At 36.8% G+C, this 72,089-nt stretch overlaps 4 protein-coding genes and 1 pseudogene across 4 annotated transcripts; all 5 read left to right on the top strand.

Moving 5' to 3' along the window:
• The first annotated feature begins 20,684 nt into the window (after window positions 1-20,684).
• On the top strand, window positions 20,685-21,641 carry LOC125388765 (olfactory receptor 8G50-like). Its single transcript, XM_048417080.3, has one exon. The coding sequence runs from the start codon at window positions 20,685-20,687 to the stop codon at window positions 21,639-21,641; it is 957 nt and encodes a 318-aa protein (XP_048273037.3).
• Window positions 21,642-31,013: 9,372 nt separating this feature from the next.
• Window positions 31,014-31,937, top strand: LOC125388766 (olfactory receptor 8G3-like). Its single transcript, XM_048417082.3, has one exon. The coding sequence runs from the start codon at window positions 31,137-31,139 to the stop codon at window positions 31,935-31,937; it is 801 nt and encodes a 266-aa protein (XP_048273039.3). The 5' UTR covers window positions 31,014-31,136.
• Window positions 31,938-40,667: 8,730 nt separating this feature from the next.
• On the top strand, window positions 40,668-41,631 carry LOC148122306 (olfactory receptor 8G3-like; annotated as a pseudogene).
• Window positions 41,632-52,807: 11,176 nt separating this feature from the next.
• Window positions 52,808-53,743, top strand: LOC125388815 (olfactory receptor 8G1-like). The gene has a single exon (XM_048417136.3). It carries the CDS (start codon window positions 52,808-52,810, stop codon window positions 53,741-53,743), a length of 936 nt encoding a protein of 311 aa, XP_048273093.3.
• A 7,002-nt stretch (window positions 53,744-60,745) lies between these two features.
• Window positions 60,746-61,678, top strand: LOC125388808 (olfactory receptor 8G17-like). The gene has a single exon (XM_048417127.3). It carries the CDS (start codon window positions 60,746-60,748, stop codon window positions 61,676-61,678), a length of 933 nt encoding a protein of 310 aa, XP_048273084.3.
• Window positions 61,679-72,089: the final 10,411 nt, after the last annotated feature.

The raw sequence follows: 72,089 nt of genomic DNA, 5'->3' as shown, positions 1-72,089 counted from the left end.
AAGAGCTTGTGATTTTTGCCGGGGTTGGTGTAATCTTACCAGCCAAAAACTCCAAAAGAGGTTAGCATTAACACAAGATTTTAAATAAATGAATGAGGGGACAATGTCCTCGACACACAGGTAACCTGTACTAATGAAATCACAGTGATTGTGACAACATTCATTAGTCCTGGGATAACTCAGTCCAGACCTGTCTGTATGGAGAGGGGATGTGGGTATCATGCTCCTCCACTATGTAAGAAACTATTAGACATTGATGTATACTGAAAGAGAGAGGGAGACTAGCTTTCTTTAAGAATGATGAGAAGGTGAATCCAAAGAAAATCATATAGTTATCCTCCTGGATATTGGAAGTAGACAAGATTGCCAGGCAAAAGTTGGGTGCACAGGGGTGGGCGGGTGGATGTAAGGGGAGATGGGTAGAAAGAAGGGAGAAGGGGAGGATTCAGGAGAGCTTGGGGGAATGGATGGGTGGGATGGAGGAAGGGTGGATATGGGAGCAGGGAAGTAAATATCTTAATTAATGGAGCCATTTTAGGGTTTTCAAGAGACTTGATTCTAGAGGGGTTCCCAGGTCCAAGGAGAAGTCCCAAGATTGTTACTTGAGCAGCAGAGGAGAGGGTGCCTGAACTGGCCTTGTCCCATAACCACACTGATGAATATCTTGCATATCACAATAGAAACTTCATCTGACAATGGATGGAGATAGAGACAGAGACCCACATTGGAGCACTGGACTGAGCTCCCAAGGTCCAAATGAGAAGCAGAAGAAGAGAAAACATGAGCAAGGAAGTCAGGACCATGAGGGATGTGTTCACCCACTGAGATGGTGGGACTGATCTAATGAGAGCTCACCAAGGCCAGCTGGACTGGGAGTGATGGAGCAAACTGGACCCTCTGAATGTGACTGTCAATGAGGGCTGACTGAGAAGCCAAGGACAATGGCACTGGGTTTTGATTCTACTGCATGGATTGACTTTGTGGTAGCCTGGTTTGTTTGGATGCTCACTTTTATATACCTGGATGGAGGGGGAAGGACCTTGGACTTCCCACAGGGCAGGGAACCCTAACTGCTTTTAGGACTAGAGAGGGAAGGGGAGATGGGGATGGGGAGGGAAAAGGGAGGCAGGGAGGAGGTGGAAATTTTTAATAAATAAATAAATTAATTAATTAAAAAAAGAATGATGTCCATAGTAAGTCAACCATCCTCCTGTGGAAAGCTACCATGTCACATTTCATGAAAGAAAACCTTAGTAAAAGCACAAAATTTGTAAAATTATCACACCTATGTAAAGATGAAGAACTTCTGAAATATTTTCAAGGGAATGCTATTTTAAATATGATATATACATATTGAGAGGCATATTTAGATGGAGTTTCATGGGACATTTATAGAAAATGAAAATGCCAAAGTAAATAAATTTGAAGGACTTGCTTGAATTTTACTTAAAAATTTAAGTAGCACCAGTTGTGGCAATGTTCTAAATTCTGAGTAAACAGGGCAAATAACCAAGAGGATTGTAAGTTCTCGGCCAGCCTGGGCTAGAAAATGAGCCATTGTCTCAAACAACAATAAGGGATAAAGAACAGACAACCATATCTAAGATTCATACAGAAAAATGATTTTACATAACAAATAGAATGAAAAAATATTACACGGAAAATCAGTATAACTATATAGGCTTATTTATCAATTGATTAAATTAAATGACTTCTAGAATGTGAAATCTGACCAAAGTAAGCATAATTTATTGATATAAGGTATAAAAACACAAACTTCTGTTTAAAATCAATTACATACACAATCACTACAAAAATGTAACACTTCTACCATTTATGCAGTTGTAAAATGTATTGATATTTCAGCTTAGGAAAAATAAGAAACAATATGAAAAATAATATCAATAAGCAAATTTATCCAACTGCTAAAATTTTCATATAGTTAAGAAACACATTTAAACTGCTACACTTAAAAACATTATCAGTGTTTGCAAGATCCACCATTATGGCCATCCTAACAATAGCAAGCTTTGAAATCTATGCTATTGTCTGCATGTATAACTTGTTTCTTTATGAATTCTGAGTAGAATAATATTCTGTACAAGACAGCACAACAGACTATTTAGACAGTTCTTTACTTAAACTTTAATGATGAATGACTAAATTCACAAAAACATTTTTTCACAATTCTTTATGGTGACAAATCTTTTCATTTATACTGGATAAAAGCTGAAAAACCCAAAACTGTACAGCATAGATATGTGTCAACACTTCCGGTATGCTGTCAAGCTAGTTTTTGTGAAGTTTCAAGGTTTTACAGTTTACTGTTGCAAGAAGGCTGCTTGTTTGTCCTAGCCACCCGACTAGCTTAGACACAAAATAACCACACAGAAACTGTATTAATTAAAACACTGCTTGACACTTTAGCTCTAGCTTCTTATTGGCTAACTCCTCCATCTTTATTTAACCCATTTCTATCAATCTGTATGTCACGAGGTCGTGACCTACCAGAAAAGTTTCAGCTTGTCTACCTCTGACCATGGATCCATGGCATCCCTCTGACTCTGCTTTCTTCCTCCCAGAATTCAGTTCTGTCTTCTCCACATACCTAAGTTCTGACCTATCAGGCCAAGGCAGTTTTTTTATTCATTAACCAATGCAAGCAACACACAGCAGAAAAATTACAATATCTTGAATTTTGCAGGCAAATGATGGAGCTAGAAAACATCATTTTGAGTGAGTTAACCCAGATCAAGAAAGACAAAACCAGCCCACAAATCACAATCCCAGAGAACCTAGACAACAATGAGGACCCTAAGAGGGACATACACAAATCTGATCTACATGGGTGGTAGAAAAAGACAAAATATCCTGAGTAAATTGTGAGCATGGGACCTTGGGAGAGGGTTGAATGGGAGGGGGGAGGAAGGGAGGGGAGCAGGGAAAAATGTAGACCTAAACAAAAATCAATAAAAAACATGACCATTTAACCTAAACTAATTTATAAAACTATCTAAAGCTTTTCACTTGATCAGATATAACTTCCTAAAAGGATCTCTCAAAAAATAAGATGGGTTAAGGGTTTTCTTTCTGTGTTTTCAGAACAAGAAATGTTCTAGCTAAGGAATCAGAAGACCGCTGAACAAATGAGACATCTGAAGTAAAAGGACAAATCATCCAAAAAAATGTCTCAAGAAAAAGAGTAAATTGACTTATTGCTACATCACTTTTCCAACAGGATAAAATTTCATAATTCTCCCCAAATATTTGTTTCTTCTGTTTTTTGCAGACATACAATATAAATAGTCTATTGTAGTCCCAGGTCAATTCAAGATTAAAGCTGGCTTTGGAGTTGGATTGGTGTGGCTTTCTGCTTTTCTTAACCCAAGTATGCTTATTAAGTTGAAATCCAAAATTTCTGTCTCAAATCAGTATAGCCACCTGAAATGAAACAGAAGAAAAACAAATGTGTAAGAACTATTTTATTGCTAATAATTTCATAATCCTTTGGTTTTTTATTGACTCTTTAGCAACTTAAAGTACAAAGTTTAGAAGATTTATACATATATTTATATTAACATTTTTGTCATGATATTAATGGTCATAGCGAGTACTACTAACTAATTCTACAAAAACTTTTCATCTACCTTTCTGTACATGATTTTGAATTTGAGTCTCTATCACTTTTTTGTAGTAAACCATGACCATACCTAACAGTCACTTTTGAAGTTTCCAAAAGGAGGATGGGGCTCCACAACTATGATTCTGTCAGGACTACAATAATAACACTAAGTTGAAAAATACCACGTAAAGATCAGCTTTGGACTATAAACTGCTCAGAATAATTTTGAGGTGGTTAGCTGAAATCCTCTAGAATAATAGACTACTCCAGCCAGGACTTGAGACAAGACAAGTCCTTTTCCATTACACAGACACTGGATGACTGCAAGTGGTTCAGCTACCTCTCCCAGTACTTGACAATGAACCCAAATTTTTTTCTTTTCAGGGTTCCCTAAAGATGCCCTTTCCTTGGACAGCAATAAATAAATTTCAGAATATGACACCCACATTTCTAAGAGGTAGGGTGGGTAGTTTTTGGTTGTTCAATGGGTTATGGTTATCTGTCATTGGTTAGGGGTGTTGGTTTCCAGTTGTTATTGGCTATGGCCAGGAGGAAAGTTGAACAAAAGTAATTGAATTCAGAGTTCTTGTTTTGAAAAAGAATAAGGGAGGATATAGATATGATAAAATAAAAGGGAAGATTATCAAATCTACTTTTTTAAAAAGCATCAACTAGTTTTAAATGTTTTTCATTGAATTGGACTTCTGTACATTATATACAAATTTTGTATTTATATAGTATAATAAATTTCTACTCTTGTTCAAGACATTGTACCTACAGAACTCATTGAACAATGTAATGCAAAATTTTAGTTCTTTAAAATTATTATTATCAGTGGTTTAGGATAATAAGGAAATTCAGGTTAATAGTTAATCACCAATTATAATCAAATTGTAATCACATGTATGTTTTCAAGTTCAAACAAAAATATATTTTAAATAGATAAGTCATCTTCAAATACTTCAGAGATCTACAGAGCATATTTAAGATATTTTAATACCAATGGCTTTTTTGTGGCAATGGGGCATGTGTAATCCTGGTAGCATCAATCTACTTCGGAGAAGATATGGGCATTGAAAAAACTCCATATGGGGTTTACTTTCTTGGTGGCAAAAGTAAGCCCGTGGGCAAGAAATAGCCCTTGCCTCACCAACTCACAATATGCTGTCCTAACTGGACAAGCAGGACACAAAAGAGAGTGACTGCCAAACCTTGTCAATACAAGATAAGACTGCTCTTCAGAATATCTTGCTCCACAGAAAAAATCTGTCAGATATGCAAGGTCTGTAGGCTGAATATGGGTGTCCCAATATTGCAGAGGAATTTAGGATGACTGTCCAGGCAGCCAACTGTTTCTGTTATTTCTCAATTTTTTGGAAGTCATTAGTTTTCCTGCTTACTCCATAAATATTATTTCCTTTTTGGGTCTCTGAAGGAGTCAAAAACCTGATAATTAATATTTTCCTTGTTTACAAGATGCAGAAAACAAGTTGTAAAAGAAAAGTAAATTAGGTATAAGATTTTTGGACTTTCAACCTGGAACCCCTTCCCTTCCTCTCTCTCTTTTTTAAGGCATAAAATCCTCCAACACAGCCTGGGTGGGCACTGCCAAGACAGGGCGGTGAGTGCAAATGGGAGGGAGTTCCTTTGTTTTAATAGCCTGCCTGCAGCAAGGTAAGACTGCAGGCAGGGAGACTTCTGACCAGCAAGTGGCACTGATCCTGTAGCAGGAGATACAATGGAGGGGTAAGTGTGTTCCTGGCCCACCACACAAGCCCAGTAAGGGAACACACAATCTTACCGCCATCCTTATCTCCCTGGGTATTCCAAAGGGGTGGCTTCCCCCACCTAAACCCTCTCTCCCCCTACCCCATCCCTGCTTTAAGCCAGGAACCCCTTCCCTTCCTCTCTCCCTGTATCGGGGCATAAAATCCTCCAACTAAGCCTGGGTGGGTGCTGCTGGGACAGGGTGGTGAGTGCAAATGGGAGGTATAGTTCCTTTTGTTTTAATAGCCTGCTTGCAGCAGGTAAGACTGCCGGCAAAGTGATTCCTGGCCATCAAGGGGCACTAATCCTGTAGCAGAAGACCCAGTGGAGGGAAGAGCCATTGGAGAGCATCTGAAGGAAGAGATGGGCAGGCACCAAGGCAAGAATTCCTCCAACAATCTGAAAAACAACATGAAAACACCAGATCCCAGCGATCTTATGACAGAAGGACTTGAACACTCTATTCCGGAAGAAGTGGAAAACGGTGTCATTATGAAAGCAATAGAGTCTATTAAACAGGGTATGAATAACTCACTTAAAGAAATAGAAGAGAAATATAACAAAAAGATTGAAGAAATGAGTAAAGAAATAGAAGAGAAATATAACAAAAAGTTTGAAGAAATGAGTAAATTCGTAAATGATACCCTGGGAAACCAAGAAAAACCAATCAAACAGGTAAAGGAATCAGTTCAAGAATTGAAAACTGAAATGGAGGCAATGAAGAAAACACAAACCGAGGGCCGGCTGGATATGGAAAAACTAGGTAAACAAACAGAGACTTCAGGAACAAGCATAACCAATAGAATACAAGAGATAGAAGAATGAATCTCAGATAATGAAGACACCATAGAGAAAATAAATGCTCTGACCAAAGAAAACAGCAAATCCAACAAATTCTCATCACAAAACATTCAGGAAATCTGGGACAAAATAAAAAAAACCAAATATAAGAATAATAGGGGTAAAAGAAGGAGAAGAATTGCAGATCAAAGGTCCAGAAAAAATACTCAACAAAATTATAGAAGAAAACTTTCCCAACCTAAAGAATGATATTCCTATGAAGGTCCAAGAAGCATACAAAACACCGAATAGACTGGATCAAAAAAAAAATCCCCTCACCATATAATAATCAAAACACAAAGCACTCAGATTAAAGATAGGATATTAAGAGCTGCAAAGAAAAAAGGTCAAGTAATTTATAAAGGTAAACCTATCAGACTTACACCAGCCTTCTCTATGGAAACCATGAAAGACAGAAGTTCCTGGATAGAGGTACTGTAGAAACTAAGAGACCAGGGATGCAAGCCCAGACTACTATACCCATCCAAGCTATTGTTCACTATTAACAGAGAAAAAAAATATTCCAGGATAAAAATAAATTTAAACAATTCGTAGCCACAAATCCAACCTTACAGAGAATATTAGAAGGAAAATCACAACCCAAGGAATCCAAAATTCCCAACACTGTGTACAATAACTCAGACATCTAGCGACCCTTCAAAAGCACAACTCAAAGAAGGAAAACACATACACTCTACTAAACAAAAATAAAATGACCAGAGTCAACAACCACTGGTCATTAATATCACTTAATATCAATGGACTCAGTTCACCTATAAAAAGGGACAGACTTAGAGATTGGATATGAAAACAGGATCCAACATTCTTCTGTTTACAAGAAACACACCTCAACCACAAAGACAAACACCTACTCAGAGTAGAGGGTTGGGAAAAGGTTTTCCAAGCAAATGGACCTAAGAAACAAGCAGGTGTGGCCATTCTAATATCTAACAAAATCGACTTCGAACTAAAATCAATCAGAAGAGACGGAGATGGACATTTCATACTCATAACAGGAACAATTCATCAGGAAGAAGTCTCAATCTTGAATATCTATGTCACTAATATAAAGGCACCCACATATGTAAAAGAAACTCTTCTAGAACTCAAGGCAGTCATAAAACCACACACACTAATAGTAGGAGACTTCAACACACCTCTCTCACTAATGGACAGGTCCATCAGACAGAAACCTAACAGAAAAATAAGAGAATTATTGGAGGTATTGAATCAAATTAACTTAACAGACATCTATAGAACACTCCACCAAAATAGGAAAGAATATACCTTCTCTGCAGCTCATGGAACCTTCTCGAAAATTGACCACATACTCGGTAACAAAGCAAACTTCCACAGGTACAAAAAAAATATTAGTGTCTTGTGAGATCACCATGGATTAATGTTAGAATTCAACAACAATGCTACCCCCAGGAAGCCAACAAACACTTGGAAGTTGAACAGTCAACTACTAAATCACCCCTGGGGCAAAGAAGAAAAAAAGAAAGAAATTAACCTCTTCCTTGAATATAATGAAAATAAAGACACAACATACTCAAACCTATGGGACACTATGAAAGCAGTGCTAAGAGGAAAGTTCATAGCACTAAGTGCCCACTTAAAGAAAACGGAGAAAGCACACATTGGATACTTAACAGCACACTTGAAAGCTCTACAAAAAAAAGAACCTGATTTACCCAGGGGGAGTAGAAGACTGGAAATAATCAAACTGAGGGCTGAAATCAACAAAATAGAAACACAGAAAACAATCCAAAGAATCAATGAAACAAAAAGCTGGTTCTTGGAAAAAATCAACAAGATCGACAAACCCCTATCCAAACTAATCAAAGGGCAGAGAGAGAACATGCAAATTAATAAGATCAGAAATGAAAAGGAAGACATAACCACAGACACAAAGGAAATTTAGAGAATCATTAGATCTTACTACGAAAGTTTATATGCCACAAAGTTGGAAAATGTAAAAGAAATGGACTTTTTTTAGATAAGTACCATATACCAAAGTTTAACCAAGAACAGGTGAACAATCTAAATAGACCTGTTAGTCGTGAAGAATTAGAAGCTGTTATCAAAAATCTCCCTACCAAAAAAAGCCCAGGACCAGATGGTTTCAATGCAGAATTCTACCAGAACTTCCAGAAAGAGCTAATACCTATACTCCTTAATGTATTCCACAATATAGAAACAGAAGAGTCATTGCCAAACTTCTTTTATGAAGCTACAGTTACTCTGATACCAAAACCACACAAAGACACAACTAAGAAAGAGAATTACAGGCCAATCTCACTCATGAACATCAACGCGAAAATTCTCAATAAAATACTGGCAAACCGAATCCAAGAACACATTAGAAAAATTATCCATTATGATCAAGTAGGCTTCATCCCAGAGATGCAGGACTGGTTCAACAAACACAAATCTATCAATGTAATCCGTCATATAAATAACCTGAAAGAAAAAAACCATATGATCATTTCACTGGATGCTGAAAAAGCATTTGACAAAATTCAACACCCATTTATGATAAAGGTGTTGGAGAGACTGGGGATACAAGGATTATATCTAAATATAATAAGAGCAATATACAGCAAGCCGACAGCTAACATCAAATTGAATGGAGAGAAATTCAAAGTCTTTGCACTAAAATCAGGAACATGACAAGGCTGTCCACTCTCTCCATACCTCTTCAATATAGTGCTTGAAGTTCTAGCAATAGCAATAAGACAACATAAGGGGATCAAGGGGATTCGAATTGGAAAGGATGAAGTTAAACATTCGTTATTTGCAGACGATATGATACTGTACATATGCAACCCCCAAAACTCCACCAAAGAACTCCTACCTTTAACACCTTTAGTAATGTGGCAGGATACAAGATCAACTCCAAAAAATCGGTTGCCCTCCTATACACAAAGGATAAAGAAGCAGAGAGGGAAATCAGAGAAACATCACCTTTCATGATAGCCACAAATAGCATAAAATATCTTGGGGTTACTCTAACCAAGGAAGTGAAAGACCTATTTGACAAGAGCTTCAAGTCTTTGAAGAAAGAAATTGAGGAGGATACCAGAAAATGGAAAGAACTACCCTGCTCTTGGATTGGGAGAATCAACATAGTAAAAATGGCAATTCTACCAAAAGCCATTTATAGATTCAATGCAATCCCCATCAAAATCCCATCAAACTTCTTCACAGACCTTGAGAGAACAATAATCAAGTTTATATGGCAAAACAAAAAACCCAGGATAGACAAAACAATCTTATACAATAAAAGAAATTCTGGAGGCATTACCATCCCTGACTTCAAACTCTATTACAGAGCTACAGTATTGAAAGCAGCTTGGTATTGGCATAAGAACAGAGAAGTCGACCTATGGAATCAATTAGAAGACCCAGATATTAACCCACAAACCTATGAACACTTGATTTTTGACAAGGGAGCTAAAGGTATGCAATGGAAGAAGGAAAGAATCTTTAACAAATGGTGCTGGCATAACTGGATGTCAACCTGTGCGGGGGGCCATCCTGGCCTGCAGGAATGAACGCCACCAAAAACGAGAATTCCTTCTCTGGTCACATCTTTATTTGGAGCCCTTTGATTGAGGAAAATTGGGGGAAGGGAAGATAGAGCAGGGACGAGAGAAAGCTTAGAGAGAGAGCGTTGGGCCCGAGGCAGCTGCTTTTAAACGGTGGAGCGGCTTGAACGCTGTCCTGATTGGTTAATGCCATTCTGCTGGTCTGAGCATGTGCAAGCAAGGGTGCAGGCAAGGGTGCTCAGCCCCACATGGCTACCTCCAAACTGCAGGACCACCTGTGCCTCCAGGTGGCTCCCTACATCTCCCTCTTCTCTTGTTAATAAGAGCAATAAGGCAAAACTATTCTTCAATCTGGTCCCCACCTCATGATGTGTGGACCGATTAAAGAAAAGAAAAACAAGACACACCCTTCCCGTGCAATGGGACAATTACTTCCCTGGGAGTGCTAGGGCTGTGTCTGCACACCCTCCGCCTATGCATACCTTCCTCTATACCGTGGGATTATCTGGTCCCTAGAGGGTATGCATGGCTAATTGCCTATGAGCTCTTTAGAAGCTGAGAGCCAAACTTGGGGTGAGGATACACATACCAAGACTGCCAAGGCCTGTGTCACAAAGACCTTGTCCCACCTCACTTGGGCTAGCAGGTAGCACACCAATCAAAGACATACAGCACTTCCACCTAGACACAGCATGCCAAGAATATCTCCGCTCCCACCCATTCCTAAGGAAGGAAAAGGCAAAGTAGAGTCAGTCAGAAAATTGTTAAGAGATAAGAGGTTGCACAGGGTGCTGCTCAAGTCGATGGTGTGAAACAGCTGCTCTTGGCACCGCCCAGAGGGTCATCACTGCTGTCTCCGCACGAATCTTCCACAGCAGGACACTCAGCATCCACTGGGTCATCTTCTTTATCTCTCTGGTCGGACTCGCTGGCATCCAGATGTATGTCAGCATTCCTAGAAAAACATAAACAAAACTCTCCTCCCAAATTAACATTTAAGAGTACTAAAGACTCTCAGTGTAAAAATTTAGCACAATCAGTACTGGAAGTAGGCTGGTTTTGAACTTAGAGACCTGTAGGTCTCTGCTTCAAAAAGCAAATCTTGTTTGCCTGTACCAGCAAAATTTTGAATTAAAAATTAAGTGTATAGAATGCAAGAGAAATCCTTTCTCTGGGTGAAGCTGTCACTGGTAGTGTAGTCCCCCTCTTATGTCTAAAAACCAAAACAGTTGTCACTGGGAATTGAACTCAGGACCTTTGGAAGAGCAGTCAGTGCTCTTAACCTCTGAGCCATCTCTCCAGCTCCTCATTCAAATGAAAAAAAACCTCTAGGTAGCATTGTTTTATTCCACCTGTTGCCTCAGGCAATAGGTCCGCCTTTCTTTGTTACCTAGGATATGGTAACCAGGTAGACACGCCTTTATTATGATAATCACGACCAGTTCTTTGAGGGAGAATGGGTGTCGGCAATCGATCTGACTACTTCCTGCTGACGAAGGGGCGATGTTTGGGGGATAAATGTTTTTATCTGACTGATTTTTTGGCGACAAATGTTTTTATCTGACTGAATTTTTTGGCGACCTTGGCTGAGGGCGGCAGCAGCGGATGGCGACAGCTCCGTCTCTGAGGTGCGGCCCACTGTGGCGCGTCCGCATGGCCCAAAGGCATGGCTCTGCCCCGGGCCGTGCGCGGCTCGCCCTTTATCCCGTAACTGCGAACTGTACCTCAGCCTCACCTCAGGCATTGAATTCGCACCGCCAAGCTCCAGCGAGGGGGGCATCCGCCCACCCGTGGGGGGGCTTCTCCTGCCCGGTCTGCCCGCGCGCGGAGCCCCGTTCTCTGGGAACTCATCTCCACCCGCCCATGTTGCTATGGAAACACAGTTCAGAGTTTGGCCCCTCTCCGTCTTTAGGTCTTTAGCGGCGCTGCTGCTCACCACGCAGCTTCCGCCTCTGCCTCCCGAGTGCTGGGATTAAAGGCGTGCGCCACCACCGCCGGCTACTTCCTCAAACAAAAATTAAGTTTTCTGTACGTGAGAGCCAGAGACTGAGCTCTCTTAACAAAATTAGGCGAAAATCACCTCCAAAAGCTCTGTGGCTCTTTAAGAATAGGGAAGGCAGTCTTCGAACTCGATCAAGCCCGCCTCCCTACGAGACTGTTGCCCCGGTCTCTAACAGCGAGTACGCAGGTGGACGGAGAGGGAGCGGAAGCCGCGGTCTCCCGTACCCCATCGTCCTCATAGTCCCGCCTTAGTTACCTCACCTTTTTTGCTGCTGTTCACACTCCTCCTGCACTGAACTTAAGGGATTTTTCTTCCCCGTTGCTTTCTGTACCTTCTTTCAGATACCTTAACTTTGATTTTTTTGTATTTTCTTTTCTTTTTAGGCCTATACTTTGAAATTCTTTTTCCTCTCATTTTTGGGGATTCAACTGACGTCACTCACCGCTCCACGTGTTCTGAGTTCTGAAATTCACGGCTCTCTGTCCTGGTGTCTGATTTCAGCTTTTTCTCCTGGACTTTCAGCACGTTGCTGGGCGCTTCCTTCTCAGGGTCCCCCGGCGTAGTTGTCAGGGTCCCTCAGCGTCACGGGATTTCGAGCACCAGTTGCGGGGGGCCATCCTGGCCTGCAGGAATGAACGCCACCAAAAACGAGAATTCCTTCTCTGGTCACATCTTTATTTGGAGCCCTTTGATTGAGGAAAATTGGGGGAAGGGAAGATAGAGCAGGGACGAGAGAAAGCTTAGAGAGAGAGCATTGGGCCCCGAGGCAGCTGCTTTTAAACGGTGGAGCGGCTTGAACGCTGTCCTGATTGGTTAATGCCATTCTCCTGGTCTGAGCATGTGCAAGCAAGGGTGCAGGCAAGGGTGCTCAGCCCCACATGGCTACCTCCAAACTGCAGGACCACCTGTGCCTCCAGGTGGCTCCCTACAAACCTGTAGAAGAATGAAAGTTGATCCATATCTATCACCATGCACAAAACTGAAGTCCAAATGGATTAAAGACATCAGCATTAATCTGTCCACTTTGAACCAGATAGAAGAGAAAGTGGGAAGTAGTCTACAAGATATAGGCACGGGAGACTACTTCCTAAGTAGAACCCCAGTAGCACAGACAATAAGAGAATCAATGAATAAATGGGCCCTACTGAAACTAAGAAGCTTCTGTAAAGCAAAGGACACTGTCAATAAGACAAAAAGGCTACCTTCGGACTGGGAGAAGTTCTTCACAAACCCCTCATCAGACAAAGGTCTGATCTCCAAAATATACAAAGATCTCAACAAACTAGACACTAAAACTTTAATTAACCCAATTTAAAAATGGGGTACTGAACAGATGAACTTCGAATGGCCAAAAGACACTTAAGGTCATGCTCAACCTCCTTAGCAATCAGGGAAATGCAAATCAAAACCACTTTGAGATACCGTCTTACACCTGTCAGAATAGCTAAACTCAAAAACACCAATGAAAGCCTATGCTGGAGAGGATGTGGAGTGAGGGGAACATTCATCCATTGTTGGTGGGAATGCAAACTTGTGCAGCCTCTGTGGAAATCAGTGTGGCGGTTTCTCAGGAAACTGGGAGTCAACCTCCCTCAGGACCCAGCAATTCCACTCTTGGGAATATACCTAAGAGATGCCCAATCATACTACAAAAGCATTTGTTCAACTATATTCATAGCTGCACTATTTGTAATTGCCAGAACTTGGAAACAACCTAGGTGCCCCTCAATAGAAGAATGGTTAAAAAAGGTGTGGAACATATACACATTAGAGTTTTACTCAGCGGTAAAAAACAATGACATCTTGAATTTTGCATGCAAATGGATGGAAATACAAAACGCTTTACTGAGTGAGGTAACCCAGACCCAAAAAGAGGAATATGGTATGTTCTCACTCATAAGTGGATTCTAGCCATAGTTAAAGGTCTTTGAGTCTATAATTAGTGATCCTAGAGAAGCTAAATAAGAAGGTGAACCTGAAGAAAATCATATAGATATCCTCCTGGATATTAGAAGTAGACATGATTGCCAGGCAAACTTGTGTGCAAGGGCGGTGGGGGGTGGAAGTAAGGGGAGATGGTTAAGGAGAGGGGAGAGGGGGAGGATTGGGGATGGCTTGGGGGAATGGGAGTGGGGGAGGGAGGAAGGATGGCTTTGGGAACAGGGAAGTTTATACCTCCGCTAAGGGAGCCATTTTAGGGTTTGCAAGATACTTGATTCTGGAGGGGTTCCCAGGCCCAAGGAGAGGTTCCCAGATTGTTCCCTGGGCAGCAGAGGAGAGGGTACCTGAACTGGCCTGGGTCCATAACCATACTGATGAATATTTTGCATGTCACCCCAGAACCTTAATATGGCGAAGGATGGAGATAGAGATAGAGACACATATTGGAACACTGGACTTAACTCCCTAGGTCCAAATGAGAAGCAGAGGGAGAGATATCGTGAGCAATGAAAGCAGAACCAGAGGGAACCTTCATCCGATGGAGACCCCCATTGGAGCACTGACTGAGCCCCCAAGGTCCAAATGAAGAGCAGAAGGAAGGAGAACATGAAAAAGGAAGTCAGGACCGCAAATGGTGAGTTCACCCACTGATACAAGGGAACTGATCGAATGAGAGCGCACCAACACCAGCTGGACTGGGACTGAAGGAGCATGTGATCAAACCGGATTCTCTGAATGTGGCTGAAATAGGGGCTGACTGAGAAGCATTGACAATGGCACTGGGTCTTGATCCGTTTGCATGGACTGGCTTTTCGGGATCCTGGTCTGTTTGGATGTTCACCTTCTTGGACCTGGAGGGAGGGGGGAGGAACTTGGATTTTCCACAGGCAGGAAACCCTGACTGCTCTTGGAAATGGGGAGGGAGGAGGAGAGGGAGTGGGGGGAGCGAGAGCGGGAGGGTATTGGGAGGAGGGGAGGAAGTGGAAATTCTTTAAATAAATAAATAAGGGGAAAAAAGATTTTTGACTCAAAAGGATAGTATAGATATGGAGTATTTTCTCTGAATTTGTCAAATACAAAAGGACTAGGCGTTGTTGATGTATTAATTGCCTGTATATATTGTATGTAGTTACTCTCCTTATTGTATATAGTGTTTAATATATTAGTTATAACCTTTTTTTACTTTAGACCAAAAAAGGGGAAATGTTAAATTTTTGTTATTTTATAGAAAGCAGAGTTGAATCACATATATAGTATGTTGTAACAGTTTTAAAACTAAATAAATTTTAAATATTTGAGACTTTCTTAGTTTGGAATGAGATACAATATATGTAACAGACCATAAAAGTAGCTTAAAAAGCATAGCTAATGACTTATAGCAGGTCACATGGGGAACTTGCTGAGGGCACCATTTGGCTAGGGGTAGAATGTCACAAGTCTGTGACCCCCCTCCCTTTCTTAAACTCAAAAAAATGGCAGTAATCATGGTTGTCAATGTTCTGTAACTCTTTACATTTAACCACCTGCTGTCAAAAGTTTAAAATGTTTTTGGTTTTGTCAGCCTGTTTCCCAAAGGTGAGGCAGAAAGATAAATGTCTGACTTGGGCTGTTAGCCCTTTTTACACAACATAACAGGCCCTGAGAAAGGGCAGATACTCAAGCGGCATTAGGCCTAGAGGGGACTTTATCCCCTAAAAAATCCATAGATCCAAGAAGCAAAGGGTCCTGGGGCCAAAAAACAGATGCACTCCTCATTGAGGTCAGTGCTAGATCAAAAATACGAAAACCTGTTCATAGGAAGTGATGGAGGTGATTGTCAGCAAAACCTGACCCGGAGAAGGGGATCTTACCAATTGTTCCAGCAGACTGGGGTTTGGAAAGTGGGTTAGTAGCAGGATTTAGGTCCAGGATCCCCTTGTGCTTTGTGGGCAAAAAAATGAACCCTCTGCATAGCAGTACCACAGACACGCTTCCCCAAATGGAAGAGAGATTCCATGGCAGACAGGCTTAGCCAAGGTGGGAGAAAGCCTGGAGTGGTAGTGACTGCAGGACAGAGTTTAGAATGGTTGTGATGATAGGCACCTATGTATCATGATATCTGATGGGGAGGCTCAGTGTCCATGAGTGAGGAAAAAAGAAGGTCCAAGAGACTGAACTCCAGTGTCCTAGAGGTTCATTATGAACTGTGGCTCAGGCACCAACTGGTGAGTAGAGCAGTATATCATTAGGCATCATTACATGGACTTTTTGCCCTAGTCGTGTTTGATATTTTCCTCGACCTATGAGCCATCCATCATCTGAGTCTTGTCACTGGAGGCAGTGTCAGGGCTGGGCTTCCTCTCTTAGCAGGGACAAATGATAAATTATTTATTTATTTATTTATTTACTTACTTGCTTACTTGCTTACTTACTTACTTACTTACTGATTTAGAATTCAACATGCTGACTTGCAAAGTCAGTTACTTAGGTCAGATTCGGTAGGTACTCGTGACATCTGTATTAATTAGCGTGCCAGTCCCTATCTCTCCTCCTAGTCTTATTTGCTACTTCTTGTGCATTGTTTAAAGTACCTAAATCATTATAATTTTGGTGGGAAGAAAATTGTTTTTTCTTCAATTTTTGGGTAAAATTTTTCAAGTAAAATGATTTTTTGAAACTCTCTCAAACTATGTAAGCACATTTGGTAACTGTAAATGATAGTTACAATGTTCAAGTTCTTTTAGTTGCTTACCCTGCTCTTTAATTTTCTAATTTTAGAGGAAATAGTTTTTAAAAATATCTTTACTGTATATATTTAAAATTTCTGGAATATTTTTGCGTTTATAACATACTTTTACTAAGTCTATACTTTAAAAAGAACAAGGAATTCTAACAGTAGGCTACATTACACACGAGAGAACCACTGGGGAATATATATTAACTCTCTTTGTTGATTTCCCCAGAGATAAAACTTGAGGGATGAGACGCTTGAAGAAGATAGCTCTCACTTACTCTTTTTCAAACAAATCTCTTGTTGCCTATGCCTAACATATAAAATTATACAAATCTGCCTTAGTAGAATAACAAATGATTTGAAATCCAGTTCTAAGGAATAGTGGCTCAAGTGATAGTTTTGTATACTCTGGGTCTCATGCTCAAAGTAATTTTTACTTCTAGTGTAAAGGTAAAGAAAAATACCCAGCATTGAGCTGTCTGGGAATGAGGAGAGGTATGATCAGATATAAGTCCTTAGCTCCTAAATATCTCAGACTTCCCTACTCTGTTCTGTATTCTCTTGTTATTAGACATGTTTGAATTTTATCTTTTAAGACCCATTTTCCTTCTAAGATCCTAACTTTCTTTTTTAAAATGTAATTGATAAAATGGTTTTATTTATGTATTTTTAATTTAAAATTGTTTTGGGAATTTCCTTCTTAATAACTCTGTATATTATTTCACATTCCCTCTCTCTCCTACAACTTCAACTCTTCTCTCAACAGGCCTCAAATTCTTGGCTCCTTCTTTAATTATTCATATATATATATACATATACATATATATATGTCAAACATATGTGTGTGTGTGTTTGTGTGTGTGCATATACAGAAAGAACATGACAAGTGTCCATTCAGCATTGCTCATATGTTTATGTGTTTAGGACTATCCAGTTAGCATTGGATAGCTGTTATGAGCTGAATGAGAATGACCACAATAAACTCATATATTTGAGCATTAAGTATCATGTTGGGGGGCTATTTAAGAAAGATTAATAGTTATGATCATTTTGGAAGGTGTGTGTCCTTGTTGGAGGACCTTGGTCACTGGGAATGGGCTTTGAGGTTTCAAAGCCCATGCCAGTTCTCGTTTCACTCTTTCTGTTTCCTGCCTATGGATTGGGATGGAGGTCTCAGCTACTGCCATAACATCATGCAAGCCTCCCTGAAGCCTAGTTCTCTACCATACTGAGCATGGGCTAAATCCTTTTAACTCTGATCAAGCCTCCAACTAAATGTGTGCTTCTGAAAGTTGACTTTTACATGATGCTTCTTCACTGCAACAGAACAGAATATTTCCTGTAGTTCTTTTGCTGTGAGTGTAATATTGTGAGATTTCCCTCATTCCCTGGATGTTATGTCAACAGAAACCAGTTAATATCCTGATTCATTGATTTCTCCAGCTTCCATAAGCATTATCTCATTCTCTACAATATTAAATCACAAGAAGCACTTCTGAGTACACAAATTTTAATTCAGACAGTTTGTTTCACAGTCATTTTGAAGCTGTTTGTTACTTAGCTTGCTGAATGATTTTTAATTTATATGTTAATGCTGTGGTGCTAATTGCTACAAATGTAGAAGAAAATTATGTTTATGGTTTATAATAATAAATATATAGTTATATAATTGCTGACATTAAAGATAAAATGATGAAAATAAATAAAAATAAATGATAAGATAAATAATGAACATGAAATGTACCAGGTCCTGTGTATATATACAATGTCTTCCAACTTAATATTTTTATCAGATTCCTAAATGTGTGATTGGTGTCTGATTCTTGTATCATCTCGTGGGCTCTTTTTCTTCTGTTGGTTTGTCTTACCCAACTTTGATGTTATAGGTTTTTTGTTTTGTTTTGTTTTATCCTACTATATTTTATTTTGTTATATTAAAAATTGAGTTACTGAATGAAAACCTCATGGATAAATGCTAAAAACTTAGCTACCGTTTATTCCTACTGACAAAAGCAAAATTAGTTTTCGGCAATAGAGTAATACTTAGTATATCAACCATTCCAGTATAGGACTCATGTTTAGGAGTAGTTGACTAACAAAATGTGGACTCCAGAGATTTTGTGCATGTACTTTTATTTGCTTACTGTTTTGTAGCTTTATTTTGGGGGAGTATGATTTTATTTTTTATTCTTGGTTTTTGGAGGTTTTAGTTCTATTGTTTGTTGAGAAAGAATTTATATTTGTATAGGTAAGGAGGAGGAAAGAATCTGGCTTTGGGAAAGTGATTAATATAATCAAATATATTGAAATTTAATAATTACTTTACATAACACAACACCTTAGTTTGGGTTTTAATATGGTGCTCATTTGCAAGGCTAATATTGCTTCATTGTATTGATGGTTTTCAAATTGTTTTGTTGAACATTCATGACTAAAGCACAAACCCTACCTTTAACAATAGCAAACATTATGTTAGATTGGAGAAGGAAGATTAGAACTTTTTCTGTTTACCTGTGATATACTCAATGGACTTTTCTATAACAGTCATGCTATGTAACTTTTTTGTTATTTTGTTATTTTTCTTATAATTATTTCATATTTAAGATACAAAGGTATACAAACACTCTAGTGACACAGCAGAACTATACAGCAGACAGTGGAACTAAATATGGTTGTTAGAACTGGACTGAAGGGAAGGTTAATCAATGAAACTGATTAAAGTCCATAAGTATGGTTAGATATATCATAAATGAGAAAAAGATAATGAGATTTTTGTGAAGAAGATTGATATTTCCTGGGTTAGCTTTGCAAAGGACAAGAAATATATGTAACCAACTAATGAATAAATTTAGAGATCTAGATCTAGAGGGTCTGTTCATTTCGGTAAAGCAGAATACCACAGGAAAGGGATGTATAGTTATAAGAAATGTGTTTATCTTATCATATGACTCTGAAGATTGAGAAGCTGAAGACCAAAAGCCTACATCAAGGGAAGTAGTCCTTTTCCTGAATGGTGGTATGGTAAAAGATGAGAGGAACAAGGAAGTAAAATATGAAAGATACAGAAAAGGAAAAAGTCAGCCCCACATAGGGATCACACACCTGTTGTTACTAGTCTGCTCTCATAACAGCTTTAACCAATTTCCAACATGACCTATGCTCACTATAATTGCTCATCTTCATCAGTATGTTGTATTGGGTATTATATTCTTAACATTCTCATTTTGGAAGACACATTCTGTCACAGTATATGGTTCTCAGGTTTTCATAGTAAAGGTGTACCCAAGAGAAGCATTAAAATAGAAATGATATTTTCAATCAATATAAACTGTTAAAAAGCTAAGAGTTCTAGAGTTACCATAAAAACAACTGCTGAAAATGAACCCAACTGCATGAAAAGCTTATGAAACTTTTGCTTCTGATTTGGAATTGATCTAGAATGGAAAATTTGTTTTTTGTGAAATATGGACAATGCCATCTGCTGAGTCAAAGAAAAACAAGGATCCAACAAATAACTGCAAGACATTTCATTATGACTTGTTGGTGATTTTCTTAAATTTCTTCAATGTCCTGTGATCTTAACCTAATAACATTACCTTGATATACTATTAATTACATTTAATAAGTCTCTTTAGACAATTCAGGATTTTCTAAATGCCAAGTTATATGTATGTACTAGTAGATGTTTATCTTCTTGATTTTTAATCTACTTATTTTTAAGTGCATTCTTATATGTGTCTGATTTTACAGACAAATGTTTAGAATTAAATGAAGAGATAGACAATTCTCTTGTTCATTATTTTTTTTGTAAAATCTTCAATTATTTCACCATTAACTGTAATGATAGCTTTGAGTTTCTTGTGGATAGTTTTTACTTTACCACAGTAAGAAATTTTCTTCCTAAAGAGAGATGCTATAAATAAGACATGAGTCATTTTTGAGAAACTCAGTTAAAAGTCCTAGGTTTAATTTTCTGGATTTATATTTTCCATGAAATAGAAAATGGATACCAGTAATATAAGTCTTAAGACAAAAGTCACCAATATGTAAACATCTCTGTGATTTTTTTCTTTGCATGTCTGTTTGTAAATAATCTTACTCCTTAGGTAGAAAAGAGGGTGGTAAAAGATTAAAAATACCTGGTGACATTTGAATTCTATTTTAAAATTCATTGAGTTAAAGGAGAATGGATCCTCACAACTTTATTCTGTATCTAATCTTCTTCTAACATAGAGATTCCAGAAGAGAATGGAAGAAGTAAATCAAACCGCTCTGGCTGAGTTCATCCTCTTTGGGTTAACAGAAAACCCAAAGCTCCAGTTGCCCCTATTCCTCATCTTCCTAGGAGTCTATTTGTTTACAGTTGTGGGAAACATGGGCATGATCATCTTGATTCTGTTCAGTTCTCAGTTACACACACCCATGTATTATTTACTCAGCAGTCTGTCCTTTATTGACTGCTGTCAGTCCACTGTCATTACTCCCAAAATGCTGGCAAACTTTGTGACAGAGATGAATGTCATCTCTTACCCAGAATGCATGGCTCAGTTCTACTTCTTCTGTGTTTTTGCTGCTGCAGAATGTCACATGTTAGCTGTAATGGCATATGATCGCTATGTGGCTATCTCTAACCCTTTGCTTTACAATGTAACAATGTCCTATCAAGTCTGTTTCTGGATGGTAGCTGGGGTATATGGTATGGGCTTACTGAGTGCCACAGTTCACACTATCTTCCTGATAAGATTGCTCTTCTGTAAAGTTAATATAATAAACCATTACTTCTGTGATCTTGTTCCATTACTGGAGCTCTCTTGCTCTAGTACTTTTATCAATGAAGTGCTAGCATTGTCCTTCAGTGCATTTAATATTATTGTACCAGTTATGATCATCCTTAGCTCTTATGTCTTCATCATTGTCAACATTCTGCATATTCAGTCTGCGGGGGGCAGATACAAGGCTTTCAGCACATGCAGCTCCCACATCTTGGCTGTTTCTGTCTTCTTTGTGTCATTAGCATTCATGTACTTACAGCCATCTTCAGTCAGCTCCCTGGGCCAAGGCAAATTTTCTTCTGTGTTTTATTCCATTGTTGTGCCTATGTTGAATCCTATGATCTACAGTCTGAGAAATAAAGATGTCAAAGTTGCCCTTAAGAAGTTAAAACAAAAGATAAGTTTCCTCACAACAAAACATAGTTTTAATTAGCAATAGAGTATACCTCCTGCAATATGGGGATGGAAATATTCTACAAACATTAATTAATAACACCAAATTTGAGATTACTTTTACTACATGATTAGCTGAAAGAAATGTACCAAAGGTAGAAATAGAGTCTCAATATCATGGCTACATGGAAAACTGTGACTCTCTGGTATAACCAGAATCCTAAAAACCTCCCTAAAATTCTTCAATGCCCTTTGTGTCATTTGTTATATTTGCCTATGTGAGCTCAGCTCTGCTCAGACAATTCTCACGTACATGAAATTGACAAAAAAAACTCATCAATAGTCTTTGTTTATTTCAATGTTTTGTAGATGGATGTTTGACTCATTGACCAATGATTCAAGAAGTATTTTTCTGGATTGTATGTTAAATTATTACAATAATTGATGTTTAACTCTGGGGTCTAAATATATATAGAGAACTATCTTAGTGTATATGTAAGCAAAAGACTACTATAGTCCTACTTAAATGGTGTTCGCACTATCTTAAACCAGAGTAGCAATAATAAACAGGAACAGATTACTATCCATTTTTATGGGTATCAAGTCAAAATTCTTTGTACTGTTGTTTGATTAATCATTTTCTTACAATCCCGTATTCATATTTCTTCTTCATGCAGAGTCATGGTGCTTTATTTGCTTACATTTCTGAGTTTCAGAAACGTTAAATTATATTCTTTTACTCTACCATCTATTTTATCATGGTTCATATGGGAAAGAATAAAACTGGTAAAATGTTTCTGACAAATGATAAGCCCCATCCTGAAAATCATGAACAATTGTGAAGGAGAAGGATGAGGGAGGAAAGAAAAAGGTTTAACATCAATTTGTTATTGTTTTATCCAATTATTCATTTACTTCAAAACAACCATGGACAGATTAATGATAAGCAAAATGATAAGTAATAAACAAAATAGTAGCAGGAAATAAGAGAAAACAATTACAAACCAAATAAATTTATAAATATTAATATTATAAAAAACTTTTGAAGATATATACACTATACACAAAGGACTGCAAGTTTAACACTGTTTATAAAATAAAAGTTAACTATAGGACAGTTTAATGAAACAGGATATTCTGTCAGTAGCTATCTTCCTACAAAGATACTAGGTGATTGTGAACAGCTGAGTATTATACTCTCATACTTTCCAATTAAGGAAAACCAACTATAAATCACAAACTAGACTTTCCCAATATGGACCTTAATACAAGATCCCATCAGGGTCCTTACAAATAAGGATTCACCCCCACTTGCCTGTTGTGTTTCTCCAACAGGAAAACAAATTTTCTCACTTGTATCAGGCATATTTTAACAGTCATTACATAGGCTACCCAGAGCTAGTGCTGTATTCAAAATAAAAAGTTAGTGATATATGAAATATATGCACACAGAAATCATTGTCTTCATTAAAAGGGATCTAACATCCGGATGTTTATTTAAAAAACTACTGAAATCTAGAAAAAAAGTTAGATCCAGAAGAGAGTGTGAAAGCACCAGATGCAAGTTTCTCAAGATTATAAGTTAGAAAATTCTAAAGATAGTTAATGAATCATCAAGCTTTACTTTGTATAAGGCTCAAGAAGAGTAGTTTTCAAGTATTAGTTCATTTAAATCTCATATAGGAGAAGTCAACAAGGCCTCAACCCTACAGAAATAACTACATGCAAACAAAATCCTGATTTTGTTTTTTACGACAATGAAGAAGAATTCATCTCATTTGTCCTGGAAAGTAAAAGGTCCATTTGTTTCTTTTCCTTCCTATCTTTACAGTACCCCTTCAACTGCCTCTAAACTTGATTTTTTTCTTTTACTTTTTTCATTTTTATCTCTCCATATGTGGAAAACAGTGGTGAAGCTTGTACTCTCTAAGGGACCCCTGAAAGTAGGACCAGAATCAATCCCTGTTGCATGTGCTTGCTTCTTGGAGCATATTCCCTATGGTGAGATGCCATTCTTAGCCTTGCTGCAGATGAAGAAGGGCTTGATCTTACCCCAACCTAATGTGCCAAACTTTATTGACTCCCCATGAGAGCTCTTACCCTTTGGGAGGAATGGACAAGGGTTAGGCTTTGGGGGAGACATAGCAGGGAGTGGGAGATGGGGTGGAAAAGAGAATTGTAGTTAGAATGTAAAATGAAATTTAAAAAATAATAACTTTTATAGCACTTAGTTGTAGCAAGGAGTGAGCGGGCTGCTTGTTGTCCCAACCACTCCACTAGCTTACACCCGAAATAATCACACAGAAATTGTATTAATTAAATCAATGCTTGGCCCATTATCTCTAGCATCTTATTGGCTAACTCTCACATCTTGATTTAACCCATTTCTAACAATCTATGTATTGCCACCTGACTGTGGCTTACTGGCAAGATTCTAACCTACATCTCTCTCAGGCAAGAGATTCATGGTATCTACCACACTGCCCTTCTTCCCAGCATCAAATTCTCTTTTCCACACCTATCTAAGTTCTGTCCTATTAAAAGGCCAAGGCAGCTTCTTTATTCAACCAATGAAAGCAATACATAAACAGAAAAACCTCTTACACCATTTCCCCTTTTTCTGTTTAAACAAAAAAGAAAGGCTTTAACTTTAACATACTAAAATTACATATAACAAAACAGTTAACAAACAAGGATTATAGTTATAATATTTATATCTACTTTATCTTTTATCATAACAATAGAAAACTATAACTATAACTATCTAATTATTCTTCAACTCCATCAAAGACTCCAGAAGGATATAATATTACCTAAGTAAATAAGAAGTAAGCAATTTTCAAAACTCTAGAAATGACAGAGACATCTCACTGCCTGTACAGTCACCCAGTGTCACCTCAGTTCCAGAATTGCCTGCTAGGGTATGAAACTGTTCTGTTTGACCTCTTCCTAGAATAAGTTTTTGAAATTATTGGATGTCAAATATTTATATTTTATTTTATATATTAGCTGTGACTCTTTTATGTCACTATTCTGTATAACCATCCAAAAAGCTGTTTAGGAGACAAAGGAAGATATCTCCAAAAAAACATGTTCTTCCTTTCCTCTCTACTGTGCCTTGTCTAGACAGACAACACACCCCTCCTTATTCACCTGTTGGAGTCTAGCTAAGTTGCATTTCAAAATCAGCCATCATATCTAATGGATAAAATCATATTTACTTTATTGCAGATTTTCTTGAAATATCAAACCAACAAAGTATACTTGTGCTGGATGGGCATGTTCTTCTGATATCTCAACAGAATCTACACTCAGTCCATCTGCAATCTACAGTAATTTCTCTTCTTGAAGTGTTTTCTTGATTCCACCTTGTACTTCCGAACATTAGACAGACACATTTCATTGAAAACCTTTTGTGTATCATTTTCATGAATGTCAAATCATTCTGTTATAAGAAGACATGGTTTCCTCACTTCGTGGTTAACAACAGTGCCCTCTGTATTTATTATTGCAGTGTCAGAGTACATTATCTTAAGAGTCATTTGATCCATCCAGTTACACCTCTCAAAAGTTCTTTCAGTAAAGGATTAGGAGTTTTCTGATCTCTGGTACATGTGGTATGCCTTGTCAGTACAAGTGGCTTAATTTCCATGTGTGTGTGTGTAATTATGTGTGTATCAATGTAATATATATTACATATAATATAGTTAAGATATTGCACAATATTATTATAAAATATTACAATATATATTATATTATGATACTATATTCTAAATCTTATCCTTATACCCACAGCTATATGCAGCTGCCCATCAAAGAAGACTCTTTACAGCAAATAGAGACTTTCACAGAATTCCACAGCTAGATATAATGCAGAGATCAATGAAACATTAAATCCCATCACTAATGAATACATCTACACTATATGTCCTGTATCTGTGATTCATGGATGGAATAGGAGTATCTTCTGTTTGTGTGTTGGTTTCATTGGTTAATGAATAAAGAAACTGCCTTGGCCTAGTTGATAGGGCAGAACTTAGGTAGGAGGGGAAGACAGAACTGAATGCTGGGAGGAAGAAAGGAGGAGTAAAGGAAGAACGCCACCAGAGACAGACATGCCAAATCTTTTCTGGTAAACCACTGCCACGTGGCAATACATGTATTAACAGAAATGGTTTAAATCAAGATGTGAGAGTTAGCCAATAAGAGGCTAGAGATAATGGGCCAAGCATTGATTTAATTAATATAATTTCTGTGTAGTTATTTCGGGGCTAAGCTAGCTAGGTAGCAGGGACAAACAAGCAGCCCCCCTTGCAACAATTGGTGTACCAAGTTGGGTGCCATTTTATTTTGTCCGGGTTTCTGTCCTGCCAGGTTTCTGCAATTGTTAAGTCCCAAAGAAATCACACAGAGGTCTACATTAGTTATAAACTGATGGTTCATTAGCTCAGACTTCTTATTAACTCTTTTTACTTATATTAGCCCATTATTCTTGTCTATGCTAGCCACGTGGCTGGCACCTTACTTGGCGAGGCAGTCACATCTTGGTTATTCTGTGGCTGGGTCAGGACTGCAGACTAGGACTTTCTTCTCAGAATTTTCCTGTTCTCATTGACCTGCCTCTACTTCCTGACTGATTGTCCTGCCTATACTTCCTGCCTGGCTACTGGCCAATCAGCATTTATTTAAAATATAATTGACAGAAAATAGACCATTGTCCCACAACACATGGATATCACAGAAGATGGAGCAGAAAGCTTCTAAGCGACATAATATTAGGAAGTGCATTGTAAAATAGACTTTACAAATATGATAGTATAATCAAGACCAACACAAAATCAAATCAATAGACATGTTTCCTGGAAAGTGGTAAATTTCACAGAGTTTCACACATAAACTAAAAACTATAAGCTATCAAAACTGCAGGGAGGATAATTAGCCTCTTACAGAGATAAGACCTTTTGCTAGCTTTTCAAGGTAGAGTGGTCTGCCCTGAAATAATAGACATAGAAATAAAATAGACTTATCAGAATACACACACCCACACACACACACACATATATATATATATATATATATATTATCTTTAAGTATATCTGTACCTATTGGAATGATGACACTTGAATAGAACTGAGGGAAGAAAGTGAATGGTGAAGGTAACTGTAACACCATTAGAGTGAAACTATTTTAAAAACAATATAACACTAAATGCAACATTTCAACAAATGATTTAGCATGTGAAATATATTTTGTATCACACACACATATTTTAACAGTACTTAATCATTTTTTATCAGAAAAAGGCTTATCAGGTCTCCTCCTGAATAAGAAATCCTTCAAGACACTATACAATAAGTTCGGTGTACACATCTTTTGTAATTTTTACATCAGTTCAGCCTAGTGAGTTCCCTAGAAATAGGGCCTACTTTTTCTCTTTTTTCTCTTGTTAGTAACTACATTTAGCAATTCCTGTAGTGTAGGTATAACAATTTCCTTAAATATAGAATTTGGACAATATTATTAAAACACCTGGAGCTCTAATGCTACCTCTCTCATTCCCGTTTAAACACTCAGTCTATAGAGAAGGAGGGAAAACTACTTGTCAAGGTTGTGTGCATACCAGGGGGAAAGTAAAATTACTAGCTGGTGATTTTCCCAAGAGTTGGGGAGTAGGATCCAATTCTATTGGGAACTTATTAATCATAATTTCTCCTGATAGCTATTAGTATCTCTATTCAGCATGAAAAACAGTCACATATACCAGGTTTTGTAAAACGACAAGTGACACTTATTGTGACATCCTCATCGGAGACCAAATAAGATTGGTCACTCAAATAAAATTATTGAGTAGGCATTGTTCAAGCCCTCAAATTCAGTTTCCCTTCAGAAGAATGGAGATGAAAAATGCAGACCTCCAAGTTTTCTGGGAAGGAGGGTAGGTCTGAAATTCAGGTTTTATCTTTGTAATTTTCTGATCCCCTGTGTTTATTTCTTTCCTAATCTTTACAGAGATGCACATGAACATATATGTGTATTTCACATGTGCGTTTTAGGAGCAGGGCTCTTTGATGATCAGGCTTTCTTAGCCTTCCCTATCTACTGCTAGGGAAAACATTAGTATGCACTGCTTGTTTATTTCTTTCACCTGTAGCAGTTATCAAATTTATTATTAAATAAAGGTTGGTCACAGTCCTTTTGAATGACTGTTCATTATAAGATTCATTAAGCCATTTTAAAGAGAATATGTTACTTTTCAGAAGTGCCTAAAGCAAGGCATAAAATAAAACACTGTACTCAATTTACAACTTTTTGAGGAAATGATTCTGGCATACCAAGTTCCAATTATAAAAGCTGTATGCATGTGTACATATAAGCAAAAGGAGTATATTCCTGAGTACACAGAGCATTGTATTATTAATTCTGCTTCTCAATTCTAAACATCTTCAGAACTGCAATTATGATATAAGATTTTTGGATAAGATTTTACAAAAAGATTCTAAACTATTTGTATTAAAATTGAGGAATGTCCACATTTCCTCTTTTGTAATCAGGTTATAAAATATATGTCAGAATAAAAGAAAACTTCTTTGTTAGCTAGCCATATCAATCATTTTATAGCAAAAGAAGCAGACTGAATTTTATTTGAGATATGGGAAAATATGGGCTACATAAAAATTAAAATACTGCACTATAATAAGTATTATGTATGAGCGAAAGATAACTATGCTTAGGGAAAAAATAAAATACAACACCAACAAGTAAAAGTCTCCAAAAAATGTATTTGTAGTTGAATAAAAGTTATTTCTGAGAAAAATCCCATAAAGTACATTTTAAAGAATTGCTAGTGTTTATAGAGTCCCACTTATAGAAATATTTAATGTACATTTCACACAGTACAGATAACAGTAATTCTGTTCTTAAGAAGTTTGGGGAGTTTTACACACATCTTGAAAATAACAATGAGTCGAGTATTTAGATATTAATGTTGTGTGCTATATGTGTTTGTGCTATGTTAGTTAGTCACCCGATCATTTATACTATTCTTCATGTGATAGGTTTTTATTGACACTCTTTATGAAGCCAACTGTTCCTTAGACAATAACTATGAATTTTTATTTTCTATAACCAATTTTATTCATTAGCAAATTTCAATAAAAGTTGTGTCAGTCTTTAGAAGAATCATATATCTGATTAGGATTATCAATTTAGGGGTAGAATTTATGTTTCCTTTTTTTATTAAAATAATGTTGTATTGATGCTTCAGGAATTTCACATCATGCAACCCAATCCCATTCATTTTCTAATCCTTCCATGTCTGCCCTCCACCCCGGTAGCTTCCACCCTTCAAGATGAATAAACAAATAAATAAATATTAAAAAAGTAGAAACAACAAAATAATAAACAAACAAACAAAACCCACTTTGCTCCTCTTTCTTTTCCAAATTTCCATAATGTATTCATTTGTTATAGCATTTTCAGGAGCTGAAATGTATCAAGCAGTATGTACCCTTTTCTCAAACAGCTTTGCTTGTAAATGTTCATTGAAATGAGCTATTTTTCTGTTAAACTATCTGGCTTCTAGTAAACATTCAATACAGGACCCTCACCAAACCTTTCTCAGATAATCACAGATTTTGCTACAAGTCATGGAAAACCTGAGGCTAAGATTATGTCTTGTCACTTCACATGTTCCAGGGGTTCACAGATGGGGTTGATGTTTGAGAAGATCAACTCAAAGGCCTGGATGTGGGATTTAGTGATGACTGAGTTGGTCATTCCAGGACTCTAATGGGGCTACCAGCTCAGTCAATTGCCAAGGCCACCTCTCCTATGTTGGGCCAGCTCTCCAACTGCATAGTGAAGGGTGAAGACAGATCTGCAAAGTCTGTCAAGGGGTATAGTTCTCTGAAGGCCACTGATAATCAGGGCCAGCTCTTCCAGTCCCATGCCACTGGGTACAATTCATCCAAAAACAATTAGATAGCTTTCCTATTGAGGTAGTCTGTAATAAGAAGGGCCAGCATTCTGTTGTCTAGGCCATCAGAGCCAGTTGTTCCTTGGACTCTGGTGGTAACATAGATAATGTCTATGTTATCACAGACCTTGGCATAGGTCAATGGACCTTGATATGACTTTCAACCACAGCCTGCACCCAGATATCACCATGACCTCTGGTAGCAGCTCAGACCACTAAGTTTAGTATGGCTCTAGGAGGTAGCAACATGGTCCAACACAAGCATCCCAATGGCCCTAAGTGGCAATATGGGCCATGGACATCAACACAGAGCCAAGCTGCAGTAAGGCCAAGGACACATATACTGTATTTGGCAGCAACACAAGGATGGACAAGTTACGGACCCAAGTGCCTTGTTTCTCATTGCCCTGCTTCTTCTTGTCCAATTCACTACAGCATGGACAAACCTATGCACTTCTCTTTCTCACCCATTTTTCTACCTCATATTGTTCATTGGAGTGGCATCACCCTGTGGCCGTATTTCACCTGCAAGTTCCCAAGGCACCAGATCCTGTGACCTGGGGTTAATTTCTTATCTGAGTTTTCCCAGTCCATACTACATGGATACTACATGCACATTCTACAAACTATGCAATTATAAAAAGTAAACAATATAGAGCATAAGAAATACTTTGTGTCAAACTCTTTTTTGTAAATTACAAATGTAAATATTTTCTCAGGTTCTATCATTTCAATCATGAAGTCCATTTTATTTGGATCAACAAGAGTCACCAGTTTATCTGGTGGAAAACAAGGCATAATTTTGAGCTATTGTGTTCATTTCCTAGTGATGGTTAAAGTCTGAAAAATATAGAAGTCTATCGTTCATTGAAAATATAAAAAGGATAAAGTTGGTATTCTCAGAAAGGCAGTAATATTCCTATCTTAAAGAGACAGTGGGACAGTGTGAAAAAAATTGGGATATAATTTTGATTTGGGATTGTAATGGTGATGGGTCAAAATACATACCATTACTTTGTACGTGAGTTAGTCCTATGTTAAGAAGTCATAGAAAACAGTTGCAATATTCTCTACTATAGGCCAATAGTACATTTAGTCACTATTTAATGCTAATATATTATAATATCTGAAGGAAAGAGAGAATTCAAAGATAATCTTTCCTGTGATATAGAAAAAAAACATTTAATTCAGTGTTTTTAAAGATTTCTAGGATCTCTCTTGATCCTAAGACCTGTTTTACTGTGTTATACATTTGACCATGGGTCATCGATTGTCCTACATAGGGAGTAAAAGAGTTAATACAGTACGTTACTTAACCTGAGGAGGGATGAAATAATGATCTCCACATGACTTCTAAGCACACATGTGCATTCATACAGACAGTCACCCACTCTGAGAACTTTCTCTCTTTAAACTTCTGACAGGAAAGGGGATGCTGGAAATCATTCAGTGGTAACTCTCTTCATCCTGGCTGGGCTCTCCAAGCAGCCAGCTCTGCAGCTTCCCCTCTTCCTCCTCTTCTTAGGAATCTACATCATCACAGTGGTGGGCAATGTGGGCATGATCACACTGATTTGGCTCACTACTCATCTGCACACTATGTACTATTTCCTCAGCAATCTGTCCTTCATTGACCTCTGTCATTCCACTGTCATAACCCCCAAAATGCTGGAAAATTTTGTGAAAGAGAAGAACATCATCTCCTACCCTGAATGCATGACTCAGCTCTACTTTTTCTCTTTTTTTGCCATTTCGGAGTGTCACATGTTGGCTGCAATGGCATATGACCGCTATGTCGCCATCTGTAATCCTTTACTTTACAATGCCGTCATGTCTCATCATCTCTGCTTCTGGCTCACAGTGGGAGTTTATACTTTGGGTTTTATTGGGTCATCAGTTCACACAGGTTTCATGTTGAGACTCATTTTGTGCAAGACTAATGTGATTAACCACTACTTTTGTGATCTCTTTCCACTCTTGGAACTGTCTTGCTCCAGTACATACATCAATGAATTATTGGTCCTTTTCCTAAGTGCAATAAATATTCTCACTCCTACCTTGACCATCTTTACTTCATATATATTTATCATTGTCAGCATCCTACGCATTCGTTCAACAGAAGGCAGGACCAAAGCCTTCAGCACCTGCAGCTCCCACATCTCTGCTGTGGCTGTCTTCTTTGGTTCTGCTGCATTCATGTACTTACAGCCATCTTCAGTCAGCTCCATGAACCAAGGGAAAGTGTCATCTGTGTTTTATACTACTGTTGTTCCCATGCTGAACCCCTTGATCTACAGCCTGAGAAATAAGGATGTCAAGTCAGCTCTTAAGAAAATTTTTGATAGGAGTGTACATTCGTGAAAAATGTAAATCCATTTGTAAAAAAATGCAATTTCCATTTATAAATGGAAATAGACCTTTGATTATCTTAGACATGTCTTTGCTTAAGTATTTTTTAAGCTTTGAAAACATCTACCGTGCTTTTATATATTATAGATATCAAGAATTTACTTTGTGTCAACCTTTTATGAATTTGGATTAAAATAATTATATCTGAAGAAATACAAGTAATTAAATTAAAAGAATTGTAGTTTTTAATGGAAATTTCTTTTAGTAATACAATGATAGAAGAATTTCATACTAATTTATGTATATGTAAAATTTCAATGTAATTTTATACAACCAATAAAAAATTCTAATCTTTATTAACAAATTCAATAGGAAAAATATTATCTATTATGTTAACATGTGTGACCTTTTGTTTTCTGATACCTTTATCTCCCATTTGATTTACTTGATTTTAGGAGATCATGTACAGCTATAAATACATGTTAGGTCATATCATCTGCATAATTAGAATTTCTTTCTGAAAATTTTCTGTGGTCAACTACTATTTCAGAAATCACCATCCCTTTCTGAGGTTGTCTTGCCCTAGGACATCTTTCTACAAATTCCCGAGTATCTAGTTTGCCACATTTATTATGTTTGTCACAAATCTGACCATCTCTATCTTGTATATGTTTTTGGTTGTAAGTTTCCTCTTCACTCAGTCAACTATGGGCAGATCCAATACTCCAACAGGCACAGCCCTCACAACTTGGTATATTCATATACTTACTGTTATTCTTTTGCTGTAGTGCCTTTAAGAACTAACCATGCCCACCCCAGCGAATTCTGACCTCCTCGCAGCCATCTTAACTCTCTCTCTCTCTCTGTCCTGTCTCTTGGTGTGTACACATGTGTCTCTATCTCTCTCTATGTTTTTCTTTACGTCTCTCTGATTTCCTCTTCTAAAGTAATAAATCTCTCCCTCTTCTCTAAGTAATAAATGTTTAGCTTTATGTATAGCCTTACGTCCATTTACTCTGCCATCCACCGCATCCAGCAGCCTGACTCTGCCGCTCGCCCCCGGGACCTGGCTCTGCCCTGGTGGCAGCCTCTGCCTGGCTCGCAGGCCGCTCGGGTCATCCCATCATCATATTCTTTTTAAAGAACAATACTTACATTCCTGATCACTAAGTTTGTTCGAACAAGGATGTGTTTTGTCTGTGTTATACTATTGACTTTTTACACATAACCAATTTTGAATACTTTAAACTGTCTTTAACTCTAGCCTAGAGGATTCAAAACCTTCTATGGACTTTTTGTGCACCAAATTTGGATGCAAGCAACATACATACAACTAAAAAAATACTCACACACATAAAAATAAAATCTTAAAAAAGAAAGGGTCAACAAATTCTTGAAACTGTGTGGTAAAGAATTCTTTTTCACCCTTTGTGGGACTGAAAGCTAGTTTTCCATTGTGGGAATTAATTTTACTTGTTCTCAAATATTTAAATATGCAGCTTTTTTATAATATCCATCAGTACCACTCCTAAACATATATCCAAAGACAATGGTGCTACGGGAGTACCTTCTGCTTCTTCAGCCAATAGTTGCTGAACCATGAGCGCACAGTGCTGTGGGAGTGCCTTATGCTCCATCAGCCAATAGCCGCTGATATACCAGCCCACTGGGGCGTGGTATATTTCTCTTTAAAAGAAGAGTGGCAAGCCTTGGCTTGGTATCTTGGTTCCAGTGCTTGCTTCCGGCTCCTGCTCCAGTGACTAGGCTCTTTTCCTGATGGTTTATGTGTACGTAAGTTTACCCCCCAAAATAAATACCCCTTTAAAACATAACTGGTGTGGGATTGATTTGCCATTACAATGGTATTTTATTTAACTGTAGAAGCAGACAAAACAATGAAATTTTCATCAAAAATTGATGGTTCTGGAAAGCAATATTTTTAAGTGTTTTTTAATCTTATTTTCTTTCTCCCATTTATACAGTCAAATTAGAGTTACAGAAAAGTGTATATTTTGTGCCTATATGTACTAGCACAACCATTGTTTTTCTTCATATCTCTGGGGAAAAAAACAGCAGTTAAATTAACAAGAAGCTCCAAAAGTTAAGTATTACATCATTTCCCTATCACAACCTGATGATTCATAAAATATGTTGAAACATTGATAAGTCTGCGAGATAACTACATAGAAGTGTAGAAACAAACAGTCATTAGTAAATGAGGCAGGGAAATCGTGTTTTAGTGAACACACTTGTCAACCTAACTAAATGTCATGGAAAGAAAAAAGAGAAAATTTATTTTAGTGAAGTATAGTAATCAAAGATTTATACATAGCAAGAAATCAAACATTTTGTTCAATGCAACAACTGTATTATTCTAAACTTTCTAATCTTGATATAAATAAATGAACATGTCAGTGTATTTTCTGAATTTTTCATACCTGTTTGTCATAATGTGACTTGTCAAGGAATATCAATGGCGAAATGCTTGTAAGAAATGCAGATTTTAAGACATAATCAATCTGATTGATCAAAGTTTGGTTTTTATTTTACTTATGACGAATGTGTTCAAATATTTGCCTCTAATCTACAAGTTTATGGCGATAGAAATGTTTCATTATCTATCTTTTATTATTATTGTCTTACATATGCACAAGTGTCCAGCTACAGTGTGCTAATTATGGTTTTTGTTGTTTGTTTATTTGTGGTATCAGGGCTGATCACTTTTTATTGAGTAACCAATTCACAGGCCAAAATCTGGGAGATGCTAACTTACCCTGCTCCAACATTGTTACTTGTCTACATCTCTTTGTCTAGAGTAGGAACCTGTGAGAATTCCCCCATTCTACGTTAACATTTCTATAGATATTCTAATGTTCTGGTTTAATTTATACTATCATTTCTAGGTAAGATTATTTCACACCACATTTTCTCCATTGTGGTTCTCATAATCTTTCTGCTTCCTCTTCTGCTTTCTGCCCTGAGTCATACATGCAGGAGCAGTGATGTAGCTGTATACATTAGGGCTGAGTTTCCCAGGATCTATATGTCTTTGTATTGCGTCTGGTTGTGATTTTCTGAGATGGTCTCTATTTGCTGTAAATAGAACCTTTTCGGTTAAGGATTGATAGATACACTTACCTGAGGTTTAGTATTCGGTAGGAATTATGGTGCTCTAGTATTCACATTGGTGGGTTCTCTTCTAAGATCTACAACTTCACTATTCCCGAAATGTTTGCCAGATTTCTGGTACCAGTAAAGATTTCATGTCTCCTTAGTTGTCTCTTAAACTAAGCAGAAAACCATTGGTTATCATAAACATCTGGTATTTAATTTAGAGAATATTGTAATTTAGAGATATCCTCCATGTTGGATGTTGTTTTGGTTTATTAATGCAACAACTGGGTAGAATAATTAACTGTTTTTCTCTTTTTATAGATTTTACTGCATTATCTCATGCCATGGAAGCTAGACTGCAAAAAAGAGTCTTTCAAATTATATCTGACTAGAAAATCTGAATCCTGTGTCCTAGATATATGGTTTCTTCAGCAAAAGGTACTTGCGTATAACCAGTAAGAAGCAAGCAATTTCGGCAGCAATAATCTATATTTTCCTAGGATTTATTTGGACTTGTTTGATCAATCATTAGAAGGAAATACTCATGCCTGGTACTAGGTGTTTTTATTATTTTCTGGTTTTGTGTTGCCAGGCCATGTGAACTAATTCCATATATTTCTGTTTCTGATTTGTGGGTGTGTGCATGTATTTATATACTAATTTGTATTGTGTATAATTTAGATAAATATAAAATAATGGTTCTCTGAAAATTTGGGGCTTTATCACTCAACCTTTGTGTATTTCTCCCTCCTTTCACATTCTAATTATAATACTATTACAATATAATACAATTAAAATATTACAAACTATTATTATACTATATTAATATACATTATATTACATCATGGTACTACTTTACAAATCTTGTCCTTATATACATAGATACATGTAGCTATCACTGCCTACCAAAGACGCCTCTTCACAGCAAATAGAGACCCTCAGAGAAATCCAGAGCTATATATAATATGAGATCAATTCTTCACTGGAATTCACTACTAATGAAAACATCTACACCATATCTCCTGTCTATGATTCACAGAAATCATGGAATATGGAGTAGAACACTACTGAGAGACAAAACATTAGGAAGTATATTGTGAAATTGTCTTTCCTAAAAATGATGGCATAAACAAGACCAGAACACTAGCAAATCTAAAAGACATGTGTCATTGAAGGGGGTAAATTTCACATAGTTCTACACCTAAACAAAGAACTATAAACTAGTAAACCTAGAAAAAGGATTATTAGCCTCTTAGAGAGATAAGATCCTGTACTACCTTTTCAACGAAGACTACTCAGTCCTAAAAAAATAGATTCAAAAATAAATGGACTCACATATATATGAGTATACACACACATACACACACACACACACACACACACACAAAATTGGAATAATGACACTTAGGTAGGGCTGCAGGGAAGGGTGGGAATGGGAAGCTAATCATAATACCATTTTGGTGACACTATTTTAAAAACATTATAACACTACATGTAACTTTTTACAAATCATTTATTATGTGAAACTTTTATTTTGTATCTCACACACATATATTTTCACTGTTCCTAACTTTTATTTCAGTACAAGGCTTCCCAGGTGTCCTCCTGAATAAAAACTCCTTCAATACATCAGAGATTAAATTTGGTGTGCACAGCTTTAATTATTACCACATCAGTCCAGCCTAGTGAGCTCTCTTGAACTCTAGAACTAGGGCCTACTTTTCTCTTTTTTTCTCCTGCTAGTAATTACATTTAGCAATTTCTGTAGTGTAGGTATAATAATTTCCTTAAAAGTAGAATATTTAAAGACAATTTAATTTAAGTATCTTTAACGCTAATGAAACCTTCTTTCATTCCTATTTAAATCCTCAGTCTAATGAGATGAAAAGACAATTACATGTCAAGGCTGTGTTATTATCAGCAAGGGAATATGGAGTCCTAATCATTCATTTTCCCAAGAGTTGAAGAGTAGAATCAGATTCTATTGGGATCTTACTTATCATCATTTCTCCTGGTAGTTATTAGTATAGCTATCCAGCATTTAAAATTACAAATGATTTTATTTGTCATCCTCATCAGGGATCAAGATTGGTCACTCAAAGAACGTTTGTGAGTAGGCCTTGCTGAAACCCTCAGAGTCAGTTTCCCTTCAGAAGAATGGAGATGCAAAATGTAGACCTCCAAGCTTTCTCAGAAGGAGGGTAGGTCTGAAATTCAGGTTTTATGTTTGTAATTTCATAATCTTCTGTGTTTATTTCTTTCCTAATCTATACAGAGATGCACATGGATAAATGTGTACTACACTTGTGAGTTCTAGGAGCAGTGCTTCTTGATGAACAGGCTTCAGCAGCTTCTTCTGTCTCCTGCTGGGGAAAATCATAGCAAGTGCTGTTTGTTTACCTCTTTCAACTGTAGCAGTACGAGATTTGGTCACAGATTTTTTGATTGACTGTTCATTGTAAGATTCATTCAGACATTTTCAATAGAATATATTGCTTTTCAGAAGTGCCGCAAGCAAGGCATGACTCAAAGCACTTTATTCAATATAAATTCATGAGGAAGAGATTCTGACATACTAAGCAACAATCATAAAAGCTGAATGTATGTGTACATGTAAGCAAAAGAACTATATTCCTGTGTACACAGAGCATTGTATTATTAATTCTACTTCTCAATATTAAACATCTTCAGAACTGCAATTACAATATAGGATTTCTGAATAATGTTTTATAAAAAGATTCTAAATTAATTAATTGTATTAAAATTGAGGCATGTCCACATTTCCTCTTTTATAATCAGGTTGTATGTCAGAATAAAAGAAAATAAAACTTCTTTGTTAGATGGTATTATTAATCATTTTATAAAATAAGTTGCAGACTAAACTTTATCTGAAATATGGAAAGATATGGAAAGCACAAAATAATAATCTGTATTAAAATGCTGCACTATAAGTATTATGTATGAGGATAGACAACTATGCTTAGGGAAGAAAAACAAAGCACAACACCAACAAGTAAAAGCCTCCAAAAATGTATTTGTAGTTGAATGAAAGATATTTCTGAGAAAAATTCCTTAGAGCACATCTTAAGACATTACTAGTGTTTATGGAATTCCACATACATAATATTCTATGTAAATTTCACACACTACATATAACAATGAATCTGCAATGCAGAAGTTTGGAGAGTTTTACAACACATATTGAAAATAATGTGTTAAGTATTTAAATATTAATGTCGTGTGCTATATGTGTTTGTGCTATGTTAGCTAGTCACCCCATCATTTTTACTATTCTTCATGTGATAGGATTTTATTGACACTCTTTATGAAGCCAACTGTTTCTTAGACATTAAAACTATGAATTTTTATTTTTTATATCCAATTTTATTCATTAGCAAATGCCAATAAAAGTTGTGTCTGATTAGGATTATCAAACTTAGGGTAGAATTTATTTTTCCTTCCTTTTTTATTAAGATAATGTTTTACTGATGCTTTGGGAATTTCATGTCATGCTCCCCAATCCCATTCATTTTCTATTTTTTCCATATCTTCCTTCCACCCCTTTAGCCTCTACCCTTCAAGATGAACAAACAAATAAATAGAAATGAAAAAAAACAACAAAAGAAGAAACAACAAAGTAAAAAAACAATCTAACAAAAGCCACTTTGCTCTTCTGTCTTTTCCACATTTCCATACTGTATTCATTTGTTATTGTGAATACAGGATCTGATATGGATCAGACAATATATATCCTTTTCTGAAACTGCTTTACTTGTAAAAGTTCACGGCAATGAGTTCTTCTTTACTATGCTTCTGACTTCTAATAAATTTTTAAAACCGAGTCCTTAAAGAAACTTCTATTATCCCAAGTCATGGAGATCGTGAGGCAACAGTTCCTTAGGTCCTGTCCCTTCATGTGTTTCAGGGTGTCATGGATGGAGTTGATATGTGGGAGGACCATCAAAGCCTGGAACATGTGCCTGGATGGTGACTGAGTTGACCATTCCAGGGCTCCATTGGGACCACCCAGTTCAGTCAAGGGTCAGGGCCACCTCTCCTATGCTCACACCATCAGGGCCTGCTCATCAACTCACATAGTGAGGGTTGGAGCCAGCTGTCCAGTTGCAGAGTCTGTCGAAGGGTATAGTTCTCCCAAGTCCATGGAAAGTCGGAGCCAGATATTCTACTCCCATGCCACTGGGACTATATACTCCAGGAGGAGTTGGTCAGCTTTCCTGTTGATGCAGTCTGCAAAGAGCAGGACCAGCTATCTGATACCTAGGGCACCCGGAACAGCTCTCCCAGGACCCCTGGGAATAACCTGGCCATGGACACCATCAGAGACCCTGGCATAGGCCCATGGACCCAGTCATGGCTCTCAATTCCAGCATGGGTTCACACATTATCATGGCTTTTGCTAGCAGCTCAGGCCACTAACTTCAGTATGGCACTAATAGGCAATAACATGGTCCACCATTGGCATATGAAATTCATTCAGTTGTAACATGGGCCATGGACATCAACATAGACCCAGATGAGGTATCTAGCACCCAACCAAGGATACAAATACTACCTTTGGCAGCTGCACAAATCTGGACATCACATGACTTCAAGTGTCTTGTTCCTTACTGTCCTCGTTCTTCCTGTCCTCTTCTTTCCACAGTGCACAACCAAAACCCACTACTCTATTCCTACTCTCCTGTTTCTTCTCTACATGGTGCTCACTGTAGTGGCATCCAGCCTGTGGCTGTCTTTCACCTGCAAGTTCCCAAGGCACCAGAAAATCATGATGTTTAGGGGAATTTTCTGTTTAAATTTTCTTAATAAAGATAGATGCTCTATTCAAATTCTACAAACTTTATAAATATACAAAATGACCAAAATAGAGAATAGCAAATATTTTATGTCAAACTTCTTCTTGTAATTTACAAGTGCAAATATTTCTAAGATTGTATCATTTCAATCATGAAGTCCAATTTATTCAGACCAGCCAGAGTTAGCAGTTTATCTGATGGAGGCCACGGCATAACTTTGAGCCATCGTGTTCATTTCCTAAATATTTTCCAGTCTAAAAAATATGAAAATCTATCATTCATTGAAAATCTAAAGGGGATAAAATTGGTACTCTCAGAAAAGTGGTAATGTTCCCTTCTTCAAGAGTCAGTTGGGCTGTGTGCAAAGTTGAGACACAATTTTGATTTGGGATTTTAATGGTAAAATGGGTCAAAATTAAAATTCCTACTCTGTATATGGATTAGTTCTATGTTAATAAGTCATAGAAAACATTGCAAAGATTCTCTATTATAGGTAAAAAGAACATTTAGTCACTATTCATGATGCAAATGTGTTTTAATATCTTGTGATATAGAAAAAACATCTAATTCAGTGTTTGTAAGGATTTCTCTGGTCTCTCTTGATTCTAAGATCTGTTTTTCTGTGTTATACTTTTGCCCATGGGTCATTGATTGTCCTACATAGGTAGTAAAAGAGATAATACAGTATGTTACCTAATCTGAGGAGGGATGAAATAATGATCTCCACATGATTTCTAAGCACACATGTGCATGCATACAGTTACTCATTCTGTGAACTTTCTCTCTTTAAACTTCTGACAGGAAAGGGGATGCTGGAAATCATTCAGTGGTAACTCTCTTCATTCTGGCTGGACTCTCCAAGAAGCCAGCTCTGCAGCTTCCTCTCTTCCTCCTCTTCTTAGGAATCTACATCATCACAGTGGTGGGCAATGTGGGCATGATCACACTGATTTGGCTCACTTCTCACCTGCACACTCCTATGTCCTATTTCCTCAGTAATCTGTCCTTCATTGACCTCTGCCATTCCATTGTCATTACCCCCAAAATGCTGGAAAATTTTGTGAAAGAGAAGAACATCATCTCCTACCCTGAATGCATGACTCAGCTCTACTTTTTCTCTTTTTTTGCCATTTCGGAGTGTCACATGTTGGCTGCAATGGCATATGACCGCTATGTCGCCATCTGTAATCCTTTACTTTACAATGCCGTCATGTCTCATCATCTCTGCTTCTGGCTCACAGAGGGAGTTTACACTTTGGGTTTTATTGGGCCTCAGTTCACACAGGTTTCATGTTGAGACTCATTTTGTGCAAGACCAATGTGATTAACCACTACTTTTGCGATCTCTTTCCACTCTTGGAACTGTCTTGTTCTAGCACAAATATCAATGAATTATTGGTCCTTTTCCTAAGTGCCTTAAACATCTTCATTCCTACCTTGACCATCTTCACTTCATATATATTTATTATTGTCAGCATCCTATGCATTCGTTCAACAGAAGGCAGGACCAAAGCCTTCAGCACCTGCAGCTCCCACATCTCTGCTGTTGCTATCTTCTTTGGGTCAGGAGCATTTATGTACTTACAGCCATCATCAGTCAGCTCTATGGACCAATGAAAGTATCATCCGTGTTTTATACTACTGTTGTTCCCATGCTGAACCCATTGATCTACAGCCTGAGAAATAAGGATGTCAAGTCAGCTCTTAAGAAAATTCTTGATAGGAGTGTACATTCAGGAAACGATACAGATTTTATTAAAGTTGATATAGACCTTTGATTATCTTAGATATGGCATTTTAAGATTCATTTTTTTAAGTTTTGGAAATATCTACCACACTTTTCTATGTTATAAATCTCAGGAATTTACTTTGTGTCAACGTTTTGTGAAATTTGATTGCTATAATTAAATATGAAGAAATAAGTATTAGTAAGTCAAAAGAATTTTATGTTTCAAAGAAAATTCTTTTTGTAATGCAATAATAGAAGAATTCTGTGCTAATTTATTTTTATGTAACTTTTCTTTGTAATTTTAAACAAATAATAGAAACATTTCTAATCTTTATTATCAAAATGCATTAGAGAAAAGTTATATCTGTTCTGTTAACATGTGTGGCCCCTTACTTTCTAACATCTTTATGTCCTTTCTGATTTATTTGATTTTAAAAGCTTATGTATAGGTATGGTTGATTATATCTTTGATCATAATGTCTATATAATTATAGCTTATTCAGAAAATTTGTTGCGTTCATCCACTATTTCAAAGATCATCATCTCTTTCTGAAGTTGTCTTATTCTAGGACTTCTTTCAATAAATTATTAAGTATCTAGTTTGCTATATTTAACACATTTGCCTCATCCCTGACCCACTCTAGCTTGTATATAGCTTCAGTTATAAAGTTCCTCTTCACTTAGTCAACTACAAGCAGATGTAAATACTCCAACAGGCACAACTCTCACATTTCGGCATATTCATATACTTACATTCATGATCAATCAGTTTGTTTAAACAAGGATTCGTTTTGTCTGTGTTATACTCTTGGCTTTTAACACATAACCCACTTTAATTTTGTATGACTCTATAAACTGTCTGTAACTCTAGTCCAGAGGATCAAAGCTTCTCCTGTGGACTTTTTGTGCACCAAGTTTGGATGTAAGCCACATATACACAAGTAAGAAAAACGCTCGCACACATAAATTAAATAAATAAAAAAAGAAGTCTACAAGTACTTGGAACTGTGAGGTAAAGAGGAACTCTTATTCACCCATGGTTGGACTAAGCTAGTTCAGCCATTGTGGAACATATTTGTCAAAAGTTTTCAGATATTTAAATATATAGCTTTTGTGTTAAGATCCAACAGTACTAGTCTTGAACATATATCCAAAAACAATAGTATTTTATTTAACTGCAAAAATATACAAAATAATGAGATTTTCGCCAAAAGGATGGCTTTGGAAAACAATATATTAAGTGTTGTCCATCTTACTCTCTCTCTCTCTCATTTTCACATCCAAATCATAGTTACAGATATATGTTTATTTTGTGCCTATGAGTACCAGCATAGCCATTGTTTTTCTCTTTATCTCTGGTAAAAACATTTTGATTAAAAAACAGCTCCAAAAGTTAAGTATTAATCATAACCTCATTATTATTAAAGTGTATTGAAACATTGTAAAGGCTGACAGATAAATAGATGTAAGTCTAGAAACAGTCTTCAGTGGCTGAGGCAGGGAAATGGTGATTTGGTGCACACACTTGTCAATCTAACTAAAAGTTATCAAAAGATAAAATCGAAAAGGGTTTTGAATAATGTGCAGAAATCAAGAGTGTATATACGGTAAGAAAATCATACATTTTCTTCAGTATAATAACTGTAATATTTTTAAACTCTCTAGTTTCAATATGAGTAAGATATAACTGGTCAGAGTATGTCCTGGCTTGTCCAAACCTGTTCATTATAATGTGGTTTGACAAAGAAAATCAATGGCTAGATGCTTATAAGAAATGCAGACTTTTAAGATTTACTAATCTGGTTGATCGCAGTTTGTTTTTGTTTCCTATGATGACTATGTGCAAATATGTGCCTATAAGCTGCAAGTTTATGATGATAGAAGTATTTCATCAGTTTTTCTTTTATTATTCTTGTTACACATATTTAGAACTGTACAACAACAACTTGCTGAGTCTCTTTGTTATTGCTTGAGTATATGTGGTTTCAGGCTGATCACTTTTTCTGGACTACCAATTTGGAGCCTAATACAAGAGAGATGCTAATTCTTTCTTCTTTGGCATCATTAGTTGTCTACAATTATTTGTCTAAATGCAGGAACCTACACTATTGCCCCATTCTGAATTAACATTTCTATTGATATTGCCATTGTTCTGGTTTTGTTTATTCAACCATTTCTGGGAAAAATTGTTTCACAGCACATTTCTTCTATTGTGTTTCTTATAATCATTCTGCATCCTCTTCTGATTTGTGCTTTTGGCCATACATGCAGGAGCTATGATATAGATGTATACACTGGAACTTAGTTCCCCAGGATCTGCATATCTTTGTACAGGGTCTGGTTGTGGTTTCCTGAGATGGTCTCTATTTGCTATAAAGAGAAACTTATTTGTCAGGGTTCATAGATACACATACCAGTGAATATAAGAATGGAATTTAGGATGTAATACAAAGTGTGTTGCTCTGTTGTAAATATTGGTGGAGTCTCTTCTGAGATCCACAACCTCACTATCTCTAAGATGTTAGCTAGGTTTCTGATGCCACTAATGATTTCTTTCTTGCTGAGTTGTTCTTATGATCAAGGAGAAAGCTATTTGTTATCATTAGCATGTGGGTGCCACTATTGTACATTTAGAGATACCTTGCATGTTTGTCATTGTTTTGGTTCATTTGTGCCACAGATGGGTAGGACAATTAACTGTTTCACTCTTTGGGCAGTTCATACTTGTGTTTTCTACTACAATGGAAGTTAGACTGCAAAAAAGAGGCTTTCAAATTAGATCATCTGTGTCCTTGTAAATGGTTTCTTCTGTAATAGGGACTCATATTCAACCTGTGAGAGGCAACTAAGGGCAGCAGAAATAGTTTGTATTCTTCTAGAATTTATTTGGACTAGTCTCACAAATCATTAAGAAGATGTGTCTTATGCCTGGTGCTGGTTTTTTTTTTATTACTTTCTGGTTCTTGTGGGGAACATTGTCAGAGTAATCGAAATAATTCCATGTATTTGTACGGAGTGTGTGTGTGTGTATGTGTGTGTGTGTGTGTGTGTGTGTGTGTGTGTGTGTGTGTATTTGCATATACTAATCAGTGTATAATTTAGATAAATATAAAATTATTCTCTGCTTCCCTTGGGCTTTACCACTCAGCCTTGGTGTTCTTTGCACCTCCTCCCACCTTCTTTTGTTCTTTCCTCCCTTACCCCTCCCAAGTTGGAGCCCACTTCCACTTCATTATTTTTCAATTTTCTGAATTTGAAAATGGGGCCTGGGACATGGAAGTAATTTTAGTGGTGGGAGTTGTGATGGATTGTAAGGAAATAAAATGGGTAAAGTGTTGTAATTATATTTTAATGAAAATGCTCTAAAATTTATAAACAAAATTAAAAATTAATTTTAAGGTAAAAATAACATGGAAAAGAATGCATAAATTTTTGAAGTAAAAGTGATAGAAAAACCTGAAGGAGAAAATAGGAGGAAGTGATATAGTTATATTTTAAAGAAAATACTTTAAAATTTTAAAATAATTTTAAACTTAAAATACTAAAAGGAAAAACAAATTTGTGAGGTTACAGTGGAATTAATAGGAGGAGGAATTGGGGGTAGAATTCATCATATTATATGCATGCATGAGGTTTCCAAATAAGAAAAATAAATACTATGAAAGAAAAGAGGCCATGTATAAGAGAGGCAGCAAGGGACTTCATAGGAGAAGTCAGAGTGAGAAAAAAGAAAGAATAAATGAACTAGTTATAATATAACTTAAAATAATAAAAATAATAATTATTAAAAAAGTAAAAATTAGCCTACTGGGAAATTGCAAAGGCAATTACTCCTCTTTTAAAGCATCTTGTCCCTGAGCACTGTAAATCTTTGGAGAATGTAGTTTCATGTTATTTGGTAGCTGAGACTATAAACTCAGGATAAATCATCAGAAAAACACAATAGGGACCACTCTTGATAGTATGAAGGTGAATGTATGTGCTATCTTAGATCTGAAGAAGCTCTTCGGGGTGCTAGCTTTTGACTAAACCAGTATCAATAAGCTGAGACTGAAGACTAGGTCTTGGCTTTTATCTCTAAAGATGGTAGGATGCTGAGTACATGTGATCCCTAACATCAGTATCTATGATTTTGCATGTAGCAAGAAAACTTTGGCTGTAAGATTTTCAGAAAAGAAGGGTGAGTGTTCATCCCAAACTGTGATGAAAGAACCTACTATAATCATTTTGAGTATTTGGAAAAATAGTCCTCAATATCTTCAGTTATTCAACTAACTCACGAAGTTATTCTTTTATCTTTCTTATTTTTATTCAATATTTATTTATCTTTACGTTTGAAAACTCTGTCTGCACTGACTAAACCATGACTATCATCTTGACAGTAAGTGGCACCAAACTACATCTTAATTTCCGGACTATGGTCTCCTCTGTAAACGGGATCCTTTTAAGCTCTAGTTTGCTGAGTACTTTTAAAATGTTAAAATTTTAAATGTTTTAAAATTTTAAAATCATGAGCGGATGTTGAATTTTAGCACATTTTGTCACATCTGTTAAGATACTTGTATGTTTTTCTCCCTTGGTGTGTTCAAATGGTAGATGACTTTATGAATGTTTGTGCCTGCATTTGGAAGTTTTCTCAGGCTATGAAAGCTTATCGGTTTTGAGTTTTAAAGATCCTTTTAATTTATGTTAGGTCTTGATGAACAAATATGTGTCCTCTGAGATGTCTTTATTTTTTTTCTTTTTCCTCTCAAATTCTTTGTTTTTACTTCATATTTTAAAGCTGAAGCAAGAAAAATAACTGGCTTTGGGAGTTCTGTGCACATATGAAAAATTTATTGAGGACAAGATTCATTTTAGGCCACAGGGATAGCAAGCTGTTTTTTTTTTTTCTTTGAGAACTGTGTTCACATCACTTTTCTTTATTTCAACTCCTATTATGCCTGCCTGGATCTCTTCCAAATTCATAAAATCCTCTTTAAGTGTGTGTGTGTGTGTGTGTGTTTGTGTGTGTGTGTGATGGACATAACCAGATCTGACCACCTTGGAATGGACAACCTTTGTGGGAGACAGTTCTTTATATTTTTATCTAACTATACATTTTTTTCTGCTCTCCTGTTTTCCTCCCCTCCCCTTCTACCCATCTCCTGTGATGCTCGAAACACTTACTCCCAATTTACTCAGGAGATCTTGTCTTTTTCTCCTTGCTTTGTAGATCCATGGATGTCTCTCTTAGGGTTCTCTTTGTTGTCAAGGTTTTATGGGAATGTAGCCTGTAGGTTGTTTTTATTTTTTTCTTTGCTTTACGTCTAGACACAAAATTTTTCTTAACATTCATAGGATGTGTGAGCTGCATTCCCCTTCCTGAAGGTTCAGTCAATTACCAGGGACTGGAAAATGTTTGTAGGATGCCTTTAAGTGAATTTAAAAACAGCAAAAGAATTACTAGACAGCAGAAGAATACATTGGCTAGACTCTGCCATTTACAAATAATAGATGGTATTAAAGAAGAGACAATTGGCCATTATGAGTTTCTGCTCATATAATCTTTTATGTCTATCAGATATAAGGAAAACATTTAATCATGGGGAAGTACACCAAGTTGTAGGAGCAGGGCCCGCTTGTTATTCCTGGCCACCTGGTCAGCTTAGACCAGAAAAAAACACACAGAAATTGTATTCATTAAAACACCCAGTAGCTCTAACTTCTTATTGGCTAACTCTTACAATAATTTAAGCCATTTCTATTAATCTGTATATCGCCACATGGCTGTGGCTTACCAGGTAAAATTCCCAGCATCTGTCTCCTGAGACTCCATGGCTTCTTCCTAACTGTGTCTCCTTTCTCCCGGGATACCATTAGTTTTCCCCACTTACCTAAATTCTGTTTTACCCTATTAGGCCAAGCCAGTTTCTTAATTTATTAACCAATGAAGGCAACACATAGACAGAAGGACCTCCCACAACACCAAGCTTGGTTTTAATTCATAAATAAAAATCTCATATGTTTAACTCCATAAAACATTTTGTGTGTGTGTGTGTGTGTGTGTGTGTGTGTGTGCTGAAATTCATTTAGTTATCTTATATATAAGACAAACAGTAATTTGGACACCACTTTTTACAAAAATCAAACCTTATAGTACAGTATTAATTTAGTACTCTCAGTGCTGAGGGTTGATGATAAAGTATTATTTTTGTTTTCAGTAATTAAATTATTAAGTTTCTATAAGAACAACAAACAACGTATGAACAGTAAAAGCACTGAATTTCCTAACATATAGTAGTCTGAGATTGAGCTAGGGTGTTTTAAGAAGCAAGGGTTTGATGGTGCTGCATGGTGTAGTAGCATGTGCATGCAAAGTATGCATATTATGTGCTCAGAATCAAGGCTGCAGGGAAAACATGTGCAGTTCTATATGGGTAGGTGCTACCAGACACACCTCAGACTTGTTACATGTTTGATTTTGTTGCTTTTTGGTCACTGTACCATCAGAAAACCTTGCTGCTGTCAGATTTTTGAGACTCACTCGTTGAGATATTTGACCTCATATTGGTTTGTGAACCGTAGTTTGAGAAGCTGGGATTTAGATATATCTTTAGTATTCGTAGAAAGAGCTGGTTGCTGTAATAGTTATTTCAGTCAGTTTACCCACACTCTGTAGTTTACTACACGTGTTTCTTATCCTGTGCTCCATCACACTTAAATAGAGGTTGGATCAGACAGTGATCCGTCCTGTAAGTATACTGATAGGTTTTCACTTGTTACTAGCTGGAACATGGCAGGTGTCACCTGTCGTTATAGCCATAAACACACTTCAAGTGTTTATTAATGTTTTGTATTTCTTCTTTGAAAATTATCCATTCACCTCATTTTGACCTTTTGCTTATTGGGTGATTTGTTTTTTTTATTTTTGCAGTTTTTTTATGGATTGTAGATAATAATTTCCAGTCACATATTTAGTTCTCAAAGATTCATTCTGTAGCCTCAGTCTTCACTCTGCTCATCATTTCCTTTGCTGCTGAGAGACATTTTAATTTCTTGCAATTCCAGTGGTCAACTGTCAGTTCTTGGGTCATTTCCTGTGCTTTTGATTCCTTTACAGAGGGCCCTTCATATGCTTATTTTTTCACCTAGCACTTTCATTCTCGGGCTTACTGAGGGTCTTTGATGTATGAATTGTTTTGTATGGGGACAGAGAAACAGATTTGCTTTCATTCTTTAAAATGTCAATGTCCTGTTCATAAAACATTTTTAACCTGAGTTTTCAACCACAGTGAACATCATTCTGGTAAAGAAGAACAATTACAAGAGCCAAATAGGTAGTTTTAATGTCGATCTTCAGTGATTTTTGTTTTCTGCAGGTCACAACTAAATTACAGACTCACCTAAATGGCCATTTTCAAATATCAGGTTTGAAACAACTTTGAGAACAGGTAACAAACAGATGCTCCAATATTTTTATTTTGTTTTTATGATAATTGAGGAACAAATTTTGTTTTACATACAAATATAATTTTCAAGGTTCTACAAAAAAACTATGAAGATTATTAAGTATAATAAAATATTATTACAAATATAAAATACAAAATATATTTATCACCGTATTTTTTAATTTGGTTGGGAAGCCATCTGAAATTATATGCCTCTCAGACTTTAGTTTTTGTAACCTCACTATACAGCCCTATTGTGAATGTCTGTAAGCTTTTCACAATTATTTTTATTTATGTATATATTTATCTAAAATTTTATGTTTGTGTGTTTTTGTCTCCATGTATATGTATGTACTGGGTACATGCAGGACCAGAGACTACAAAAATGGATAAAAATGCCTGCATCTTGGGAGTTGGTAAATTGGTCATCAGGTAGTGATACTTCTCACTAAAGCTGAAGACTTTAGTTTAACTCACAAAATTCATGTTGGTGGAAGGAAAGAACTAACTCCCTCATGTTGTCCTCTGACCCCAATGGGAGCACTATCATGTGAACACAACACACACATGCACCCACAAACACACGCACATGCACACATACTAAATCAAAATCTAATAAAGACTTATAATGTACATAAAAAATAACTGGGTCTGCTGAACATGAATGTTTAAAATGAAGTGACAAAATGTTGTCATGAAAAAAGCTACTGCGCACATTTTTGTACACATCATTTGTCAGAAAATGGCTGACATTTTCCTGGATAATAATTGTGGCACAGACTTTTCAGTTGCAGTATGAAAATCTTTTTAAATTTAGAGTCTATTATGATACTGTTTCTAAATTAGTAGAGCAGTTTTACACTGTACACAGATCTGTTTAATATCTGAATACTCCTTGCCAATAGTTGGCATTGTCACGACTATTTTAACTTATTGTAATAGAGATGTGCATAGGGTGTACTTTTTAAATTTCATTAACGGTTAGTGACAATGTATACTTAATATTTTCTATTGATTTTTTATATCACCTTTTTGTAAGCTCTGTTACCTTAAATGCTAATAATTATAATCACTATATATGCAAAAGTGATTCCTAAGTGACTAGGAAGTGAATTATGAAAAATAATAAATATTTTAAAACTAAAATTTGTCTTCCTAGTACAACAAAATAAGTCTGAAGAAAACTTAGAGATAACCCAAAAAAGTTGAAGTTAAAATATCTGAAAGAAAATATTAAAGAAATTATTTAATGTCTAAAAATAACTTGTTTTCTTATAACGAAAATATATAAACAAATTTACCAATTAAAGACAAAGCTAAGCAAAACCTGTAACTTAAAGTGATTAATTTAAAAATTGTTAAAATTGAATGTTTTTGAAGAAAATGAAATTTCCATCCCAAGGTTAAATCAAAACACATTAAATATCTTAACAAGTAATAATTTAAGTTAACAGAGCATAATATTAGGGTCTGGATTTCCTCAGTATGTTTCTGCTTTTCATGCTATGATAATTCACAAGTAATGACTGCTTTAATATTTGGTAGACTATTAGTAACAGCCACACTCAAGAATTACTTGCTTTCTAATTGACTTACCACATCTAACTATTTACTGTGAAGGTACCATTTACTTTATACTGTTATTAGCTCAAGACATAAAAAAATAATAACAAACAAAAAAAGGATGACTGGTAAATGATTGGATTTGAGTAAGAAGACAGGTGCGTTGACATTGTATCTCACCATTTAATCATGGAATCAGATACTATTAAAAATCAGTTCAGAAGCAATAGATGGCCTATTTGCAGATTTGTCTATTTAGTTGATTGTATTATGGCAGAAATAGTCATTATTTAAATTTAATAATATTAAATAGCAAATACCATCTCTGGGGTGTGTCACTACTATTGCATTCTGGAACTCTGATTGCCTGCACTGGGCACACACAAGACTGACTCAGAGTTGCAACTGAAGCTTAGCCCTCAGTGCTGAGTTCATGGCTACTGAAAATGCCTGAGTGAGAAGCAGATATTGTCTTTAGTTGTGTTCTCATCGGTGAGCTCTCCAAACTCAATTGGACAATTTAGAACCACAGTCATACAGATGGCTTTGGATAAACTTAGTGTATGATACACAGATCAAATCAACAACACAAGAATGTGGGAAAATTAATTCTATAGATGACAGGGAGTAGGTGATAGAGACATAAGAAAAGAATAACTAAAGCATAATTTTACATGTATGAAAATGAAAACTACGAAGCTCAATTAATAAAAATGTCAAATAACTATTTGGAAATATTGGCTTTCACACACACACACACACACACACACACACACACACACACACACACAATGTCTGAAAAGAAGAGCTCTGCTCGTTCCTGAAAGAGTTTGGGATAGTTAATCCCATGCTTTCAGGAAAGGTTTCTTTCAGATTGTCAGTCACTGTTACTTCTTGACATAGACTATAAGTATTAAGATTTGCAAGCATCAATATAGTTTTTTATTTAATTTAAAAAATTTTTGTTAATTTAATACATGAGTTCATTTCTATTCACATATTCTGCCCACAAATTTCTCTTTCACATTTATCATACAGACACATACACATGCCCACAAACATATACACGTATATATCATATATGTACACGCATATACAAATACATGTATGCATGCATATGTGCATACATATACACAAATCCACTGAGACCATTCAGCATTGTTTATATGCATTTAGGAATAAACACTTGGGTTTATATAACTTCTAGAAGGTTCAACCCTTTACAAAACTGATTCTGCCTCTCTCACCAATCATTAATTGCTGTGATTCTTTATCTAGGCATAAAAGCCTGATACTATTTTTGACATCTTCTTGGCATGTCAACTGGTGTTGTGCTGTTATTGTTTTGGGAAAAACAGTTAGAGATATCTTGGGTGTAGCTTTCCTGTCATTACACATGACACTTTCTTAGAGTAGACTTCCTGGTCTTCCAGTTCTTATAATCTTCTTGTCTTGTTTTGTTCCCTGAGTCTTATGGGCAGATGTCATGTTATAAATGTGTTGCTTGGGGATGGGAGCCTTGTAGCTAGTTATCTGTATTTTGATATGTTATGTTTTCTCTAATGGTCTCCATCTGTTACAGAAAGAAGTTTCTTTGATGTGAAAAGTGAGTTAAATATGCCTGTAGCTGCAAAAATAAGTATTTCAAATACATTTAGAAATATATTGGGTTAAGAAAATGGAATTAGCAGAGTATTAGGTTCTCCTCTAGGGCCTATGACTACATGAGGCATGAGAACTGGGCTAAATTACACTACCCGGCCTGGTTTTGTATAGCTCTTAAGTCCAGTTAGATAGCTGTTGGCTAGCACCAACATTTCAGTGCCCCAATTGCACTCTTGAGGACATCTTGCCATGCTTTCAATTGTTATGGAGCAAACATCTGTAGTTGGTTTGAGACTATTGCTTGGTTTTCTCCATTGGTAGCAACCAAAACACCTTAGGATATTTTGAGATGTGGTCCTCAAGAGGAGATGCAAGCTTTAACTCACTAAAATGTTTAATCTTCTCAGAGGTAGTATTTTATGTAGTATGTATTCTAGGTTAAAAAATTAATTATTAAATTAAAAAAGTTAATTTACATATATTTCTGTAGGTTTGACTATCATAAAGAGATTCAAATCTCATGTAGCTGAAAGTTATATGTAGACAGAATTTTTTTATATGTTAAAAACAATAGGAAGAACTGTAACAGAGTTACATTACTTTCTTTTTCAGATTTGAACAGAGGATATGGCAGCAGGAAATCATTGTATAGTGGATGAGTTTATCCTGACTGGGCTCTCAAAGAATCCAGGTCTTCAGCTGCCTCTCTTCCTCCTCTTCCTAGGAATCTATGTGGTCACTGTTGTGGGGAATCTGGGCATGATCACCCTCATTGGGCTCAGTTCCTACTTGCACACACCAATGTACTATTTCCTCAGCAGTCTGTCCTTCATTGATCTCTGTCATTCCACAGTTATTACCCCCAAAATGTTGGTGAACTTTGTGAAAGAGAAGAACATCATCTCCTATCCTGGGTGCATGACTCAGCTCTACTTCTTCCTCATTTTTGCCATTGCAGAGTGTCACATGTTAGCTGCAATGGCATATGATCGCTATGCTGCAATCTGTAACCCTTTGCTTTACAACATAACCATGTCCCAGAGGGCTTACAGTTCCTTAATTTCAGGGGTGTATATTATTGGTGTGGTTTGTGCATCAGTTCACACAGGCTTTATGATCAGAGTTGAGTTCTGTAACTTAGATGTGATCAACCACTATTTCTGTGATCTTCTTCCCCTCCTGAAACTGGCTCACTCTAGCACTTATGTTAATGAATTGTTGATACTATGTTTTGGTACTTTTAACATTGTTGTCCCAACTTTAACTATTCTTACTTCTTACATCTTCATCATTGCCAGCATCCTCCGCATTAGTTCCACTGAGGGTAGGTCTAAAGCCTTCAGCACCTGCAGCTCCCACATCTCTGCTGTTGCTGTCTTCTTTGGTTCTGCTGCATTCATGTACTTACAGCCATCGTCAGTCAGCTCAATGGAACAAGGAAAAGTGTCTTCTGTGTTTTATACCATTGTTGTGCCCATGCTGAACCCCGTGATCTACAGCCTAAGGAATAAGGATGTCAGTGTTGCCCTGAAGAAAATACTAGACAGAAAATCATTCACATAAACTAAACTAAGGTTTATTTATTAGTATAGAATTATCAGCTGATAGATGGTTTGACCCCATATTGCTCATTTTAATCCAGTTATTAATATTTAAATACTAATAACATTTTATTATATTGCATTTTGATAATTGCCCATTATTTTTTCTTTATGTTTTTCTTTTTTCTTTTTTTGGCTTTTCAATACAGGGTTTCTCTGTAGCTCTGGGGACTGTTCTGGAGCTAACTCTTATAAACAAGGATGGCCTTCAACTCACAGAGATCTGTCTGCCTCTGCCTTCTGAGTGCTGGAATTAAAGGCATGCACCACCACTGTCCGGCTAAACACATCACTATTTATTATAAAAAAAGTTATTATATATACATCATAGAGACTCTAGTAACTGAAATACTGAGGATGGCATCAACTTACTTAACTGACATGAATCCCATCAACTTTATATCTCTTTGTACAGTTGGTTATGAAAATTTTGTTTCTTATTTTCAAGAAAAAGGATATGATTTTAAATGATTTGCCATTTAAGTTCAAATTTGTGTACTTAGAACTATAATGCTTGTAATTTATAGTCTGGAAATCTCTACTCTGAAAAAGTCCATTTGCTGGCCTATTCTTCAATGAATGATATGTGTTTTTTAGTATATATTATTTCAGACACCTGATTTCAATTTTCAAAATTTTTATAGATACCTCTATGTGTTGAGCTTGTTCCAGTATCCTTGTGGTTTCTCCATTGATCATTTGAGTTTGCACTTCTGAGATTTAGCCAAACTCATTGTGACTAATAAAACTAAGCAGAAATTACTGTTTGTAAAGCTTTGGCTGTCCCAGTGCTAGAATTGTTTGTCAAATTTAATACACCCTTAATGATTTCCTTATTCTTTCATGAAATATTTAGAGATGCTTCTGATATTCGCACTTTGCCCATTTATTAATGGTTTGATATCACTACAAGGAGCTACCACTATATTTAAACTAGATTTAATTCAGTAAAGTTTTGCTAATCAAATTTTTTTAAGTTCATTTGTGTCCATGTTTTAAGGATACATTAAATAGTAAAGACATTCTGCTCTATTTTACATAAAATTTAAAAGGTTTAGTCTTGGGCAGAATTTCTTTGGCAAACAGGTCCAATTGAGATAATGTATGATTTCTAAGTTGATTAAAACCTGTTCATAAAGAAATCCTTAAAGTGACACTTAGTTTTTCTTGGTTATCAAGTTTGTAAACTATAAACAACTAAGTTTGACACTTCATGTTTCAACAATGTAAATTTGTGGAATAGTGTTAATTACAACAAAACAAACCCTCATACTTCTGAAAATTATCCATACCCAACGTAGAACATAATTCCACTATGATAATATCAGGAAAACTTGTGGTACATATTCAGTGACATATATGTAAAATAAACTGGAGTAAATGTGGCAAAAAGCAGAAAAACACTAAATTACTGAAAACCACAGTAACCTAGCCAGCTTGATCAAGGACAGATATTTTGCACTTGATCTTATCTATCTATCTATCTATCTATCTATCTATCTATCTATCTATCTATCTATCTTTCTTTCTATCTATCTATCATCTATCTGTTTATTATTTATTTATATAGTTACTTAATTTTGGTGGGACTAGCTAAATACTTAGATTATTCTCCAGTTAGTCTACTATTTTTATTCACAGGCTTTTAGATCCTCCACATTAAGGTTTTCCAGGACCTCAGATGAAGGGAAGAGAAACAAAATGCTCACAACTCTAGAGACTGCCACTGGGGACTCTGAAACTATGCTATGTGTCAAATTTAACACAGCATATAGTTGAATCTCACTGTAACAGCATATGTCTAAGCATTCATGATCTCTGTGGATCTAAGATTAAGGCAATTATCATTTCAATCTATTGTGCATTGGTGGAAATAACAAACTCAACTACAATAATAATATATGTATACAAATTAATGATATTAGTAAAAATAAATAAAAATAAAATGTAAATCAAGAGCTCAAGACTTCTTGAAAATGGGATATGCAGAATAAGTGGAGATAGGCACTATACATTCATGTAAATATCACTAACTTTTAATTGTTTCTACTATTACCCATATAATATTTTCAGATTTTTTTGAAATTTATAGAATTTCTAATATCTCACATAAGTTACTGACTTACTAAATATACACATTAGTACAATTGTTTCCTGAATTACGAGGCTATGTATGTCTGTTACCTATAATTCTTTCCAATGCAAATTAGCACCAACACTATATTAAGTTTTTTAGAACATTAATCTGGTATACAATATTGAATGGCATAAAGTATTAACTCTCTTTTATAGGATAATTTTTAATATGAGAACATACTATTTTTGTTGCTAATAGAAGAAAATTAAGGAACAATTTAGGAAAACAAAATAAATTTATCGTCATAGAAGATAATTAGGATAGTTTTACAAAGATTTTAATAATTTGAGAATTTGGATTGCTCTGGTTTCTAACTATTCAAGTTATGAAATAACTCATCTTATTTATTTATTTATTTATTTATTTATTTATTTATTTATTTAAAATTTCCACCTTCTCCCAACCTCCTTTTTCTCTTCCCCCCACCCCTCCTTCTCCTGTCCTAAGAGCAGTCAGGGTTCCCTGCCCCATGAGAAGTCCAAGGTTCTCCCCTCTTCATCCAGGTCCATGAAGGAGAGCATCCTAACAAACCAGGCTCCCACAAAGCCAGTCCATGCAGTAGAATCAAAACCCAGTGCCATTGTCTTTGGCTTCCCAGTCACAGCCACATTCAGAGAGTCCGGTTTGATCACATGCTCCATCACTCCCAGTCCAGCTGACCTTGGTGAGCTCCCATTAGATCAGTCCCACCATCTCAGTGGGTGGACACACCCCTCGTGGTCCTGACTTCCTTGCTCATGTTCTCCCTCCTTCTGCTCCTCATTTGGGCCTTGGGAGCTAAGTCCAGTGCTCCAATGTGGGTCTCTGTCTCTATCTCCATCTATCACCAGATAAAGGTTCTATGGTGATATGTAAGATATTCATCAGTGTGGCTATGGGACAAGGCCAGTTAAGGTACCCTCTCCTCTGCTGCCCAAGGAACAAATTGGGAACATCTCCTTGGACCTGGGAACCCCTCTAGAGTCAAGTCTCTTGCCAACCCTAAAATGGCTCCCTTAATTAAAATATTTACTTCCCTGCTCCCATATCCACCCTTCCTCCATCCTACCCATCCCATTCCCCCAAGCTCTCCCCAATCCTCCCCTTCTCCCTTCTCTCTACCCATCTAACTCATCTTCTTATATAGTAATAATGGTGCCCATAATCTCCTTCATTTTGATCATTCTATTATTTTTCTGGGATTCTGTAAATTAGGAGCAAGTAAACGTCATTTTTAACTTGGGAATACTGTTAATAATAGTTTTGCAATCTACTAAGTACTGAATAGATTATTTCTTCTATTCTTTTAAAAAATACAACAAACTATTTTTTCATTATATATACCAATCCCTGTTCCCACTTTCTCCCCTCCTACCATTCCTTCTACCTTCATACCACTTACCCCCATCCACTTTTCAGAGAAGGTAAGGCACATTACTTTGAGGATGATCTAAGGTCCTCCCTACTGTATCTAGGCTGAGCAAGTTATCCATCCAATGAGAATGGCTTCCAAAAAAGTTAGTACAAGCAGTAGGGATAGGTCCTGGTGTTATTGCCAGTGGCCCGCAGTCGGCCCTGGCCATACAACTGTCACCCACATTCAGAGAGTCTAGCTTGGTCCTATGCTGTTCCCTTCCCTGTCCAGCAGGAGGTGGTGAGCTCAGATAAACTCTTTCTGTGGGTGTACCCATCATGGTCTTGACCACTTTGCTCATATTCTCATGCCTCCCACTCTACAGCTGGATCCTTGGAGCTCAACCCAGAGCTCTACTTTGTGTCTCTGCCCCTGTTTTCATAAATTGCTGGATTATGATTCAATGATGACATTTAAGATAGTCATCAATCTGACCAATCTGTCAAGACCAGTTCAGGCACCCTCTCTACTATTGTTTAGGGATTTAGCTGGAGTCATCCATGTGGATTCCTGGAAATTTCTTAGATTTATTGTTTAAATCCTTAAACATATAATAAACAAGATATAACTCATCAGCAAAGGCATTGTTCCTGTAAAACCTGGATTTGTCAGTGTGTGATCTGTCTATTGTATTAGCTAGAGGTTCCTAAGAACTATATAAAATCTCACACCCATCCACATCTACTGAATCAGAGTAAGTATTTTAACAAAGCTATTTAGCAATCCACATACTCAAAATCGTTAATTGGATGTGAAAGATAAGAAATGACAAGGACCAATTTGAAAAATAACTAGGCAGATAGGGAGTTTGTATTTATAATTACTTATTTTTCTCATGAGCATGTTTCTAGAATAATGAGAGTCCATAGGGAATGTTTATTTGCTGACAGACAGTACCTGAAGAGGATAAACTCATCTCAGTGCTTCACAGATGCTCTAGTTAAGACACATGTGAAATAAAATCTGCATTTAGTGATCCTGAAATATACTGACAAGAGATACAGACCTGGCTCACAGATACTGTTACCCTTGAAGACTTGGTCTGGCTTTCCCAATACTGACTGTAGAATGCTGGAAACATGCTTCTCCAAATTATAAGATCAATGCCATTTGCAGCTGGCAAATAAACTTGAAATTGAGAATTGGAGCAGAAATAAGGTGAGTGTGTTGGTCTCATATAACCACACAGGTCATTTAGGACTCTGATGTCTGGAGCAATGCCTGTCTTAAGTTAGGCAGAATCTTATTCTTCATTTATTACTGAAAGGACCTTCCTTTATAAACCTTCATTGTGGCATACTTGTATTTTTGGGGAAATAGGCAAATAAGTCCAACCTGTCATTTGGTTAGTAGGGTAGCTGACAGACCAAGAAGCAAGTGTGCAGTTCAAAACACTTACAACACTCTGAGCATGGTATAGGAAAGATGAATTTAATACACAATTATGGAGAATCATCCCATGTCAACCATAGCTTTAGAATGAGTATAAAAGGAAATACATATTTACCAAATAACAAAGAAAAAGTGCTTGATGACATTTTTCAAGTAGAATGAACAGCAAACTAAAACGTATAAAAATAAATGACTGTCACCTAGTATAGGAGTTTTAAGTAGGCATCTGCTTCCATCACAGATGGAGAAGGTGGGTAGTATGCATGAAGAATTTACCAGGACCAAGGAGACCAATGAGAAATCTGTGGTTTCACAAAATTAATGAATGGAGTCTTTTCTCTATATTTTGAAAGCAAGTTATCATCAGAGTTAGGACTGCGCAAGTCCATGAGCAGGGCTAAGTAACTTGTTCCCTTTTAAAATATCAAACTGACATAATTTTTCCTTATTGTTTGTAAAGAGTGTACCTTCTGTGGTATCAAACATCATAAACTGTCTTACAACACAAAAGCTGCATACTAATTATATCGCCTTAAAGATTTTCCAAGCACCCTACAACTTCTGGACTTTATCATGCCAGTATAATTTCCTTAGCAAGAACAGCCACACCTAAAGCTGTGAAATGTGTCATAATAGCTTTATATCAGTGCTTGCTAAGTTCATGGACTACAGAAGAACTTCAAGCATGTGCAAAACCTTGGGATGAGAAGCACAGCTATGGCAAATGGTGACCACTAAGAGGCCCATTGGTTCAACCATCAGTCATCATTTTGACCTCTTTGCTGTATTCCAATATAATAGTAGGTGAGCTGAGAAGCCATATCAAATTAGTTTTTAGGTATCACTGAGCAATAAGGTATTATGCTAACCTATAGTAATATACTATTATTTGTTATAAGATTTGTATTTTCATGAAGTCTGCATTTTCCTTTGCTTTTTATGAGTCTATGAATTTTATTGTTTCATTGAATTGGAGGGGGTTTTATATGAATTGTCTTTTCAAGATTTGTGAAGAATTTTTGTTTGAATCTTGAGGGGCATTGTATTGAATTTGTAGATTGCTTTTGGTAGTATGACCATTTTTACTATGTAAAACCTACTTACCTTGTGCATGGGAGATCTTTCTATCTTTTTTTTTGTCTTCAAATACTTGAAACTTTTAGCATGAAAATCTCTCACATGCTTGGTTAGAGTTAGCCCAAGATATTTTATATTAATTGAGACTATTGTGTAAGATGTTTCTCTGGGTTCTTTTTCAGTCAGTTTGTTAAAGGAGGGCTACTGATATATGTAAGTGGATTATGTATCTAGCTACTTGATTCAAAGTGTTTGTCAGTTGTAGGAGTTTTTCAGAGGAAATTTAGAGTCACTTATGTATATAATCATATCATCTTCAAATAAAAATAATTCACTTCTAATTCATTATGAAATTTTACTCTTTGAAATAGTTAATATATGTATTCACTTTGTAACAGAACAAGGAAAGAAACCTGTAACTATTCATTTTCTGTTTTGGCTTTTCATACCTTCTAATTCACAAAAGTTGAAAGGAAAAAAAGAAAAAAAATTGGGACACTAATAGCATTATTACCAGAATTTTGTCAGTAATTATCATTTGCTTAACAATTGGTTGAATATAGTTAACAAGAAATTTATTTGAAAAATCTCTTCCATTTATGAGTTAAGTGAAATTATTCTCTCTAAAATATTTTAAAGTCATGATTCAAACAAGCTACTTCATTTTTCCAAATATGTGTTTTAGTAAATGATGTGACTTAGAAAACACTAGGTTCAAAGATTTGACATGCTGATTATAGAAAATAGACAATATAAAGCTTTTCAACACTACAAACACAAATGTTTTTATAAAACATTATTAATTTTGAAACTAAAAGTTAGTAGATAAGTTAGATAACTTCCACCAAATGAAGTTTGTACAGAAGGAAGTGATCATAGAGAATTTTAGGGGGTTCTTCCAAAAGAAGAGCAACCATGTCTCTCAAAAGACCATATTTTTTGCTTTCAGAATCTGAACAGAGGGAATGGAAAATGGTAACCACTCCACAGTGACCAAGTTTTTTCTCTCTGGGTTAACTGACCAACCAGAGCTACAGCTGCCCCTGTTCCTCCTCTTCCTTGGAATCTACCTGCTCACAGTGCTGGGGAACCTGGGAATGATCATCCTGATCCTGCTCAGCTCCCATCTGCACACCCCCATGTACTTCTTCCTCAGCAGTCTGTCCTTCATTGATCTCTGCCAATCTACTGTTATTACCCCCAAAATGCTGGTGAACTTTGTGGAGGAGAATAATGACATCTCTTACACTGAGTGCATGATTCAACTTTACTTTTTTCTTTTTTTTGCTATTTCAGAATGTTACATGCTGGCTGCAATGGCATATGATCGCTATGTTGCCATCTGTAGCCCCTTGCTTTACAGTATCATCATGTCTCAACAGGCTTGCCTTTCTCTTGTTTTTGGAGTTTATATTATAGGTGTGGTTTGCGCATCAGCTCATGTAGGATGTATGTTTAGGATTCATTTCTGCAAATTTGATTTGATCAATCATTATTTCTGTGACCTTATTTCTGTCCTTAAACTCTCGTGCTCTAGTGTCTATGTTAATGAATTGATGATTCTAATTTTTAGTGGCATTAATATCATTGCCCCAACCCTGACCATCCTTAGTTCTTATTTTTTCATCATTATCAGCATCCTCCGCATTAAATCTACTGAAGGAAGGTCCAAAGCCTTCAGCACCTGCAGCTCACACATCGCAGCTGTTTCTGTCTTTTTTGGTTCTGCTGCATTTATGTATCTGAACCCATCATCTTCCAGCTCCATGGATGAAGGCAAAGTGTCTTCTGTATTTTACACCATCATTGTTCCCATGCTCAACCCCTTGATCTACAGTCTGAGGAATAAGGATGTCAATGTTGCACTGAAGAAAATAATAGAAAGATCATTCTTGTGAAAAATAATGTTTAAAATATCTCATTAGCTCTTAATCTGTGGCTACAGCAGGGTATGAATTGGATATGGTTCATTTTAGTCAGTCTATGTAATTTTTTCATCTCATAAGAGTCTATGATGTTATTTTTCATGGTCTTAATACTATTTCCCTAATATTCCCCGTCAGATCTTTTTCTTTGTTGTCATTGTTATATTCTTAGTGTCTGGAATGTATTTGCTACTATCAGCCCTTAATAATTTTCTTGATATTTATTTTTTTCCTGATATATGCACATGACAATCAATATATAAACAACATAGTTGCTGCTTGTTAACCATTCGGTGTTTCATTTAACATTTTCTGATATGATTAAAATATATCATATATAAATTACACAAATTCTTCTAGCATCTGTAAGACAACTGCAAGCCTTCTTATGTTGCTAGAGAAAGTTTTAAAAATATTAAAAATGAGTTTTTTCTGAAATATATCATAACACAAGTATGATAATACCTTTTAAATTTATTTTGTTATTTTATTTTTGGATGCATATGTGTATGCTTTTGTGCTAATGAGCATAACTCCATATACGTGGATGAAAGTGCACATATACATTGGAGTTCAAAGGGTAAGTTCAGGTATCGTCCCTTATGATATAAGGGTCTATATTATTATCATATCTATATTATATGATATAAGGTATTATCTATCTTGGTGTTGTAAAAACAGCATCCCTTCCCCATTGGCCACAGCTTAGAGCACATGCTATCTAGACAGAGCCTGTACTTCTCAGTTTCATGATCCTTGTCCTGGTCACCTGAAGAACAAAGAGACCTCTGTGTATACCCCCACAGACTTCTGGAGGCTACACTTAGAACACACTATCAACACTGGACATATTATTGTGCTAAGAAGCTGAACCTTACCCTTAACTTAACTAGAATGACATTTAAAAAAAACTTCTTGATTCTTGCAGATTTTACATCATGATCGTGATCCCACGTATCTTCTTGTCTTCCCACATCGCCCTCTGCCCTTAAAACTACCTCCCAAACAAAGGGAAAAGTAAAGGAAAAAACAAGTAAAGTAAACAAACAAATCAAAAAGCAGAAGAGGGAATGAGTTGTGGAGAATCTTGTTGTGGAAGCTGTAGTGTGGATCATGGGTCAGGTCATATAGCTCACTGTTTAGTTCTTTCATCTTTGCTTGTCAGTGTTCATGAGTCATTGGTCTGGTTCGATGCCTCTAGCATCTTCTACACCATGGAAAATGGACTCTCACTGTCATTGAGATCCTGCAGTTTTGGATCTTTACATTCTTCCCTTTTATATGCTCCGATAGTTTATATATAAGGTAGATGTTGGATTCCTGAGCCTGGGTGGTAGCTGGGTTGATCATCCTGCCAGCTTTCTTGTCTTCACCACCTTCAGCACTGTCTCAGCCAGCCCACTCTAAGCAGCTTGCAATAAGGAGTATGGCCAGCTCTCTTGCTTTCAGGCTCCTCAGGTGAGGCTCACCCACTCTTCACAACACAGGGTTCACTACACTGTCTTGCCCAGAAAAGATGCAAGGCCCTCTCTCTGGATAGCTGCAAGGGGTGGGGTGGGGTCATTTGGGTAGGAGTTGTAAGCTCTCCTGTTCTCTCACCTTCAGGGCTGCCTCACCTGCATCCCTGACAGCAGAGTTAGCTTAAATTTGCTTCCCTGCCAGGGTGAAGGGTCTGCTCTCCTCTGTGCTATAGCTGTTGAGGGGTCAAGATGACTTCTCCAACTGAGGCAGGCTCTCTTGTATTGACGGGTGGACATCTTTCCCTCATCCACACCACACCAAGACAGATGACAGCAGAGGGGAACTTCAGCTCAGTCTTCAGGGTTGGCTCTTCTCCATCCCTGACAACAGGGTCAGCCCTAGTGTGCTGCCCAAGTGAAGTACATATCCGTAGTGAAGGATGGAGCCATCTTTCCCTGTTGTGAGAGGGAAAGAAGCCCTCCTGCTTCTGTATCCAGGGAGGGGCAGGGACAGCTATCACAGGATCACTCAGCATAACTCTAAGATTTCAACAGGCATGGGAGAATCACTTCTGATATTCCAATTGCATATCAACACCCAGTGGCCCCAAGTCTGAACATTACAAACAATCTGACAACAAGAGCTAGTTCCAAGACAGGGTCCAAAGATACAGAGAAACCTTGTCTTGAAAAACGAAAAACAAAACAAAACAAAAAAACATAACCCTGTGGGACCCTCACCCCTTATTATCAGTGGGGCAAGAAGAAATTTTCTAGCAGAATATTTTCCCAGGAAGATACTGGTCTTCCCCTCTCCCACACAGGATATTCTGAGCACAAGGTCACTTAGCTCAGCCCAGCCAGCCACCTGGTACAGGCTGATAAAGATGGCCTAACTCAAAAACAGTGGCCTCTCTAAAAACAAGAAAAAAAGCTGACTTAACAGAATGTGAGGGAGCAAAAGTCCTTGTACCCATTCCAAAGCATCTTCAAAGATTCTCTTTGCAGTTATGCCTTTAAAAGCTTACCCCACAGAAGAGATACAACTCCTCTCTACCTTGTTGTCACGGGGATGGAGATGAGTTCCAAACATGTTTGTATTATGCTGATTAAACCCTGCTTATGACAGTCTGGGCCTCTCTGGTGGTCTCTCTCTGGGGGTCGTGATCTGGGCACAACAACCCTCTGACTGATAACAAAAACCTGATACTTTAAGAAATAACAGAGATTCCAACAACCAGACAACAAGGACTGGACCTATATTCAATCCAAGAGACACTACCAAGGACTTGACTCCAAATGACCATGTAGTGTGGGATATTTGTACACTGTTTGAAGAAGTATTGTTCTGACTGCTGTAATAAAAAGCTGAAAGGTCCAATAGTTAGGCAGGAGTGTAGGGGTGGGACTTCCATACCAAGGGAGAGAAGCTTGGAGGAGGCATGTAGATGTGTGATATCTTCAGCAAACTCAGAGCAAGTTGAATATGTCATACTAAAAATAGGTATTAGAGCTATGTGGCTGAAAGAATTTAAAACAATATCGATTAATTAAGTTATAAGAACTACTTGGGAAGATCCCCCAGCTCAGACTGTTTGGGCACTGGGAATGGATGGTGAGTGCAACATGGCGGGAGTTCCTTTATTTCAAAAGCCTGCCTACAGCAAGGTAGGCCTTTTGTCTGAGAGGTCCCTGACCAGCAAGGGAACCTGATCCTGTACCAGAAGATCCATTGGAGGGGTGAGTGTGTTACTGACCTGCAGCAGAAGCCCGAGAAACAGAACACAGACATTTCTCAACCCCCTAAACTTCTGGGTCAGTCTGCAGGGGCTTCTCTCCCCTACTACTGCCTCTCTCTTCCTATCTCATCCCTGCTTGTGCCCAGGCACCTCCTCCCTTCTTCCTCCCTTCTTTGGGGTCATAAATTCCCCCAGCTCAGCCTGTTGGGGTGCTGGGACCGGGTGGTGAGTGCAACCAGGCTGGAGTTCGTTTGTTTCAACAGCCTGCCTGCAGCAAGGTAGGCCTTTTGTCTGAGAGGTCCCTGGCCAACAAGAGGGCCTGATCCTGTACCAGAAGATCCATCGGAGAGCAGTTGAAGGAAGAGATGGGCAGGCGCCAATGTAAAAATTCCTCCAACAATCTGAAAAGCAACATGAAAACACCAGAACCCAGCGAATTTACAACAGAGGACTTGAACACCCTAATCCAGAAGAAGTAGAAAAAAATGACATTATGAAAGTGATAGAGTCCCTAAAACAGGAGGTGAAAAACTCCCTTAAAGAAATGGATGAGAAGAATAACAAAAAGTTTGAAGAAATGAGTAAATCCGTAAAAGATACTCTAGGAAAACAAGAAAAAACAATCAAACAGATAGTGGAAACAGTACAAGACTTGTAAACTGAAAAGGACGCAATGAAGAAAACACAAACCAAGGGACGCCTGGATATGGAAAATCTAGGTAAATGATCAGAGACAAGCATAACCAATAGAATACAAGAGATAGAAGAAAGAATCTCAGATGCTGAAGACACCACAGAGAAAATGAACGCACTGATCAAGGAAAACAGCAAATCCAACAAATTTTCATCACAAAACATTCAGGAAATCTGGGACACAATAAAAAGACCAAACCTAAGAATAATAGGGGTAGAAGAAGGAGAAGAATTACAGCTCAATGGCCCAGAAAATATATTCAACAAAATTATAGAAGAAAACTTTCCCAATCTAAAGAAAGATATTCTAATGAAGGTTCAAGAAGCATACAGAACACCGAATAGACTGGATCAAAAAAAAATCCCCTCGCCATATAATAATCAAAATATAAAGCATACAGAATAAATAAAGACTATTAAGAGCTGCAAAAGAAAAAGGTCAAGTAACTTATAAAGGTAAACCTATAAGTATTACACCTGACTTCTCTATGGAAACCATGAAAGCCAGAAGGTCCTGGATAGATGTACCGCAGAAACTAAGAGAACATGGATGGAAGCCCAGACTACTATACTCAGTCAAGCTTTCATTCACTATCAATGGAGAAAACAAAATATTTCAGGATAAAAACAAATTTAAATAATACGTAGCCACAAATCCAGCTTTACAGAAAGTAATAGAAGAAATATCACAAACCAAGGAATCTAACATTGCCAACAATGCCCACACTAACTCAAATATCTAGCGATCCTTCACCAGCACAACTCAAAGAAGGGAGTCACACAAACTCTACTAACAAAAAAAATGGAGTTAACTAATACTGGTCATTAATATCACTTAATATTAATGGTCTCAATTCACCTATAAAAAGGCAACAAAATTGACTTCAAACCAAAATCAATCAGAAGAGATGGAGATGGGCATTTCATACTCATAACAGGAACAATTCATCAGGATGAAGTCTCAATTCTGAATATCTATGCCCTTAATATAAAAGCACCCACATATGTAAAAGAAACATTACTAGAACTCAAGGCACCCATGAAACCACACACACACTATTAGTAGGAGACTTCAAGACTACTCTCTCACCAATGGACAGGTCAATCAGACAGAAACGTAACAGAGAAATAAGAGAATTATTGGGGGTAATGAATCAAATGAACTTAACAGACATCTATAGAACATTCCACCCAAGTAGGAAAGAATATACCTTCTTCTCAAAATCTCATGGAACCTTCTCAAAAATTGACCACATACACGGTAACAAAGCAAACTTCCACAGATACAAAAAGATATTAATAACCACCTGTGTCTTATCAAATCACCATGGAATAAAGTTAGAATTTAACAATAATTCTACCCCCAGAAAGCCTAGAAACTCATGGAAGCTGAACAGTCAACTACTGAACCACCCCTGGATCAGGAAAGAAATAAAGAAAGAAATTAAAATCTTCTTTGAATTCAACAAAAATAAAGACACAACATATCCAAACCTATGGGACACTATCAAAGCAGTGCTAAGAGGAAAGTTCATAGCTCTAAGTGCCCACATTTAAAAAAAAATGGAGAAAGCTCACATTAGAGACATAACAGCACAGCTGAAAGCTCTAGAAAAATAGAAGCAGATTTACCCAGGAGGAGTAGAAGACTGGAAATAGTCAAACTGAGGACTGAAATCAACAAAGTAGAAACACAGAAAACAATCCAAAGAATCAATGAAACAAAGAGCTGGTTCTTTGAGAAAGTCAACAAGATTGACAAACTTTTATCCAAACTAATCAAAAGGCAGAGAGAGAATACTCAAATTAACAAGATCAGAAATGAAAAGGGGGACATAACAACAGACACAGAGAAAATTCAGAGAATCATTAGGTCTTACTACAAAACCTTATATGCACAAAGTTGGATAATGTAAAAGAAATGGACTTGTTTTTAGATAAGTACCATTTACCAAAATTAAATCAAGACCAGGTGAACAATTTAAATAGACATATAAGTTGTGAGGAAATAGAAACTGTCATAAAAAAACATCCCAACCAAAAGAAAAGCCCAGGACCTGATGGTTTTAATGCAGAATTTTATAAGAACATCCAAGAAGAGCTGATACCTATACTCCTTAATGTGTTTCACTTAATAGAATCAGAAGAGTCACCGCCAAACTCTTTTTATGAAGCTACTGTCACCCTGATTCCAAAACCACACAAAGACCCAACCAAGAAAGAGAATTACAGACCAATCTCACTCATGAACATCGATGAAAAATTCTCAATAAAATTCTGGCAAACAGAATCCAATAGCACATCAAAAAAATTATCCATTATGATCAAGTAGGCTTCTTCCCTGAGATGTTGGGCTGGTTCAACATACGAAAATCTATCAATGTAATCCATCATATAAATAAACTGAAAGAAAAAAACCATATAATCATTTTATTAGATGTAGAAAAAGCATTTGACAAAATTCAACACACCTTTATGATAAAGGTTTTGGAGAGGTTAGGGATACAAGGATCATACTTAAATATAATGAAAGCATTATATAACAAGCCAACAGCTGATATCAAATTAAATGGAGAGAAACTCAAAGCCATTCCACTAAAATCAGGAACAAGACAAAGCTGTCCACTCTCACCATATCTCTTCAACATAGTTCTTGAAGTTCCAACAATAGCAATAAGACAACATAAGGAGATCAAGGGGATTCGAATAGGAAAGGAAGAAGTCAAACTTTCATTATTTGCAGATGATATGATAGTGTACATTAGTGACCCCCAAACCTCTACCAAAGAAATCCTACAGCTGATAAATAACTTCAGTGAAGTGGCATGTTACAAGATCAACTCAAAAAAATCAGTAGTCCTTCTATACACAAAGGATAGAAAAGCAGAGAGGGAAATCAGAGAAACTTCACCTTTTATGATAGCCACAAATAGCATAAAGTATCTTGGGGTAACTTTAACCAAGGAAGTGAAAGATCTATTTGACAAGAACATTAAGGCATTGAAGAAAGAAACTGAAGAAGACACCAGAAAATGGAAAGACCTTTCATGCTCTTGGATGGGTAGGTTAACATACTAAAAATGGCAATTATACCAAAGGCAATCTATAAATTCTATGCAGACCCCATTAAAATCCCAACAAAATTCTTCACAGACCTTGAGAGAACAATAGTCAAGTTCATATGGATAAACAAAAAACCCAGGATAGCCAAAACAGTCTTATACAATAAAGGAACTTCTGGAGGCATTACCGACCTTGACTTCAAACTATATTATAGAGCTACAGTATTGAAAACAGCTTGGTATTGGCATAAAAACACAGAAGTTGATCAATGGAATCAAATGGAGGACCCAGATATTAACCCACAAACCTAAGAACACCTGATTTTTCAACAAAGGAGCTAAAAGTATACAATGGAAGAAAGAAAGCAACTTCAACAAATGGTATTGGCAGAACTGGATATCAACCTGAAGAATGAAAGTAGATCCATATCTATCACCATGCACAAAGCTCAAGTCCAAATGGATTAAAGACCTCAATATCAGTCTGAACACACTGAACCTGATAGAAGAAAAGTGTGAAGTAGTCTAAAACATATGGGCACAGGAGACCACTTCCTATGTATAACCCCAGTAGCACAGACAATAAGGACAACATTGAATAAATGGGACCTCCTAAAACTGTGAAGCTTCTGTAAAGCAAAGGACACTGTCGTTAAGACAAAAAGGCAACCTACTGATTGGGAGAAGATCTTCACCAACCCTGCAACAGATAAAGGTCTGATCTCCAAAATACATAAAGAACTCAAGAAACAAGACTTTAAAATGCTAATTAACCCAATTAAAACATGGGGCTCTGAAATGAACAGAGAATTCTCAATTGAAGAAGTTCAAATGGCCAAAAGACACGTAAGGTCATGCTCAACCTCTTTAGAGATCAGGGAAATGCAAATCAAAACAACTTTGAGATACCATCTTATACCTGTCAGAATGGCTAAAATTAAAAACACCAATGATAGCCTTTGCTGGAGAGGATGGGGAGTAAGGGGAACACTCATCCTTTGATGGTGGAAATGCAAACTTGAGCAACCACTTTGGAAATCAGTGTGGCGGTTTCTCAGGAAATTCAGGATTAACATACCCCAGGATCCAGCAATACCACTCTTGGGAATATATCCAAGAGATACCTTATCATACTACAAAAGCATTTGTTCAGCTATGTTCATAGCAGCATTATTTATAATACCCAGAAACTGGAAACAACCTAGATTCCCCTCAATGGAAGAATGGATAAAGAAAGTGTGGAATATATTCACATTAGTGTACTACTCAGCGGTAAAAGACAATGACATCATGAATTTTGCATGCAAATGAATGGAAATAGAAAACGCTATACTGAGTGAGGTAACCCAGACACAAAAAGAGGAATATGGTATGTACTCACTCATAAGTAGATTCTAGAAATTAATAAAGGACATTGAGCCTATATTCATGATCCTAGAGAAGTGAAATAGGAAGGTGAATCCAAAGAAAAACATATAGTTATCCTCCTGATATTGGAAGTAGACAAGATTGTCAGGCAAAAATTGAGAGCTTGGGGGTGGGGGTGGGGTAGAAGTAAGGGGAGATGGGTAGAGAGAAGTGAAAAGGGAAGGATGAGGTGAGTTTGGGGGAATGGGACAGTTGGGATGGAGGAAGAGTGGATATGGGAGCAGGGAATTATAGATCTTAATTAAGGGAGCCGTTTTAGGGTTGTCAAGAGATTGGACTCTAGAGGGCTTCCCACGTGTTCAAGGAGATGTCCCCAGCTTGTTCCTTGATCAGCTGAGGAGAGGACACCTAAACTGGTCCTATCCTATAGCCACACTGATGAATATCTTGCATATCACCATAGAACCCTCATCTGGTGATGGATGGATATAGACACAGAGACCTACATTGGAGCACTACACTGAGCTCCCAAGGTCCGAATGAAGAACAGAAGGATTGAGAACATGAACAAGAAAGTCAGGACTGCGAGGGGTGCGCCCACTCACTGTGATGCTGGGGCTGATCTAATGGAAACTCACCAAGGCCAGTTGAACTGGAACTAATGGAGCATGTAATCAAACCGGATTCTTGGAATGTGGCTGACAAGGAGGGCTGACTGAGTAGCCAAGGACAATGGCACTGGGTTTTGATTATCCTGCATGTACTGGCTTTGTGGGAACCAAGTCTGTTTGGATGCTCACCTTCCTAGACCTGGATGGAGGAGGGAGGATTTTGGACTTCCCACAGGGCAGGGAACCCTGACTGCTATTAGGACTGGAGAGGGAGGGGGAGAAGGAGTCTGAGGAGGGTGAGAGAAATGGGAGAAGGGGAGGAGGTGAAAAATTTTTAATAATAATAAAAAAAGAAAAATAATGTAGTCTTGGTAAATTGACTTAAATAATTGAACTGTAATAAAAACACAAATGCCTTTAAACAGTTTTGTGGAATTGTGCTAAAATAGTTAATATATGTAAAGGCTAAAAATTTCATCATTGTTTTTCAATATAACCCTAATTTTTTGTTTGGGTCTTCATTCAAAGCATCCTTATGTGTTCTCTCATCTTGGGTGACTCTGATTCAGCTGTGTTCTAGCTTTCTTCACTAGATATGCCACTCTTTCTTCAAATTACATGAGTTAAAAATCTGCTAAACTGTTCTTACTGTAAACCCTCCATGAAATAAAAACATTATTTGAATTATAATTAAATGTAGTTTTTAGACCAAAACATTGTACTTACTAACACATTTAAAAGCATGGAATATGTAAAAAAATAAGTAATCTCTGTAATAAAATATTTGAGAACAGCATTATCTCATTCCAAATAAAAATCCCTCTTTTTTATGATTTTTTTTTTTTGAGTTTCATGTACATTCTAACCACAGTTTCCTGTAGCAACCCTCTTCCCATCCCCACTGGCCTTCCGGTCTATCCCCCATCCATTCCTTCTCAAAAATTAAGAGCACCCAGAGAAAGTAAACAAAGCTTGGCCCCTAAAATTGAGGAAAGTTCCAGACCCTCATCCCCTGTTCCCCACCCCCGCATTAAGGATGAGAATTGCATCCTACCATAGGGAATGGAATCTGACAAATCTCTCTCTCTCTGTGTGAAAGAAGTCATGCTGGAAATGCTTAAAAAATTAGAGAATGGTCAAATTCATTCCTTCCCAGGACAGTTTATTTCATGGAAGATGTTTCTTCCTTTTTATTCTGCAATGAAATGAAAGCTTTAAGCAATCTCACCAGCATTATTATTTACTCTATGGAATCATTACTGACTTTTTCGGGCATCAGACATCAAGTATTACATTAGTGAATAATAACAGTTTTCAGCATAGAAGGTTAAGAGGCCTTGGTTCTAGAATCAGACCTGATTTGGATCAGGGTCCCCGGTTGTGTGACTGGGTTATTAAGTGTCAGTGCAATATTTTACTTCCCTTCTAAAGGATGCTTTTAATTAACTGTG

Source organism: Myodes glareolus, chromosome 4 (genome assembly GCF_982192425.1).
Source record: "Myodes glareolus chromosome 4, mMyoGla1.1, whole genome shotgun sequence".
NCBI lineage: Eukaryota > Metazoa > Chordata > Mammalia > Rodentia > Cricetidae > Myodes > Myodes glareolus.
Note: the sequence above shows the minus strand (reverse complement) of the source record. Positions and strands in the feature narration are given on the sequence as shown.

Excerpts from the sequence above, each read along its gene's own strand:
- LOC125388765 (XM_048417080.3), top strand. The coding sequence starts at position 20,685 with ATGGAAGAAGTAAATCAAACCGCTCTGGCTGAGTTCATCCTCTTTGGG.
- LOC125388766 (XM_048417082.3), top strand. The coding sequence starts at position 31,137 with ATGATCACACTGATTTGGCTCACTACTCATCTGCACACTATGTACTAT.
- LOC125388815 (XM_048417136.3), top strand. The coding sequence starts at position 52,808 with ATGGCAGCAGGAAATCATTGTATAGTGGATGAGTTTATCCTGACTGGG.
- LOC125388808 (XM_048417127.3), top strand. The coding sequence starts at position 60,746 with ATGGAAAATGGTAACCACTCCACAGTGACCAAGTTTTTTCTCTCTGGG.